The sequence below is a fragment of the Lynx canadensis genome, chromosome D2, assembly GCF_007474595.2.
Source record: "Lynx canadensis isolate LIC74 chromosome D2, mLynCan4.pri.v2, whole genome shotgun sequence".
Lineage (NCBI taxonomy): Eukaryota > Metazoa > Chordata > Mammalia > Carnivora > Felidae > Lynx > Lynx canadensis.
This window is the reverse complement of record NC_044313.2, coordinates 12,958,275-13,030,363: the sequence shown is the minus strand read 5'-3', so window position 1 is coordinate 13,030,363 and position 72,089 is coordinate 12,958,275. Positions and strand designations below refer to the sequence as shown.

The following is a 72,089-nucleotide window of genomic DNA, read 5'->3' as shown; positions in this document are numbered from 1 at the left end:
GCGAATTATGTTAGCCAGTATCAGCAAAATACAACGTTTACAAGTCCAAGATGCAGATAATTAGTTCCAACCTAGAGTCCTGTGTTCTGATTTTTGTAATCCTAAGACTAGAATTGGGTTTTAATCCCCAGCCTTGGAGCATCAACTGCTTAGGCCAGAGGTTTCAGATGTGTCAGCCTTCGGAGCCATGCAGGTAATAGAAATGACTAGACCAGACTCCCAGTAGAAAGACATAAGGCCAGAGAGAGTAAATGGACCACGGAAAACGGGGAAATGTATCTTCTGCCTGAGAACAATAGGTGTGATTTTGTTTTATGATGCTATCTTGCTGGATAAATAAAACGTCCCTGTTGCCATATTGGGACATCACCGCCCCTCTCCCAGTTTGCGGTCACTGGTCTAAGCCATCCAGGAGTGCTGCTAATATTTGGAGTTGGGAACACCCAGCCTTCTTCAAAACCCATTCTGGTGTTTTATTCTGTTGCTTTTGTCGTTGTCTATTCATTTGCATTAAAAGAGTTGGAATTCTCCCTACCTTGAATGAAACTTCCGCTTTGATAAAAGTCAGTTTTGTTCTTGTTTCTTCACCATGGTTGGAGAGAATTTAAATCTTGGCCTATCGGAGGGAAAGGAACCTCACAGATCTATTCGTCCAACTCTGACTATTGTATGAATTTCCTCTTCACTTGTTTCTAGCAAGTGCTCATTCTTGGATGAACTCTTGAGTGTATTTTTCCAAAAGAGTCTTTGTATTCTTTATCAAATTACACATGAACTTTTTCTTCTCTAGAATAAAGCTTTGGCTTGCCTGGTATGGACCCGTTTACTGTCCTTGATCTGCTTTTTGAGAATGACCATCCCAGGCATTGTGTCTCTTTTGCTTCTTTAGAGAGAATGTCAAGAGCTAGGTGAGCATGAAACTCAACTTTCTCAAGGGCATCTATGTATGTGTCTTCTCATTCTTAATTCTTTTGAGTCAAGAATTTTGCTACATTATCTGAGGCTAGACTTAGGCTAGACTACCATTAGCTGTATGGCCCATAAAATTTATATGACCCCACAGGGAAAACTATTGATCATTTTGGAAGAGATTTGTTTGAAAAGAAAAGTTATGGATCTTTTATCAGAATGAGAAAGATCAAATGGCATAAATTGGAAGATGTCACTTCTTTCCAAAGTGAATGAGCCTGAATATGATGCCAATAAAAAGTCTAAATAAAAGCGCTCAAAGTTTATGTGGTACAGGGGCGCCTGGGGGCGCAGTCGTTTAAGCGTTCCGACTTCAGCCAGGTCACGATCTCGCGGTCCGTGAGTTCGAGCCCCGCGTCAGGCTCTGGGCTGATGGCTCAGAGCCTGGAGCCTGTTTCTGATTCGTGTCTCCCTCTCTTCTCTGCCCCTCCCCCGTTCATGCTCTGTCTCTCTCTGTCCCAAAAATAAATAAACGTTGAAAAAAAAAAAAAAAGTTTATGTGGTACAAGAGTTATGAATAACAAAAAAAAATAATTTAAGAAAAGATTTATGAGGAAGGACTAGCCCTAATGGTGTTCTGGTAAATAGGCTTTCAGAGGAAAGAGAGTGAGAGAGTGAGCAAGCTGATATATGTAGTGTTGCCAATTTCTGTGGTATGAGTTACTCCTGAGTCAATTTCAAGCTACCAACATGACATCATTGGACATGGTGTTGAAAAAATATGCACAAAACTGGTTTTTGTGAGCTAGTAAAAGCCAGCTCGAGCACATCACTGACTGAAGCACATAAAAACATCTCGTAAAACAATATTAAAATAGTGTAAAACAACAATTTTAAAAGTATACTATTATTAAAAAAGAGAGAGAAAGAAAAAACATAGGGAGAAAGGAAAAGAAAGATCAGTATGATATAATGACAATCCCCCAAACGGATGTATTCTTTACAGAAGTGTAACATAATGCCGAAGACTATATCCCAAACTACTGAAAGAAAGAAGCATTATAACAAATGACATTAAGACAATCGGCTGGCTATTTGGGTGGTGGAGGAAGGCACGTGGGAAATAATGCAGAACTGCATCTCACACAGTACACTAAAAATCCGGATAAATTCGTGAATGAAGAAAAATCAGAAGAAAAAATAAATGTGTGTGATTTCAGCCTTCTGGAGGAGGGTAGAGCTCTTAATGACTGAAGAGATGGGGAAAATGTAAATGAATAGATTAATATATTTAATAAAACTGAAAGCATTTGTGTTAAAACAAATCTACAATTAGGGGCACCTGGATGGCTTAGTCAGTTAAGCATCAGGCTCTTGATTTTGACTCAAGTCATGATCTCACAGTTCTCCAGTTTGAGTCCTATATCAGGCTCTGCACTGATAGCGTGGAGCCTGCTTGGAATTCACTCAATCTGCCCCACCCCTACTCTCTCTCTCTCTCTCTCCCTCAAAATAAATAAATAAACATAAAAAAAAACCCAAATCTACAAATTAAAAACCAAATAGAAGGATGTATACTTCTAAATAAGAGAGAAGAACATAGAGATGTATCTTCTCACTTGACAGAACTAAAAATAAACAGACAAACAATACATGTAAAACAATTTTGAGGGGCACCTGGGTGGCTCAGTTGGTTAAACGTCCGACTTCGGCTCAGGTCATGATCTCACGGTCCGTGAGTTCGAGCCCCGCGTCAGGCTCTGTGCTGACAGCTCAGAGCCTGGAGCCCGTTTCAGATTCTGTGTCTCCCTCTCCTCTCTGGCCCCTCCCCTGCTCATGCTCTGTCTCTCTCTGTCTCAAAAATAAATAAACGTTAAAAAAATTAAAAAAAAAAAACAACAACAATTTTTGAGATCCTGTACATTAAGCAAAAACAGACAGTGATCCTTGAAAGACATGAGGCAAATGAGATGATCCCTATGTTGCCCCCAGGTTGCTGCCTTGAGAGAGTTTCTAGGCTGCAGTGCAGAAAGGACAAACTAAGGCAGAGCCCCCAGGGACTCTGTGAGGCGAGGGATACCCTAAAGCAGTATTAGAGGGAAATTCATAGTAAAATATAATACTTATATTAGGGAAGAAGAAAAGTCTCAAATCAAGGCCTCACTTTCTATCTTAAGAAACTACAAAAAGAAGAGCAAATTAAAGCCACAGTAAGAAGAAAAGGAATTAAAGATCAGAACAGAAATCAAGGAAATAAAACACAGAACATGAGAGGACAAAATCAATGGGTATATAAAGGACTCTCACAACTCTGTAATGAGAAAGGAAGCAACCCAATAAAAAAAGGCAAAAAAAATGTGGACATTTTACCCAAGAAGGTATATAGATGACAAGTAACCACATGAAAAGATGCCCAACATTAGTAGCCTTCTGGGAAACATGAACCCAGGCAGACCATACACAGCTGGCAGAAATGTAAAATGTTACCACTAACGTGGAAAATCTTACTAGTTTCTGAAAACATCAAGCATACAACATAGTGTATGATCCAGCCGTTCCATTCCTAGGTGTTTACCCAAAAGAAATCAAAACATGTCCATAGAAAGAAAAATACATGAATATTCACAGAAGCACTATGTGTAACAGCCCCAAACTGGAAATAACCCAAATGTCTATCAACAGATGAGCGGGTAAACAAATCGTGGTATATCAGCTGCATAAAGGAATACTACTCAGCAATAAAAAAGGAATGAACTATTGATACATTCAACTCTATGGATGACCCTCAAAATATGGTGAGTGAAAGAACCAGACAAATAAAGAGAAATACTAGGATTGAATTTAGATAAAATTCTAGAAAAAGCAAGCTCATCTATAGTGTCAGAAAGCAGATCAGTTGGGAGGGAGAGTCTGGGGTGGGAAGATTACGAAGAGTTATAATGAAACTTTTAGGGGTCTTTCTTCATTTTAATTGTGGTGATGGTTTCACAGGTGTGTACATATGTCAAGCTATCAAACTGCACACTTTAAATTTGTGTGGTATATTGTCGATCCATTATACATCACCGAAGCTGATAGTAAAAAAGGAAAATATCACTTTAAGATTTTTAAAAAGGATTCTAGGCAGTCCTCTGACTCACTGGGATGTACCATCACCAGTCAGAAACATTGCCTCATTTCAAGCCATAGACCTGCTTTGTTTAGGAGACTAGACATCGTCGCTTGTCTGCCAACCTATCTCCCCCGCCAGTGCTGATTGTTGCCTTATGGTCATTGTCAACACCACAGTGGGGACCCACATCATACCTTTACTTCCTCCTTTACTGGAATGAATTTCCCTTGGTCCCTGATTGTTTGAGTCACGAGTTCAAGGGCCAGGATGTCTAAGACTGACTGATGGGGTCTACGTCAATATGCCTCAGCCTAGTTTCAAGGGAGGCTGGGAAAATGAGGGCCTGGTATTTCCCCTTCCACCCAGCGAAGGAGTCTTGTACCAAGAGTCTTATGCTGTTTACCTAATTTCTTATAGATAAGTGTCTTCTCCACTCTGCCAGATGGCAGAGACTATGTCCCAATCATCTTTGCAGCCTCCTTTCTAGGAATCAATTAGGTTCTCAGTCACTCTTTATGGTATTGAAGGAATTGAACAGTAACTGAATTGGATTAAATTATAGATAACCGTATCCCTCCCTCCCCTCACCCCTTTACAAGTACTGAGGGCCTTCTAAATCCTTCTTCAGGCTGGAAGACCTGGCTACTTCCTGGATCCATGCTTGAGCTGGGTAAAGATCAAGTCTTATTTATCTGTGTTAGGGTACAAAAAGAGATTCAAAGAACACTGGAAGCTTTTGTCCTTGCAGACTTCTGGAGTTTGCAGTTGCCACAGCATAAGAAACTCAACACATAATGCTTTCAGCTCTTCTTGGACAAATAGATAGTTCTTATTAGGATGATAAGCTGAATTAGTTAGATCAGATACACAGAGAAAATAAAGATTTCACAGGAACCCAGACCAAGTGTCAAATCCTACTGTATCCTGGTCACCTACATGACCTTGAATAAGCGGTCCCAGACCCAGCGTAGATCTGATTTTCCTGCAGTCCAGTTTCTACTCGTCTTCCTTCTGGTGACCGCAGCCTGACTTCCCTCTGGGCAGCCAGCCTGCCCTCACTCTCAGTTCAGGGATTTCCAGTGTCTTTGTCAGGAGATCCGTATGAAGCCTGTGACCTAGGCCTACGCCAGTCAGACGTCACATCACGTTCCCCGGGACGTGGTGACTGCATGGGGTTGGGCACGTGTGATTAGGCTGCTGACTCTTGCTGAGTACGGCCATTGACAGCCTCCGGGAGTTCCCGCCTCCCCTTGGATCCCCTCCCATCCTTTACCTGTGCTTGTGGAAATTTCAAATAGGGCAGCCTCTAACCCATGCGAGGGAACCCCCACCCCAGCTATACCCTCAAAGCCTCCACCTGGCTTTGCTTTTGCCTCACTCAGGAGCCTTTCCTCTTGGGGAAGCCTTTTGCTGTTTACTGGGTAAGTATCAGCTTTATATCATCTTCATAGGTTCCTATGTGTCATTTGTCCCAATACTTACATCAGTAACTGGGCAGGGAGGGCTGCCAGCACAGAATTTGGCACAGGATGACCTCAAATGATTGGCTGATAGGTTGAATGAATGAATTAATGAATGAATGGCTTTCTGTCTGGATTTTCACCTTACTGTCTAGGCACCACGATTCATGATTCACCTGCTGCTCACTGTCGCAGAAGAGAGGCAACTTGAGGCCCGAGCACTTGGGCCGAGCCACCTGAACAGGCATGCCACATCAGAGCCGATTCTTCTGGGGGCCATGCGTGCTCTAACACTCTGATTCAAGTTTCCTCTTCTGATTCTAAATCATCCCAAGCATATTAATTCTCCTCAGTTTAGTTCTGACTCGTGGTGAGAAGAAAACAGACAATCCTAAAATAAAGAGTTCAACTCCTTAACTGAGAATAACCCATCCGAAATACGTTTTTATGTAATTGTTTGTTGACCAGAATCAAAGCCTTGTGGATATGGTCTGAAGGAGCTGGCAAGAAGGGTTTGAACTAAAACCACTGTTTGCTTTCGCCTGTTCACGGCAGGATTTGATTTGCCACGATAGGAATGTCAGTCTGATAATTCAACTGCAATTTCTCCAGCTATTTACCTTTAAATCTCAGTATTACACTTGCTACAGATGATGTATGAAAATAAAATATTTGCACAGTGTGTGATTCAGTCGGGAGCAGACAGCCCTTCCCCCCCGAGAGAAAGAGGCTCAGCTGGCCTCGCCAGGACCAACGTTTTTGTAGGGAGGAAGCAAACCCCGGGTTGGTGTGTGCTCTGTGGACGTGGCCCGGGTTAAGGCACTGTCCTGGTGACAGCTATTGACAAACACTGCTGGGCCGTGACATAATCAAAATCTCGGGTTCAGTTTGCTGGGGGCTCGGGAGCTGACTGACCCACAGGCTGGATATTTTATTCATCACGTTTCCTTTGTGTGTTTCACATTGTCGTAGGCACCAGTTTAAAAGCAAGTCGTTTTCCTAAATTTCCAGAATTCTTGGGTTTTGCTTTATATGTGTCCCCAGTCTGCCTCTCTTTGCAAACCAGACTAGTATCCCTTTGGAGCTCCAGATTTCTTTTCCTTCCCACTCTCCTGGGCTTGGGGACACAAGTTCCAAATGAGATATTTAAAATAACCATGTGTATGTGAGGGAGGACCCTGCCTCCCAGATTATGATAGTTTAAAACAGCTTGTACAAGAAAACCCACTTTAATTTACCCCAAGAAAAGCTCATTTTATTGCTAATTTAATTTTAGTAAAAGGCCTTATGCAGAGGGTACCCCAGGAATTTCTGTGAGATCTATTTATTCAACCCAGGGGGATTATCTGACTCTTATAAGCTAATCCTCTTGAAAAGTATGTCACAGTTCCACGAGGAAGCATGTGATATGCCTTACGTTTCGAGTGTTTGAGTTTGATCTGGAATAAATGAAGCAGGTTGCACTCTCGGTCACCTGTGCCTGAGTCATTGGAGAGACATGTGAACTGTTTCAAGGAGGTTTGTAGTTACTGAGATTTCTCTTTTACCGCTAGGAAATCAAACAATGAATTTAATGCGATTGCCAAGCTGACACAGAAATTGGTGGCCACAAATGTAATCAAGAAATATTTATTGAGTTGCTACTGTGTGTCAGGCACTGTTGTAGATATTGAGGTGAGGATAAGGGAGGCTGACGACAGACAGCTCTGTCCCCGGGAGCTCACATTCAGGTGGGGAAGACAGAGATGGAATCGATAAACAAAGCAACATGTGATATACATGAGTAATAGTATGAAGAGACACCAAGCAGGGAAGAGAAATAGGGAGGGGGGAAGGAGGTTGATATTTTAAGTCTTGTGGGCAAGGGTGGCCTCTCTGCAGAAATAAATTTTGATCCGAGGATAAAATGAAGCGAGCGGATGCAGGAGGGCTTTCCGGGCAAAAAAGGGCTGTATGTGCAAAGGCCCTCGGGCAGCAGGAAGCAAGCCGGACTGGAAGGAGGAGTGGCAGGAAATGAAGTCAAAGAGGTAGTCTGGAGAAAGCTCATGCGTGGCCTCTTTGGTACTGGTTGGGACTGGGGGGTTTGATTCCAAGTGTGGAGAGCCAGCGGACGGCTCAGCATAGGGAGAAACTGGCTCCAATATATATTTTAGGTCTTGTCGTCTTCTATTCTCAGTTTTGTATCATTTGCTCCTTGAGTCAGATGCCTTCCCACTAGTTTCATGTCTTGGCAAGCGTCTGTCAACAGTTACTCACGTTCCCGGGTCATGAGACAAAGGAAACAAATTCTATTCTCTGCACACCCATGAATAAGATCGAAAAGCCAGTGCCAGACTCAGTGCATTCAATCTCAGATGTGTTCGGAAATTTGGTGAGTTGTTTTTTTTGTTTTGCTTTGTTTTGTTTTCCTGAACCTTCAGAACTACTATCTTGGCAGAAGAATTTGGGGAGGGGTCAAGGAGACGTTTCATTTTTGAGTACATTTTATTTCAATGTGGGCAAACCCCTTTTTAAAAACGGGCTTTTTTTTTTTAAATTAATAAGCTCCGTTTTTAGAGCAATTTTAGATCCATAGCAACGCTGAGTGGAAAACACAGAGTTCCCGTATAACCCCTGTTACCTCCCTCCACACACAGACAACCTCCCCCACTATTGGTATCCCTAAGCCACCATGGTACCACTGATGAGCTTACATTGACACATCATCTCCCAAAGTCAATAGTTGACATTGGGGTTCACCCTTGGTGTTGTACATTCTGTGGGTTTGGATGAATGTATGGTAAGTATCCACTATTATAGTATCGCATGGATTACTTTTATCACCCTAAAACCTCTCTGTATTCTGCTGATTCCTCTCTCCCTCCCCCAGCCCCTGGCAGCCACTGGTCTTTTCCCTTACTCGACAGTTTTGCCTTTTCTAGAATATTCCAGTTGGAATCACACAGTATGTAGCCTTGTCAGATTGGCTTCTTTCACTTAGTAATATGCATTTAAGCTTCCTCCGTGCCTTTTCACAGATAAACACCTCATTTCTTTTTTTTTTTAGCACCGAATAGCATTTCATTGTCTGGCTAAAGCAACAGTTCATTCATCCATTTCTCTAATGAAGGGCATCTCGGTTGCTTTCAGGTTTTAGCAACTACAGATTACACTGCTATCAACATCCACGTGTCAGTTTTTGTGTGGATAGGAGTTTTCAGGTCATTTGGGTAAATGTCAAGGGTCACGACTGCTGGATCGTATGGCCAGAGCATGTTTGGTTTTGGAAGCAACTGCCAGTTTGTCCAAAGCGGCTGCACTATTTTGCATTCCCACAAGCAGTGGATGAAAGTTCCCGCTGTTTGCACGTTCGCATCGTTGTCAGTGTTTTGGGTTTTGGCTCTTCTTTTTTTTTTTTTTTTTAATGTTTATTTATTTTTGAGAGAGAGAGAGAGAGAGAGAGAGAGCCAGAGTGTGAGCAGGGGAGGGGCGGAGAGAGTGGGAGATGCAGAATCCGAAGCAGGCTCCAGGCCCTGAGCTGCCAGCACAGAGCTGGACCTGGGGCTCGAACTCACAAACCGTGAGATCATAACCTGAGGCAAAGTCAGACGCTTAACCAACTGAGCCACTCAGGCGCCCCTGGATTTTGGCTCTTCTAATGGGTGTATGTTGTTTCATTTGCATTTCCCTGAGGACTTAGGGGTTGAAATCTTCTCATACGTTTATTTGCCATCCGTACATCTTCTTTGGTGAGGTGTTGGCAGACCCTCTTTTTACATGAGCTATCTTTTCCTGAAATTGTGGGTAAAACAAGTTATAATTTTCATCCCCTTTTCATGGTGACTTGAATTATATATTAAGGTGATAACTCCATTTTGATTGCTCGTCAGCTGGCGATAATGACAAGTTTTTTTTTATAATCAAAGTTTTATGTGGGAGGAGGAGGGGCATAGTAAAGATATATTGTTATAAATAACCCTTTATAGAATTATATGCATTCGATAATGAGAATAATTGCAGGTGTCTCCCACTTCTCGAAAGTTCGCGTTATGCCGCTTGGCTTTTATGGAAGACCCCTATTAGCGTCTGTTCTTGCTAACCAAAAGAAATCCAAGGAGGAGTCTTGCTTTTGTGAGGAAAGGCAAAAATGAAAATAGGGCTCAGTCAGCCTTCGCTCTGCAGCGAGTGCTTCCGGAGGCTGTGCACACCCTAAGCGAGAGTGGCTCCCCAGCTCCTTCCCCAGGAGCAACACTCAGCATCTCAGCATCCAGCTGCCAGAGCTCCCAACCGTGTCTGCGAGCATCTGCGCTTTATCTAGATTTATTTTGTGCACCCGTTAACAAGTGGTGTTCCATGGTACTAGAAAAGCCTAGGGGAGGTCTGCGAATGCTCGAAAAGTTTTCCATGGACGTTGATGGTAACCACTTCTTTGCCTTCAGCCTGAATTGCAGCTTCTAAAGGTTTCATAGAAACCCTCTACTTTGGATAGCAAGGGACACCTGTACTCATTTATTTAACAAACATGAGTGGCTTCTGGGTGCAATACTCAGGCATTTTAATATACATGTATATTTTAATGTTTATGATAGCCCTTCATGGTATGTTTTATGATCCTCATTTTACAAGTGAGAAAATATCAGACCTTATATATTTTCCGTCACGTATGATAAAAACATTTAATTTAAATGTGTTTAATAAAAAATGGGAGCACATTTGTTCATGTGACTTGATAGTCACAAGCCAGAGCTACTAAGTCAGGTAGGGTTTGATCCAGGACCTGAAGGATACAGTCACAATATAATTCATTCTCTCCAGTTCTCAGACCTACTTCCCCAGTGCTGGCTCCCTTCTCAACATCTGCATGATGCCAAAAATGTTGCAGCGGCTCCAGCTTATACATACACTCAGGTTTTTGTCCTCTACAGGTGTCTTTCTTTTTGCTTGAGCTAAAGACTTGGGACAAAGTCTGACTGGACAAATGAGCTTGGCTCGAGTCACATGCTATTTTATTTGTTTTATTTATTTATGTGTTTTTATTTACTGTCTCCCTCCCCCCCCCCGCGAATGCTGAAAGGCAGGTTTGATTTCTGACCTCATGGAGAAGAAGTCCAGAAAGCAATGACAGACATGAACCTATTATCATTCAGATGTAATGACTTTGTGACATGTTATAATAAATTCTATGAAACAAAAGGACAGGATACTCTAAGTCATGGGCCAACAGATTATGGCCCGTGAACCCAGTCTAGGCCCTCTGTTTTTGCAAAAAGTTTTATTTGAATGCAATCATGCTCATACTCACATCTTGTCTATGTCTGCTTTCTGCTACAATTGTAGAGTCGAGTAGTTGCTGGAGAGATCATACAACCAGCAAAGTCAAAAATATATTCTCTCTGCCCTTCTAAAAAGTGGGTTGCCCCAGCCCTCAGCACATCTAACAGAAGGAATCTGGTCTCAGGGATCTGGGAGGCCTTTCTGAGGAACCCACATTTAAAGTGAGACTGAAGATGGGGCGCCTGGGTGGCGCAGTCGGTTAAGCGTCCTACATCAGCCAGGTCACGATCTCGCGGTCCGTGAGTTCGAGCCCCGCGTCAGGCTCTGGGCTGATGGCTCGGAGCCTGGAGCCTGTTTCCAATTCTGTGTCTCCCTCTCTCTCTGCCCCTCCCCCGTTCATGCTCTGTCTCTCTCTGTCCCAAAAATAAATAAAAAACGTTGAAAAAAAAATTTTTTTTTAAAAAAATAAAAAAAAAATAAAGTGAGACTGAAGATTGAAAATGGGCTGGTCTGGCAAGCCTTAGTGGAGAGGAGAAGGGCTGGCAAAAAGTTGGAGGATTTATGTAGTCCCAGATGTCAAGGAAGTATGAATCAGGGCCGTGCATCAGCAGGATCTTGGTCCATTTGAAGAACAGACAGAAGGTCTGCAGGGCTAAGGTGCGGGGAGGGTGGGTGCTTGATAAGTGACACAGTCAGAATGGGGCTGGGGGGTCACACAATGTTGGGTCTTGGAGGTCATGCTAAAGTGCCGTGGAAGAATCCACCGGGGGGGCTCTAAGCAGGGGTGAGATGCATTCAAGTCGGTGTCCTGGACTGTCCTCCTTGCTGCTGCGTGGAGAGTGGATGGGGAGCAGGGAGAAGACCAGAAGAAATCGTGGGAGCAACTGGGAGGCTGTGCCAAAACTGAGGAGGCAGATACTGTGATGGTGGCGCTCAGACTATGAGCGTCAGCATGGAAAGGGACAACTGGACACAGAGGTACTCGGGCTGGGTGTTTGGTCAGATGCCCGTTGAGGGAGAGATGGGCGCCGCAGGGTGAAAGCAAGTCATTTCCTGAGCTTGAGATGTTGGAAAGTGAACAGATTTGAGAGTGACAGACAGAAGTGAGGAAAGGTGACCAGTAGGGTCCCTCCTGGTCCTAAAGTTCTACTTGAGTTTCTAATCAGCTCCGTCAGTGAGATGAGCTCTCACTGAAGGGTCAGTCTGGGGCCCCAAACAGGCAATATAAGGTAGGAAATCTTTTTTTGTTGTGTTAATTTATTTATTTTGAGAGAGAGAGAGAGAGAGAGAGAGTAAAGGGGGGTGGAGGGGCAGAGACAGAGAGGAGAGAGAGAATTGCAGCTCAGAGCCCAACGCGAGGCTCGAACTTGGGAACCGTGAGATCATGACCTGAGCCAAAGTTGGATGCTTAACCAACTGAGCCACCCAGGCGCCCCTATAAGGTAGGTAATTTTGAAGACACTCTGTTCTTGAAGATTTTGTGAAGACTCAGATATTCCTCCCAGAAATCACCTAGGACCTGAGGTCAAGTTCACCTGAATTTCTTTGTGCTGCATAAACTTCTCTAATATGTCATGGAAAGTTGGGCAATTGTACATTCCACTTCTTTGCTACCACACCCAAGGTGTTCTTGAAAGCACCACACACACAGTGGCCAACGCTAACTCCAAGCTGAAATGCCCTTGAAAGGCAATGAGGTTTGCAATTTGAAAAAAAAAAATAAAGCCACTTGCTTACTAAAATAGTTACTGACACACAGAGAATTTTTAGGTTTCTTTCCAAATGGAACATTCTGTGACCATTGAGGCACAATGCAAGGTGAGAGGAGATGGCCTAAGCAACGTGTCCAAAAGGCATGGTGAATTTCTGGCCTATCCCCAAAGAACTCAAACATTTCACTTCACCTTAACAAAGACATAATCCAGAGCCAACTAATTTCATGGGCTAGAAAGAAAATGGTCAATAACTCTGCATCTCTTAAATCAGCTGACATGACTCCATTCATTGGGGCCTGGCATGCTTCGAATTTTCCATGTCTCCTGTAATATTCCTGTAAGAATGTTAAGGGTCTGGACAAAAATCCGCCCTGTTCACTTGCTTGATTTGCCTCAACGTTTCATCTCGATCTGAAACATGAAAGGCTTCGCTCATTCGTTGGTCTTCCCCACCTGCTCCCTTGATTCATTCCCCTCTTCTTTCTCCAGCTCCACAAAGCTGGGTGGCCACCCAGGAGCATCACTGTGTTTATGCTCTTTTCTCCTGCTTGGTGTCACGGAGACGCGAGAAGTGGAGCTGTGGGGGGCTCTGAGCCTTCACCTGGGTGTCATCCTGAAATCGGAGGGCCATGAAAGGATTGGTCTCACTACTGAGAACTCATAGATTTCTCCAAACTGCGTTGTGCTTAAGGATGTAATTGAGCCACATCGTACTTCTGTGCCGCGAGCTCATTGTTATCCCCTCAAGTCATTGCGATGGTGGGTTTTATGTGTCAGCTTGCCTGGTCTAAGGGATGCCCAGAGAGGTAGTAGAACATTATTTCTGGGTGTGTCTGTGAGGGCGTTTCTGGAAGCAATTAGCGTTTGGATCAATGGACTGAGTAAAGAAGATGTCCCTCCCCCCTCCCCCACCAGTGTGGGTGGTCATCACCGCATCTGTCGAGGGCCTGAATAGAACAATAAGGCAGAGGAAGGGCCAATCTGCTCTGTGCTTGAGCTGAGACATCTATCTTCTCCTGCCCTCAAACCCTGGCGCTCCATTGGCACTCGGGCCTTCGCAGTCAGACCAGGGCTTAACACCGTCAGCTCCCTTGGTGCTCTGGCCTTTGGACTTGGACTCTATCTACGCCGTAAACTTTCCTGGGCCTGCAGCTAGCAGACAGAAGATGGTGGGACTCCTCAGCCTCCATCACTGTGTGAATCATCCCTCGTAATAGATGTCTTTCTATATATCTATCCTATTGACTCTGTTTCTCTAGAGAACCCACACTAACACAGCCATGGTACTTTTAGCTGTTGTTTACAAGACAGGAGAAGGCCCGTGTCATATTACTGGACAAAGTTCTCTCAGGTTTCTTCTTTTTTAAGTATATTTACTTACTTATTTATTTAGTGCAAGCAGGGGAGGGACAGAGAGAGAGAGAGTGACAGTCAGAGGGGGGGTAAGGTGGGGGGGGGGAATCCCAAGCCGTCTGCCCTGCCAGCACGGAGCCCCGATGCAGGGCTCGAACTCATGAACCATGAGACCATGACCTGCATTGAAACAAGATATGGATGCTGGACTGACTGAGCACCCAGGCGCCCCAGTTCTCTCAAGTTCCCGACCGGTAGGGAGTGCCTCAGTTTCCTCACCATAAAGGAAATGAGAGAATATAATCACGTGTGCATAGTTAGGCAAGGAGTCACAGAGAACATCATCTACTCCCAGCTACCGCAGCTAATTCAGTGCTCATCTGCCAAGACTTTGCTAGGAACCCGTGGTGCGTAAGATGCTGTGCAAGGCCTTTGGGGAGGCACAGATGTAACAAAGGCTTTATTCTTATTCTGAAGAACTGGAGAACCAGGACAACGTCCTCGCTGATCCATAGTGTGAGAGAAAAACAGACAAAGGGCTATGGAACAGCAGAGGCAGGAAGGATTATTCCTTTGGGCCGGGATGAGAGAAAGAGGATTCTGGAAGACTTCATGGAAGAAGGGGTATGCGCACAGGGTCTTGAAAGTTGGGGAGGATTTGCAAATACGCAAAATCAGGGAGCATTCTTGGGTAGGCAGCCAGGAAATTAACCAATGCTGGCCGCAGGGAACAGAGGGGGCACTTTCCAAGAATTGAAAGATGGCTGGGGGTGGGGGGGGTGGTCCGGCGTGCAAGGAGGCCGGAGGCTGTGTGGCCAGCCCAGGTGGGAGGCATATCAGTCAGCTTCCAGCCGACAAGCAGGACCTCATGAGGAATAGGGAAGAGCAAGCAATCTCACGAGCCGGTGAAACAGACTCGAGGAGACGGTTTCTTCCTCGGCTGAGTCTGAGGGTCCGGGGCAGGAGATCAGGAAGGAACGAGGGACCCAAAGTTGGAAAGGGGTAGGTGTCAAAAGGCACAAGATGGAAGCTGCCTCTGTCTCTCACTGAAACCTGCACTGGCCTCGCTCATCTCCAGATTAGAAATAGCTTCTGCCTCAAGACATTATCTATACTCCCGTCTTTAATGTACTGTCACAATAGAATCAGACACATCTGCTGGGGGATTGTGACAATAAATATATCCACCGATTTTTGCCCCATGAATGTGCCTCCTTATATGTGGCCCTTCTGCAGTTCACAACCTGCACAACCGTGCAGAGTGACCCTAACACACACACACACACACACACACACGCACACGCACACGCACACACACTTTGGGGCTGAGGCTCATTTTTTGAGGCATTCTAAAAGCTGCGTGATTTTCTTAGAAATTGTGCCAAATGTACTGGACTTGCTGCAATTTTCTCAAGGCAGTAGTTTCCTGGACAGCCACCTCAAAGCGTGATGTAAGAGACACTGGACAGCAGCCCTTATACTCCTTCCAGGGCTCCACATTCTTTCCCCTGCTGGTCTCCTAGGAACCTGAAAGGCCAACATTGCTCCCAGCCTTTAGTTGAAAGTGTTGAGCGCCTCTGTTGAAATTCCAAAGTGTCCAGGGAGAGGGTAATACACAAATGGTTTATAAACCGAGAGGGCCCTGAGGGACTGGTGCCCAGGATGTGTGAGTTTTAAGGAGGGAAAAGGAAGGAGAGAGGCAAGTGTCCCAAGCACACTGCTTTGCTGGGGCAACTTGTGCAGGTGTGAGGATACAGGACGACTGTCAGAGAGAGATGCTGAAGACGAACATCCCACTTCATATATCTTGCCATCAGCGGGCCCTGGCCAGCGTGTGCTCTCCGGATGGATTCATCACTCCAGAGATTCTGACGTTCCTGGCTGGAATAGAAATCATAACAGGGATAGAAAGAGGAATGTCCGAAGAAAATATCAATGACTACAGTGAGTCTGTTCACAACAAAAGAAGGGTACCCCTGGTCCCGCTGTGTAGGGCAGGCAGGGGTGAGTGGAAAAGGATTATGTCAGAGCCCCTCAGGTTGCTGTCGGGGAGAGACAAAAGACAGAACAGACGGAAGCTGAGGTGGGCAGGCATGATGGACAGGCCATACTTGATTCCCAAAGACATTCCTAAAGGTGCTTACTCTGAGTCCCAGGAGATGGTTAGATGCGAACAGGTAGTATGTTCATGACCCTCCGCCCCAGTGTCCCCAGTTTCCAGTTTGGGGGCCGGAGGAGGAGAACACAGGGCAGGATTGGAAAAAAGAAGTCAAACCTCACCTGGCGGTCTTTCTCAGGGACCCTCACACCTCAGTGTGCTTAAGAAAACTGGATCCCCCCCGGGCGCCTGGGTGACTCAGTTGGTTAAGCATCTGGCTCTTGATTTGGGCTAAGGTCATGATCTCATGCTTCATGAGATCAAGCCCCAGGTTGGGATCTGTGCTGGTGGCACAGAGGCTGCTTGAGATTCCCTCTCCCTTTCTCTCTTCCCCCTCCTCTCTCTCTCTGTCTCTCTCTCTGTCTCTCAAAATAAATAAATAAACACGGGAAGAAAAAAAAAGAAAAGAAAACTCGTTCCCCTACACTCAGAATCTTCACCTTCAACGTCTGTTCCTGATAACGTGGGTGTGGAGGGACCATGGCCAACACTTAGGGAACAGTCAGTGTTAGGACTGAGCGAGGAACACAGAGGAAGCCGTGGGCCTCTGGAGAGGAGCAGCGATGATGTACAAAACACACTTACCCCATGCATCGTGAACAAAATTGGGTCGTTGCCCTGGCCCAGAACGTACCCTTAGGATGATTTGTCACCACAGAGGCTCTGACACTCCTGGGCTGGAGTGGAAAATCTCCATAAGGGGCGAACAAAAGTGGTTTCTACCCTCTGTTTCCTTCAGCTAGGTAAGCTTCTCCCCAGCTCCGTAACGTCTCGAGGTCGCCTGGTTTAGAGTAGAAGTCCCTGGCCCTGCACTTGTGAAATCGAGGACATTAGCACAGGGCACATTTCGATTTTATCCTTTGCTTTTCTTGGCAAAGCCCCTTCTAACAGCCTCAGACAAAAACAGTCAAGATGAAAGCATTTCGGAAGCACTTACACAATAATCCTGTCACTCGTGGACTCAGAAAACAGATCAGCTTTTCCTGAGGATGTGACAAGCCAGAGTGTGACCTATTAACTGTTGTCAAACCCTTCGCCTGAGCCTGGAGGGTCCTCCAGTTCCAGCCAAGCCCCTTTAAAACCACCCCTCAAAACCCTGGTCTCAGAAGTGCCCACTACTGTTCGCCGTCCCAGCATGACAATTTCTTATCCACCATGTGCTTTTCCCAAGACGTTGCCAACCAGCGCCCTATAATGGATCTTACTTGTGAGTCAGCGAACACAATTTCAATCAGTTGCTGCAGATGAAAATGTTAATAACTTTGCACTTTCTCCCTACATGGAAACACACATATATACACCCTCACCTCCCACAAACCCAGTGCACATTAGATACCAAAAACAAACAGAAAATTCCTAGCAACGTATTTTTTGATATATTCTACATCTTTGCTGAAACTGACATTGCAAGTTGATACTTGCCTACATACATCGAATAATTTTCTTTTTGAATTACACAAGGAACCATCATCAAATGATCACTTTTTACTCATAGGGAAAAAAAATCAAAATAGACTCTCTTTTTCAGGCTTAAATCAGAAGCACAATGTTGATCTGGGCTATAAAGGCAGCTAGCACGTTTTTCCCGATGAATGTCTGAAGCAGTGGGCTTTCTCCGGAGTCCTCACCCTAAAAAAAGTCTAGGATGGAACAGGCAGGCAGGATGTCTGGAGGTAGGGAGGATGTACTCTGGGGTCAACATGTTTGCTGGGGCGACATAATCTTCCCATGAGAGTAGACTTGTGACCCATTCAGGACGGACTTTCCGAGATGTTGTAAAACCCTCAGTCTTCCTGTTCAATTGAACTTGGTTATAAACTCGTAATAAGTTCATAGCATCCAGAGTGGCCCCTTCCAGTGCCGTGTTCTCACTTCTCTCTGAGCTAACGGTAAGCGTTTCCTGGGCTCGAAGAAATGTTAGACTTTATCTGTGTCTGATCTGTTCATTTTTTCCTCTGAACTTATCTGTCCTTTTGGCTTAGAGATGGATATGCCCATGGGGTAAATGTGCATTTATCTGTTGATACGAGGGCTAGTCTCACTTTCCAATGAGAGAGACCCCTGTACGCTCGTTCCCTCAGACACCAGCCCCACGCCCTGAGGCTGGCTCACGGCAAATCACCAGTTCGCAGATGTTCTGTATGGACGCCCCAGCTCTGCCTGCCTTGTTCCCTCTTACGGGAAATGTCTCAGCATGGTGTGCCTTCTCTTGATCCCACAAAGCCGGGTCGGGTGCTGAGAACCTACTGGGGCAGTGTCCTGAGGTGCTCGAGGTTGGTCCCCTTGCCCGAGTCCAGTCCAGCGGAGTCCCTTTGGCCGCTCAGATCCTTACCTACTAGTGACATCTGTGTGCTGTCTGTGCGGGTTCGCATGCAGCATCCGCAGAGATGCGAGAGTGCCACGCGCTGGGGCTCACGGGGTACGGGGAGTGTGCACCGGCTGGCTGGGAGGTCTGCAGGCAAGTGGTCCCGCAGTGTTCATGGATAAGCCTCTTCTTGGAGTCTGCGAAGTCAGTTGGGAGGATTTGGGCCACTGTTGGTTGACATCCAGAGGCTGGCCGAAGTGATTCCCCGCCCTTTCTCTCGGCTCTTGGCTGTTCCTGACTATCCCCAGACAACGCTGACCCCCTCCATGTTCTGCAAGGGACAGGGCCACAGCGGTCCTCCTAGGCATCACCCTGCAAGGCTGGGGAAGCCGAGTGCTCACATTGCTCTCATTTTCCCCCATGGGAGAAATCCCAAAGACGTACCGCCCGAGGGAAGGGGCGACGAGGGGAAAGTTGTTCTTTTCCTTTTCAAGTTTATTTATTTTGAGAGAGAGTGCATGCAAGCGGGGAAGGGGCAGAGAGAGGGGGAGAGAGTGAATTCCAAGCAGGCTCTGTGCTGTCGGCGTGGAGCCCAAAGCGGGGCTCTATCTCACGAATCCTGAGATCGTGACCTGAGCTGAAACCAAGAGGTGGACGCTCAACCGACTGAGCCACCCACGCGCCCCTGAAGTTTTTCTTTAAACTCTCCTTACGCTCTTCACTGCATCCGCTGAGATTTTTTGCACCACCAGGGTACTGGAATCTCAGCTGAACTCCAGAATCCCCCACAAAAGCATTCTCATTGGGTGGCGGTTGCCAAGATCAGTGCTTTTCTGGTGGGGGAGTGGGGTGGGGGGAGTGAGGGCCGGAACCTCCTATTCTGCCGTCTTGCTGACTTCATTCCATATACTTCCTTTATTTTTCTTATAGTGGGTTTATTTGCTCTTTTTTGTTGGTTTTCTAAGGTGAAAGATGAGACCATTGGTTTGAGACCTTCCTTCTTTTCCAATATACGTGTTTATTGCTATAAGTTTACCCCTAAATACTGTTTAATGGCATCTTACCAGGTTTGATAGGCTGTATTTGCATTTTCATTCAGTTGAAACTATTCTCTCATCTCCCTTTTGATTTCTTTTTAACCATTAATCTATAGAGAAGTCTGTTGTTTAGTTTCTAAATATTTGGTGATTCTCCAGGTATCATCCTATCATTTTTTTCCAACTTAATTGCATTTTGGTCAAAGAACATATTTTGTGTGACTTGAATACTTTTAAATTTATTGAGAATTTCCTATGGGTAGAATATGTTCCTTAGAATATGTAATAGGGGTCCTTAAAAACTAATACATATTTTGCTATTATTGGGTGGAGTCTTCCCTAAGTGCCAATAAGATAAAGTTGTTAACAGTGTTTTTTAGATCTTCTCCATCTTTCATGATTTTCTGTCTATTTCTTTGTTCAATTGTTAACAGGAGTATATTCAAGTCTCTATCATTGTGGACTTCTCAGTTTCTCCTTACAGTTACTCTCAGTTTTAATCACGTAATTTGAAGTTATGTTTTTAGGTATAAACATTTAAGGTCATCATGGCACTTGATGAAATGGCCATTTGTTTCCATTATGAAACAGCCTTCTTTATTTCTCATAATATTCTTTGCTCTGAAATCTGCCTTGTCCGATATTGATTTAGCCATTCCAACTTCCTTTTGATTATTGTCAGCACAGTCTATTTCTTCTATCCTTTCACCTTTCACCCCTCTGTATACTGCTATATAAAGTGTGTTTTTTTGTAGGCGGGAGATCTAATCTGACAATTCCTGCTTTTACCTGAGGTGTTGATGTCCTTTATATTTGATATGTCTAATGACAAAGTTAGACGTGAGTCCATCATCTTGTGACTTTTTGTCTGTTCCTTTCTCCTTCTCTTCCTCTACTTTTTCTGCCTTCATTTTTAGATGAACTATTTTTCTTATTTCCCTTTATCTCCTTTTTGTTTCACTTAATCTCCTTTCTTATCTAGTCCTAACTCTCTGCTGTTATTTTAGTGACTTATTTAGAGTTCATAGCATACGTCTTCAATGTCTTGCAATTTTCCTTCCAGCGGCATGATACTAGTTCACTTATAAGATTTTTTTCAACAGCATGCTTCTATTTCTTCCTTCCAGGCTTTGACTGATGTCATACATTTTACTTTCACACATGTCACAAGCCTCATACTATAGCATTATTGCTTTGTTTAAACAGTCAATTATTGCTTAAAGACATGTAAGTATCATGAAAAAAAAACCCTTATTTAACCATCTAGTTACAATTTTCCATGCTCTTCATTCCTTTGTGAAGATCCATATTTTTCTCTGCTATCATTTCTTTCTGCCTGGAGAACTTTTTTCACTATTTTGTTGTAGTGAGTGTCTACTGCTGACGAATTCCTTCCACATTTGTATATCTGACATTTTCAGATTTCACCTTTGTTTGGGAAAGACATCTTTTATGGCGTAGAACCCAAGGTTGACAGATTTTTTTTCCCTTCAGCTCTATAAAGATGTTGTTATACTCTCTTGTCACTTACATTGCTTCTGACAAGAAATCTGCAATGATTCATCTCTTTGTTCCTCTGTTTAAAATGTAATTTCTCGGGGCGCCTGGGTGGCGCAGTTGGTTAAGCGTCCAACTTCAGCCAGGTCACAATCTCGCGGTCCGGGAGTTCGAGCCCCGCGTCAGGCTCTGGGCTGATGGCTCGGAGCCTGGAGCCTGTTTCCGATTCTGTGTCTCCCTCTCTCTCTGCCCCTCCCCTGTTCATGCTCTGTCTCTCTCTGTCCCAAAAATAAATAAAAAACGTTGAAAAAAAAATTTAAAAAAAAAATGTAATTTCTCTAGCCACTTTTAAGATTTTTTTACTTAAGGTTTTTTTTTTTTAACTTTTAAGCAACTATGTGTTGACTATGTGTTGACTATATGTCTTGGTGTAGTTTTCTTTATGCTTGGGTTTTGTTGAGTTTTTGGATCTCTGGATTTATACTTTTCATGAAATTGGGAAAATTTTCAGACATCATTTCTTCAAATACATTTCTCTTTTTCCCACTTTTCTTCTCCTTTGGACATTCCAGTTTCTGTTATAGTCAGCCTCTAAAGTTTCCCCACAGCTCACAAATACTTTCTTCATTTAAGAAAAAAAAATCGTTTTTTCTTTTGTGCTTCACTTTGAAAATGTCTATTGATATCTTCAAGTTCACTCATGTTTCTTCTGCGAGGTCTGATCTACTACTAATCTCATCCAAAGTATTTTCATCTCACACATGGTACTTTCCCTTTTTGGAGTTCAATTTGAGTCATTTTCATAACTTCAATGTACATCTTAAATTTTTCAACATATGAAATACATATAATAACTGTTTTTGATATTCTTATCTACTAATTCCAACATCTGTGTCAGCCATGAGTTGGTTGTGATTGGTTATTCATTCCAGGTCATATTTTCCTGCTTCTTTGCATGCCTGCTTATTTTTGCTTGAATGCCAGACTCTACACATTTCGCCTTCACGGATGCTTGATATTTTTATACGCCTGTAAATATTCTTGGGCTTTGTTCTGTGACACAGTTAAGTTACCTGAAAAGATCCTTCTAGATCTTGCTTTTAACATTTTTAGGTGGGACCAGAGAGATACACAGTCCAGAGATGCTTATTTTCTAGAACTGACGTAAGACCCTTCAGAGCACTCTATCTTAGACCCTGTAAAGCAGGAGCTTTGCCAATCTGACTGTTGGAAATGGACGTTTTTCCCAACCCTGAATGCATACTGAGCACTGTCACCTGTAATCCTTTCAGCTGGCTTTTTTTTTTTTAATGTGGGGTGGGGGGGGCAGGGGTGGTGGTAGGATTTGAATAGTTTCTTCATATACACACAATAATTACTAATCAGCTAAATATTTGCAAGGGACTGTGCAGGTCTCTGGAACTCTCCTTGTGTGCTGCTCTCTGTTCCCTGGCATTCTGTCCTTTGAACACTTGTTTTTTGGTCTCCACCGATGTTCAAGTCTATGTCTTCAACTCAGGAGTCCACTAGACTCTCCCAGGTTGTCTCCTCCTGAACCACAACCTAGAAACTCTCTTGAGGGAGTAAGCTGGGGCAATCGTAGGGCTCACGTGTCTCCCAAGGATCACTGTCCTTCATTGCCTATATTCAGTGTTTTGAAAATTGTTGTTTAATGTATTTTGTTAGTTTTTTTTTGTGGCTTCAGGTGAGTAAATTCAGTTTCGCTTATTCCATTTTGACTGCAAAAGAAAGTCCCTGCCAATACACTTTTAAATAAATATCTTTTGTTCTAAATATCCTCTGGAGTCAAGGTCTATTGCTTAGCAACTAAGAACTCGTCTGATGCATCCTGTTTGAATCCATCATTCTCTCCAAAGGGCAGAAGCAGACTTCCCGTCTTTTCCTGTTTCAAATGTTCTTCTTCCCTTTGAACTTCCCACTAAGATCCTGTTACTTGTGGCAGATGCCTCTACCTCTCAGGTGATTTACACACTTGGATAAATGACTTTCACCCTCTGTGCTCCCACCACACGTCCTTTAGCTTACTAGCTATGTTCCATCCTTCAGGGGCTCTGCTTAAATGTCAGCTTCTTCAAGAGTACCTCTCCTAACCTTTAGATTTGATTGGACCTCCCTCAAATATTCCCATAGCTTCCTCTAACTCCTTATCACTTTTATTGCATCCTCTTAATTGTAAGGATTTCTTTTTGAAAATCTGTGTCCTCCATTCAATTCTAAGCTCTAGGATGGCAGGACTACCTTGTTCTGTCTTCGCTTTATTCCCTTTGTTGAGGCAGGACCACAGTGAGTACGTAATAAACATTTGTTGCAAGAACGGATCAATGAGCGAATCCAGGAATGAATGAATTATTCACATAGAAGATGATAAAATGGGATCTTCTGTGTTGGTTGATCACTCCGTTGGCTCTTGGTAAGTGTTCTGTTTGTCTTGGTAGTTTTATGATGCAAAAACATTATCAACTTGAATTGAAAGGAGGTTGTGATTCCCACAGCAGGGAGTAGAGGGTAATTTACTCACTGAGCGTGATTTCCTGGGTCCACCACCATGTGAAAAAAAACTTGGTTTCGCCAGAGGGAAAAAGAACACAATTTCCTAAGTCAGAATTGGGAGGAAACTTTAGAAATCAACGGGTTTGTCCCTTTTTCCTACAGAGATGACACATAAGCAAGGCTTGTTGAGGTTGCCATGCTGTTTGCTGGGCAGAACCTGGGCTAGAAACAAAACCTCCTAATTTTCTCTCTCGTGCTCTTACCAGCCCCCAACTTCCATACTGACCCCCATTCCTAGACCAATTTGAAATATAGCCTGGGGAACGGAGCACCATAAATAAATTCTGGCCGTAACAGTGCCACTAGTTTGCTGGACTTGCTTTTCTGCAAAAGGGAAAAACTGTAGCAAAGCACATCTTCCATACAGGAGAGCATATCCTAATAAATCCTTGCAACTGGAACTCTGAAACATCCCAAATGTTATACATTAATAATAGTAATGGCCACGAGCAAATACTTTTGCATACAGCCATCTGCAGGTGCAAGCTGAAGCCAAACTACTTGAAAAGTAACAGTGAGCTTTATTTGCAGGGAAAGTGTTTTAACCCAGCACGCTGCCCCCAACTTTTAACTTATCCTGGAATTGCTTCTGCTAACTATTCTTCAGCTAAAGTTTTATTGTTCCTTTTTAATAATAGCCTAAGCAACAATTCATTTTTTAACGTAAAGTCCCGGAACTTAACAAGCTGATTAAATGATAGAGACAACTTTTGCTTCTTTCTGTGCCTCTGCTTTCTTCTAGGTCTTTCTGCTCCTCCAATTCTTAATAAGTATGTTATCTAGAACACCAGTCCAATAGAGGTCATCATAACACAAGAACAAGATAAGCTTACTTCTTCTCTACACTGTTCGCCTCTGAGCACCGCTAGACTGTTTAGAAGCTTTCCGCTTGGGAGAGGTCACATGGCACTGCCCACACACCGGCCATGAATTTCTTGTTCCCGAACAATGAGTCCATAGCACTGGGAACAGTCACCCACCCGTCTACTGTCCCATCACCAGTAAAGCTCTGAACCTGAAGATGAGGAATGGCCAGGGGCTGCCACATGGTGAACAATGTACAATCTACATAAGCAAAGGCTGGAATGAGCCTAATGAGTTGGGCACATCTCTAGAAATATCTTTTTCCTTCCCTGACACAGACTATCAGTAGCAAGTGATCGATTTTTGTTTCTTAGTTTTGAAACCCCCAACTCCTTATTCACATTTTTATTCCTGGGCCATTAAAAGAGAGAAGGGGGCGCCTGGGTGGCTCAGTTGGTTAAGTGTCCGACTTCCGCTCAGGTCATGATCTCGCAGTCTGAGTTCGAGCCCCATGTCAGGCTCTGTTGCTGACGGCACAGAGCCTGGAGCCTCTTTCCGATTCTGCATCTCCCTCTCTCTCTCTGCCCCTCCCCCACTCGTGCTCTGTCTCTCTCTCTTTTTCTCTCAAAAATAAATAAACATCAAAAAAATTTTTAAAAAAGAGAAGAAAATTCTGCAGTTTCTGTGTTATGGACTGAATACTTATGATTCCCCTCCCCCCAAGCTCATATGTTGAAATTCTACCCCCCAAGGTGATGGTATTAGGAGGCAGGGCCTTTGGGGTGATTAGATCGCGAGGTGGAGCCCTCATGAATGGGATTAGTGCTCTTATAAAAGAAATCCCACATGGGGCGCCTGGGTGGCTCAGTCGGTTAGGTAGTTAGGCGCTGACTTCGGCTGAGGTCATGATCTCATGCAGCTCGTGAGTTTGAACCCTGCATGGAGCTCTGTGCTGACAGCTCAGAGCCTGAAGCCTGCTTTGGATTCTGTGTCTCCCTCTCTCTCTGCCCCTCCCCAGCTCTCTCTCTCTCTCTCAAAAATGAATAAACTTAAAAAAAATCAAAAACAAAAGAAAGAAACCCCAGAGATCTTTCTTGTCCCTTCCACTATGTGAAGACAGAATGAGAAGCTGGAGCAAAAAGACATCCATGAACCAGGAAGCAGCCCCGATCAGTACTGAACATGCCAGCACCTTGATCTTGAACTTCCCAGCCCCCAGAACTGTGAGAAGTGAATGTTTGTTGTTTAAGTCCCCCAGTCTACGGTATTTTTGTTATAGCAGCCTGACAGACTAAGACATTCGGTAAACAGCTTTCTGGAGGGGAAGATCTTATGACCAGAGTATCAGATAAAAAGCTCAGTACGGGAAGCATGCCTACACAGCTTGGGAAATTCACTTCATCATTTACTGGTTAAAACTAGGCAAGTTGTGTAATTTCACTGAGCTTCCACTCATCTCTAAGTGGAAATAACAATTCTCGTCCTCAGAGCCAGAGTCAATTCGACTTGTTAAAGTATGTAAGATACATGGCACCGTGTTTGGCACGAGGTAAGTACTCAGTCGATCATCTGTGGCATTAACCAAGAATATTCTGGAAAGCAGTTGCTCTATGTGTTTTTGATTGCCATTGAATTCAGCTAATTTGAACACAAAATAGGTTTCTTGGGAAAATCACATACTTTTCATTTTAGTGTACTGTACTCCGAGATACTATTTAACATAACCTTCCACCTTTTCATGTAAGTTTTACATGCAACTTGAACCTCAAGGTGGTTCTTTGTCATACTGTCATATTAAGGAACGGTGATTGCTTTTACAGCAGGTTCAGGTTTTAGAGGAAAATGTAGAAAAGAATAGAGGAGGAAGCCATACCCTTCTTCCCAGGCATTGATGTTATCAACCCGGGGAATCAATGAGATGACAGATGTTGGAGACAGATGCTCAAATATCTACTCGATAGTCAGGCTTAATGAACTAACACAGGAAGAACAATTAGAGAATTCATTAATTATACTCTAGGTTCAATTCCATTGTTAAGTCTAATCCTTTATTTGGGCTAATGACTTCAGCTTTTCTTATAATCATTTGTGCCTATCAGTGAATGATAATGTCTTCAAATTTCTATTATTGTCTAAAATTCACACTATATGTGTAACTTTCTGTTTTTCAAAAAGACCTGACATTATTCCTAAAGATGCATAAAATACTTCAAGACGGCATAAATTGAGAGAAGAACGAAAGTAAGAGCATAACCTGGAGAAGGGAAGGAAGCTCATATAAATATGTGTGCAGCAAAGTCTTACACGCTTGTCTCAGGTTTGATTTTATAAGCAGGGAAAGCGCACAGAGATCAGCCAATGAAAATCAAGGCGCAGACTTCCGCTTAAACACCCATCATTGTAAATGCGCTTGAATTCAGTAGTTTGCTAATTGTTTGTCATTCTTGCAAAATAATGTGTTACAGGCTGTCCTAGGTTCCTTAATTGGCCACTGCAGGAACCAAAACAGAAATTCCTTCGGTTAATGAAACATAGTGGAAAATTCATTTTTGGTCATTTTATGTACTCTGGCCAGCTTCTGAGAAGAGGGTAATGAGATTCTGCGCTCCTAACCTTTAAGGTGCTCAGTCTTGCTCTTGAACTAATACATATGCACTCATTTGCATATTCTCTTTCCCTCTCTCTTGAGCAAGCCACACTCTGACACAAGGAGCCTCCTTGCTAGGCACGGAAACTGTTTCAAGATGTTTCAAGCCAAGAAATGGCCACCTGCATGCATTCTGGTTAAGGCTAAGTTATCCTACCACTCAAGTCTTCCTGAGGAAAGTTCAAAAGGTGTTCATCTGAATCATTCATGCTTTTGTCATCCTTGACCTAAAGAAATCTGGTACGTTTTTTTGCGAACAGTGGGGAGTCCAACTTCATCGTTGAAAATGTAAAAAACCAAAAATCACATATGCTCTAATATTTCAATAATTGTATGGATTTTATTGATTATAAAGATATTACTTGTAAGCTAATTCTAACATGAAGTATTGCAAAATAAATAAAAGTTATAAAACTCTGTCGTTTTGATAAAAAAAGATTTATGCATAAAAATATGATTACACATAAGCGAGTCATTTTATTTTATGCGTGTACAATTTCATTTGCCTGCATAAGCTAAAGTAGCAAATAATACAGCTATAATTTACTTCTAACCGGGTTTCAAATGCCTGAGCTAGAAAACGATTACAGTAGCAGAATTTTATTTGCGTTTATTAGTGAGGAAATCGTTGTTGTGATTTCAGGACCCGGAAACGCATGGCCCATGAGAAGATACACCTTCGTCTGTTTGGTGAGAAGTGTGCAAATCAGCATCAATGTAGAACTGCTGAAGAAAAATATAGTGTGGGTTATTTCACCTTTGCAAGCTGGGAGCCATTAAGTAATGGCTCCCTCCACTCCCCCCCCCCTTCGGTGAAACACATCCTGAACATTGGGCCCATGTTTTCCAGAAGAATGTGCCCCACTGCCCCCTTGGAAACGCCATTTCGTTTACTTGGTTCAGTTAGTTAATGACGGTCCATTTTGTCTCAAACATCCAATTCCCTTTCATCAATCATGTCTTTCTGGACTGTCAGTTTCAGAGCAATGTTTACCAACCCTTTCCACGCAGACACCCACAGACATTCTGGGACAGAGACCCAGATCCACTCTTCCGTTCAGGATTTCCTAAGGACCCACTTCCCTCCAAATGAAAAGAGTGAGTTATGCGAAAGGTGGAAAACTCCACTGGAAAATGGATGTTGGTGACTCAAGTGTTAATCTAGAAATTCTTATTATTTGGTGCTGGAAAAAGGCATTGTAATAAGATGGGTTTTTTATACAATCCAAACGTCAGGAATACAAAACACTGTCAACCATGAAAATAAGATTTAATTTGGAATCACAACACACAGGGTTTTTTTCCACTTTAAATTCTCCTTATTCAATCATATTTGTTATAAATATTCAATAGAAATGCAGTTTTCCAGGACTGAAATGGTCTTTAATGAAGCAAGCCATGTGTGGCTTTTCAGTCAAGCATTTTCATGCTTGGCTAACTGTCAGTACGTTCATGTTCCTTTCCCAAAAATATTCTTTGTGACTCTGCTTAGGTCTCTGAAAAGCAACTTATTCTCTGGAGACTTCAGGAATCATCCACACATCACAATTCTACAGACTTCAAATGCATGAAGCATTTGGACGTGCTTTAACACAGAGGCAGACCTTCCATTTAGACATGGCCACCCGTCCACACGTCGCTACAATTAATTCAGCCTGGTGTGAGCACTTGCCTAGAAGCTGGAGGGGCCTATGTCAGCTCCAGCTCTGCCACTCGTACAACCTGTTGTTTAACTTTGGGTTAGTTGCTTTCCCACAGAAGGCCCAAGATGTCTGATCTTTCAAATATGAAAGCTGAACTCAGGAAGAGATCATCGGAATACAACCCTGGGGCCAAATCCAGGCTGCTGCCTGCTTTTGTAAATAAAGTTTTATTGAAACACAACCATGCTCATTGGTTTACTATTATCTGCGGCTGCGAGGGCAGATTCGAGCGGTTGTGATAGAGACGATCTGGCCGACAAAGCCTAAAATATTTACTGCCTGCCCATTAACAGAAGAAGTTCGCCGGCTCCGGACTAGACATTTTTGGAGGTCTTTTCCTAGTCTAGAATTCTTCATGTATTTCTCTAAAACACCTAATTGTTATATAGTAATCCTTTCAATCTCCGTATATTTACTGAGTTTCTCCTATGAAGTATGCCCAACAATGCTTCAAAAGATATATATGATACGTTAACCAAACTTCGTAATGGTTTCTTTTCTTATAGGATTTAAATTATATTAACAGCTCTTGGACAATATTTTTGGGCAAATGTCTTATGATTTGATTATCACTGGTAAATAGAGCTTACCTTTTCTTCTACTAAAAATGTTGAAGAAGTTAAAAAAAAAAACCCTGTATGGCACAGGAGACTTATTGCATTAAGACATCGTTTTAACAGATTGTTTAGTTTTGGTAATATAATTTGACATCTAAACATAAGCTGAGAGGGATCTCCCTCAAAACCTTTGATAATATGATTCATTGTCAAATGTTTGTTTTGCCTATCTGGCACTCATTAATTAATTCTTTTTAATATAGCTTGGATTTACTGATTTTGAAAAAGAGAATTATTCTTATTGATGTTGCTAAAATATCCAGGTGGCTTGAATTTCACCAACTAGATAGTTTATCCTAGCACATTTGTGTAGCCCTAATCAAATCTTTACTAACAGATGTGAGAAGCCCAGTATTGGAGCTGATGTTTGTGTCTCTATGATAATTAAATTAGCTCAATAAGGAAAATAAATAAACAATAATGACCAAAATTTTCCCCTAAACTTGTATTACAGTCTTTAAAATGTTTTTTCCTCCCATGGAGCCTTTCAGTAATGAAATACAAATTGAGAATTTTTAATTTAAAGATATAACTTGGTTTTTTTTTCAAGAACTACTCATGTACTAAATTGCTTATAATCAAGTAATCAAGGAGCACTCCTTTTACCAAAAAAGCAAAACCTATACCCAAGCCAAAATTCAGAATTGAGGTTTTTTCAACAAATTCATTATAAAGATGGAATAATCCTTTCTTTTGGCCAATAGTATAGGAAGCTTTTTTTTTTCTCTAAAGTATTATCTCTTCATAGTATTTTCTAATAGATAGGAAATGCCTTTCTCGGGTTGAATGATTATTTCCATATATAATTAGTTCCTGCTTACGACAGTGCTGTACTAATGTCACGGCTCAATGAATTGGCTTTATAATTCATTCATCATAGCTTCCATTGAGCTTTCGGCTCCGGGTGACAGGGCCCGCCACGAGCCAAATAACTTCTCATTTAAAGGCAATTTGTACAAATAGGAAAGGTTAGAATCCTCACATTCACCAAAGATTGAAAAGCATTTTAAAAGCCAAGATAAGGCAGTTTCTGGAAGGCAAGTCCATGGAGGAAAGGTGGCTAATAGGTGAAGGCAGATGGCTTTCGAGGGAGACCCTGGTGCAGCCGCCATGGGGGAGGCCATGTTGCAGCTGCAGATCAGAGCACTTTTGACGGTGTTCTGTGGGAGAATGGAGACAATGCTGCCTCTGTTCCTGTTCCCTGCGCTCTGACCTTGCTGGAGGCCAAGTGGTGTCACAGCTGCACATATGGGATGGTCAGTGGTGGTAGAAAGGGGGCCAGTGTGGTCCTCCCAGGACCAAGCCCATCTCACCAAACTCGCATGCCTGCAGGTGTGGCCACCTTTATTTGTGTATTCTGCTGTATTTATTTATTTGCCTGGCTAATCAGCTCGGGATCACATTCCCAAGCTAGATATGTCCCTTCTTTGTTCCCTCATAAAAGAAAGAAAGAAAGAGGGGGAAAAAGGAAAGAAAGACTTCTAATTTTCCATAATTTCTCCGATAAAATATCTTCTTTTAAGGCCTCTTAGGCAAAGAATAAAACATGATTTGACCACCACTTAGAAAGCACATAGGTGCATTGTTTAACACGTTATAGGCAGTTTGGAAATAGCCCTGCCCCTGTTCTGTGCTCTTATTTTAATATACTCACTTCACTCAAAAAGTTCTGAGACAAGACGATGATTATTTTTTCTTTGATGAGGAGGCCTAGGATCCCTTCAGCTTGATTAGAAAAGTTGTGGGAAATGAATGTGCCAATTACTGCGAATTTTCAAATTGAATTGGAAATAAGTTACTTCCTGCTTCATGCGAAGCAAAGCGTATTTGCCTGTTAATTTAAATAATAAAATCAATTATGTGTATCGGCGACTGGTCACCTAATGAGCTAGCTCCATCCTAATACGTTATTTATCTCGTGTAATTCACATAATGAAGACGGAAACAAGATCTTGTGTGTCATGTTGACCAGGGGAGGAAATCAAGGCTCTGAGAGCAACTTGCCTGAGCGCGCTGGGCATCAGCGAAGAAGCTGCCTTCAAGAATGCAGCTGGCGATATTTCTCCAGAGCATTTAGTTGTGAGTGCATGGTTAACTTTCCACGTTTACGGAACCCACCCCTGCAAAGGATAAACTCTCAGTAAAGTTCAACCATGGTAGCAGGAAACACACTTTTGAGACAAGATCATGTGATTCCCACCAAGTCACAAGACTGGGCTCTTACAGACCTGGGGTGCAAATTTAAATATGAGTATCCCTTTAATCCAAACAATTTATTGTAACTGTATTTACTTTTAAAAGATAAACTGATTCTTTCAGGAACCTTCTGTCTATAGAACTGACCATATGTAGAGCAGAGCAAAGCATTTAGAAGATGATGTGAAATATTGACGGTCTTGTAGGATAAATTCGTGGAAACAGTGGGGAGAAATTTGAATAAGGTCTATAGATTATAGAATAGTAACTGTGTCAATTGTGAAGTTCCTGGTTTTGAGTATCGTACCCGTGGCTATGTCCGAAGATGTCTTTCCATGGGGGAAATAAACATTGAAGGATTTAGGAGTACAAGGGACATCACGTCTACAATTTATTCTCAAATGGTTCAGGAAAAATAAACATATCTCTATCATCTATCTAGCCATCCATCCGTCAAGAACAACGAAGCAACTGTGGTAAGTGTGAACATTTTGGCAGTCTGGATGAAGGGTATAGGGGACTCTTTGTCCTGTTTCGCCACGTTCCCATATATGTGACATTATTTCAAACTTTAAAATGTAACAAAAATAGAAACTGTAAGTAAGCGAGCCTCTAGACTAGACATCGGTTCCGGAAGGCACAATGGCAGGGGTGTAAGGAAAATGCTGGAGTGTTCTGAGACTGATCACCGCGAGAAAGGTTTTTCTCCACGTGTCTGGCTCTTGGTTCCTGGAAGCCAAAATGACCATAGACTCCTGAGAGCTGGAAGAAGATCCACTTCCCAGCCATTTTTTGGCCACCAGAAAATATGTCTCACCAGTGCATACCAGCATAAAAAGCACGCTATTTCAGATTAACTGCTCCAAGTACCATAATATGTATCAACAATTACATTATTGTCTTCCTTACAGACAAATGTTTCTGTGTGCTGAATTTTCAATTTTCAATGCCAAATATTAAATATCCCATAAATGTAGGACGAGTACTAACACCTGGTGAAGAGTAAGAAGCATCTTTGTGAATGTGTATTTATACTTAAGGGAAGGTAACACACGCACATGGAAAGTAACTTCAGAACTAAACTGAGAATGTAAGGAACTATAAAATTTAAGAGCAGGTGAGAGTACGAGTCTGGAAAAAGTAATATTCAACCTATATTTCAATTCTTAATGTATTGAGTGCTTAAAGCTTTTCAGGTTGCCCTTTGTGTTTGATCGAGGAATTTTCACTAGCACCTATAAATAAAAAAAATAAAAAAAAACAAAAAAAACAAACAAAAAAAACCAAATGAATGGAAAAGAACACAAATGCCGACGTGTTACAAATACTGTTGGCATCCTCGTGGTCCCTCCCAACTTAGCTGGGGCATTAAGTACTTGACATTTAGGGACTAGGAACAGTTCTGTACTTAGTGGATCCAAACCCCGTTCCAGGCCTGGGTCTGGGACATATGCAGAGTCCCTAAACTGCTACCCTTCTCTAGTCCTCAGTTTCCCCATCTATAAAATGAGGAGGCTAGCGTACATGACATTTATGATAACTTGTGGCTATCACCCTCTGGCCCTGCAACATCTATGAGCTTATCTAGTTAGACAGAGGACAAGAAATCCAAGGGGAGAATTCAGATTACACTGGACGGGAATTTTATTGGCACTTAATATTGCTTGAAAATGTTAAGCTACCAGCTAGCACTCAGAAGTCTTTGGGTTAGTTAATAGTGTTGTTTTAATGACAATTTTCTTTATAATAAGAGAACTTGACCTGCAAGCAACTGTAGTTTCTTCTTAGGTTGCGTGTTTAGATTAACTAAAAATAACTCATCTTTCTGCTTTTTGTCCACATTCAGAGAAAGAAATGTCCTCATCCTGGAAACATCATTGGAGGATTTGGTTAGTTCCATCTCTTTGCTCTCCCTCCCAAGAAGAATTTAACTAAATCGTGAAAAGTCACCAAATGCCAGTCTTTCACATTCCACCTTCAATATTTTTCCACCGGTACTATTATTTACTTAACATTTTTTTCCTCTGATTCATCTTCTGAACCTTAAATGCTTGCAACAGCCTCACGCATACCAGGGGTATGCGTATCATCCTTTGGGGGTAACGATGCCCTAAGGTTAGTAATGATAGTTACTATTTATGGTTCGCCAAGTGTTCCCACATTAGCTCATTTAAATCCTTACAACAACCCCCAATTTTACAGATGAAAAAATAGAAGCCTAAAAATGTAAACGATTTGCTGTAATTACACAGATAATTCGTGAATGACTAAAATTCAAGTTCAAATCTTCTAACTCCTTATCCCCTGTCTCCTTGCTACCCCAACAACATCACAGACTCTGAGGCTCACGATTCATTTCTCTTCCTAAACGCCCGTTCCATTTCAGCTGTGTTCTCTTTCCCTAGGGCTGGGGAAGGGGGTAATGTGCTGATTTAGAAGAAAATATCCAGGGTTATATATTTTATGTTTCTTTATACTCTAAACTACACTTTATGCTAAGAAGTATATGTATATATTTGAGGTTTTTAAAGACGGAGAGTCCTGACATCTTGGTTTGATTTTTGTTTCCAAACACTCATGTGCAAAAGGAACCGCTGCTCTTTAGCTCCTATAAATTGGGCTTATTTCCTTGTGAATGCAAGCGAAATTGAATTGCTCTCCCCATAGCTAAAGAAATCAGATAAGTTACTGATTGGAGGCGAGATATTCTGATTTCCATTTATTTATTTTAGCGTTAATCGTCTCAGTTGGTGAGTACGTCTTGGTTGAAAAGGAGTTAAAAATACAGTCAAAGAGATTTCCTTTCCTCCTTTCTTCCTGTGGATCATGACCTTTGCTTTTTTCAACTTCCTCATTTAGATTCAGTAAAATTGTCATAGAGTGCCACAACACCTGCTTCGGGACTTGAGAAATTGACTTTTCCTGCAAATTACCCTGATCAGTGACCTTGTCTTGGCTACCAAAGGGTTCGGAGAAGGAGGGAAGCTGTACGTGTGGCCATGCCCCAGCCCATGATTGGTATTTAGTGCTTTGAAGTTCACAGTTATCTCTTTAATGTACAGACATATTCCGAAACAAATACCACACTACAGTCGTCAACAGGAAAACCCAACTGTCGCCTCTTAAAGAAATAACATTTGATCTCTCCTGCGGTATAGACTGCGGTATAATTCAAAAGCTCCCAATTACGATTTTCTTGAAGAAGGGGACGTTCGGTAGATTTGCCTTTTTGTCGCGAGCGACTATCTCAGGCAGGTCTCCGGGTGAGTCATCACGCACCAGTGATACGACAGAAGATAGAAATGTTCAGTCAGCACTCAGAGCCTGGGTCTTTCAAAAGTGCTTCTTGGGGAAGAAAATGCGCGATCGGCGCCTCCTGCCACACAGACATTGGATGAGATCAAAGGTCATCCCTGGAAGCTCAAGAGGTAAAATTATATTTTTATCCTTTCGCTTTGATTTTTGGCGGCTTACCGCATTTTTAAAAAAATTAATTGCTCTGTCCAGCCAACAGGTGTTAGCCCTCAAGTGCGGGCCCAGCGGCTGGCTGCTGGGCAGGAGGCTTCAAGGCCCATAATTCACCGCAACCTTGAGCTCCCTCAAATTGGTCCGGGAGAAAGTTCTGAAAGTACTTCAAGGCCAGATGACATGGGACCTGTGTCCCTGTCAAATATCAAAGAAAAACAGTTAGACTGTAAAAATGTAAACTTATAAAGCATGCACTTAATTTTGACAAGCTTTTAGTATCAAGTTGCAGATTTTAGGCAATAAGGCGGCTTAGGCTGAAATCAACCATAGGAAGCGGAACCTGAAAGCTCATTTCGAATTATATGGGGAGCCCCTGACTCATTTTTCCACATCTGTTCAGTTGAATTTAGACAGGGAGTTTGATGCACAATTTAGGGGATCAAACTCACTTTTTACCTGCGATTCTTATAATTCTCAGGAGCCAAAAGAAGATTTTTTCCTGTTCTTCATGAAGTTTCATACAGGTTAACTTGCACTTTGCCACTGATTAAAAGCCTTTTCGAACACTGTTTCGAACGCTGTCATGCTGTAAATGAAAACACAAGCTTTTCTTTTCTTTTCTTTTCTTTCTTTAACAATGGAAAGAGCAGGGCTTAATAAAATATTTGACCTCATACTGAGTCGGCTTAGAATGTCTCCAGAAAGCCTCGTTGCAACAGGGCCATCTGTGTCCTGTACACGGAAGGAAGGGAGACCACGAAAGTTATGATACAAAGAAAATCCAACCCTCATTTTTGTGATGAGTGGAGATTGGCATTGAAGGATGAGCCACAGCTTTGGTCTGGCTCTGGGTGTGCAGATGCATTGTGGGTATGTCAGCTCATTGGTTACCACTGAGTACCGATGAGGTTGGGGCTGTAAGTGAGTGTACCACAGGATCACCTCTGCTCTGTTCACCAACACATGCCGTCCCGTTTTTTATCAGTCACGGAGGACTAGATGAGTCCATGGGGGCCGGGGTGGGGGGGCGGGGGGAGAATATCGTAACCTGCCTACTAAGTGAATACTTGAACTCACACATGTCACTGGGTATGGGTGAAGGAGAGTTACCCCTGTGTGTAAAATGGCAACTTGAAAAGCAGAAACACTGATAGAACATCGATGCCACATGTCCGCCCTGGTGGCATCTCAAGTTCTCTCCTGCCTGGAAGTTCCGGGAGTCCGTGAAAGACACCACAGGAAATGCCCAGGCAAGCTCCCTTCAACCCACACACTGGGGAGTAAACTATTGAGAAGGCTCTCCAAGCTTTAAAAAAATATTCTCTGAAGGGTTAGTTGTGTTTCCTGCCGCCTCTTTCTTCCCACCCCCACTGCTCCAAAAAACATTGGCTCGGTGACCAGGCTGCTGATATCACAATATGCTTTCTCACATTGAAACGAGGCAGAACTTCAGCATGTGAATTGTATTCTCCACAACATATGGTGGAGAAAACAGACAGTGGGAAGGGACGTGATTTGTGACTGTTCACCCCAATGTGCGTTCTCTTGTGTTGCCAGAAAATGATAGACTTAAATAAATTGCTCTTTTTGGAATTTATACTCGTGCCTTATTCTCATTTTGAAAAAAATGAAAAAGAAAATCCTCACGTCCATGTAGAAATTCCCATTTATTTATGTGGTTCCCTGGCCTGCCCCCCTCCTCCCCCTGACTTCCTTACCCCAGCAGAGCCGAAGGCATTCTTGGATATGGAGACTGCATATCCTTTGCAGTCGAGATGAACAAGAAAAGGGGATGAGCTGAAAGAGGAGGGGAAGCAATTAGTGTGGAATCCTAAACTCCAGATTCTTCTCAGAAATTTTTACGGCTTTTCTTGGGCAGCTGAGGAGAGACTGGCTTTACTTAGAGAAACTATTAAGCCTGGTGCGAATTAATTTTTGTGAGTCCACGTTTTCCGTTTTAATTTTGTCAGTTGCGGCGCCCATTGTTGAGAAAAAATTAGTACCTTTAACGCTGTCTAAACATAAATCTCATCTTCAATCTGTTAACATTCAGCTGTGGCGAGAATAATTAGACGAAGTGTTTTTTAAGTATTATTTACAAATATGCTGGCAAAGGCATGATTTAAAGAGGCATTTTCTTTAATGGATTTAAAGACAGGCAAACGAAATTAATCAAGAGAGTCTTGCCATTCTTAATTTTATGGTTTGTTGCTGGGGAAACAGCAGCCTGCCATGGTGCTGATAGAGAGCAGCCCTACGCGAGCGCATCACATGCCCTACAGAGAAGGAAGAGGCAAATGAGGCCACCATAAGATTTAGAATGCCTGAAGATCACAGAGACAGGCTGGGAATGATCCAGGGTCACAGTGGACCAGACATAGAGTCACATATATAACCCTGCTTGTAGATAAAGAAGTGAGGGGGTGGACAGACAGAAGATACAAGGCTGTAAAACTGCGAGTTGGGGAGAAAACACGGGTGGGCAGTTCTGTTTTCTACCAAAAAGAGAGCTGGGCCAAGGTTTGAGGTATATCCAAGCAGAGCCACAAAATTTACAATAGGGTTGGAAACCCACAGACACGAGGAGGAACAGCAGTGGGGATACAGAGATACAGGGTACTGGCCGATTTAGGCTCCTGCAGGCCACGGCAAGCCGTGCAGCCTGGCTCCGTACAGGGGAGCCTATGCCAGCATGGTGTCAGAACTTGGGCAGATGGCACGATGACCACTGGGGCCAGTCGGGTCAGTTTCTTCACCCTGATGTCCTGGGTGGGCCCAGCCTCTCTTTCCAGTCAGTCCCACGCGCCTCCTCTCTTGGTTTCGATGCTCCAGCCGACCTGGATTGGTCCCTGTCTCTCCCCAAATCCTATGTTTTCTAACTGGCTAGATAGAGCACCTGTTCACCCGTCTCCAAAGGTACAAATCCTTTCCATGCATTTATTTAGTATATTCCGTGGCAGCCATTCATCTCATTTTAGAGATAAAGATAGTAAAGCACAGGGATATTACATCATTTCTCCCAAATCACGTCAGTGAAATCAGCCAGAATTCAAACCCCGCCGGTCAGATTCTAGAGTTCAAGCTCTAGTCAAAGCAACTTTACCATGTAAGAAATTTCAATGAAACGTTTTCAACCTGTCTTCTAACAGAGGGTGAGATACTCCGGGCCAATATCTGGATATCGACCTTACCTTTCCTTTTAGTTGGCGAGCTGTTTCCTCTGTCCCATTGCTAATTTTCTCTCTTGCTTGCTGTAGTGGGCCAAATAGTGTTCCCCCGTGATAGTCATGTCCCATCTGGAACCTTGGAATGTGATCTTATTTAGGAAAAAGATCTTTGCAGATATAATTAGGTAAACTAAGATGAAGTCATATTCGATCAGGGATCAGTCCTTGAATCCAATGACTGATGTCTTTGCAAAAAGAGTAAGGTGAGACCCAGGGAAAATTCCACATGACAGTGGAGGCAAAGACTTGATGCGGCTACAATCTGGTGAAAGCCAACGACTGTAGGGAGCCACCGGAAGCTAGTGGGGGACAGGAAATGGTTCCTTCTAGAGCCTTGAGAGCAAGGGCAGCTCAGTTGCCCCCTGGTCTCTGACTTCTGGCCTCTTCAACGGTGAGAGAATAATTTCTGTTGCTTGTGGCATTTGGTTATGGCAGTTCTGGGAAATCAGCACTCTCGCTTTTTAACTCTGTTACCCCATTGGATCATGGTTAGGTGCCTTAATCTTTGTTTCTTTTTGTTTTTCCCCCAGAGAGATGAGACAAAAATGTATATAAGTAAAATTAAATTTCTTTGACAGTTTTAGAAGAAAGTGGCTAAAGATACCTTTCCCTCAACGTAGGAAGTTCTGGCTTAAAACACGGAGCGTGTGGCCTATGTGAAAAACCACTCTAGAAAAGGCTAGGGTGGGACGTGGTCGCCAAAACTGGGTGCCGCAAGAGGCCAACATGACGGCTGATGGGGAGGGTGAGACGTGCATTTGAAGAGCACACAATGGTTTCAAGTAGCCCTAACCTGAAAGTTACAGGCACAGTTGCCCCCAGATCCAGACTGATCTGTCAACCAGTCGCCTCTCAGAAGGGCAACCCCACACGGGGCTCTCCTGTGGGTGTGCCCGCCAGGGTTAGGGGGTAGCTCTCGTTTGACTCAGTCTGAGATTTGTAAACTCCATTCTCGTCTCCTCCCCTTGGTGGGCTGTGAGTTTTCCCTGGGCAACGTGCCTTTGTCACTTACCTCTTCGGCACTTAGCGTGATTCTTCCTATTCTCCCCATGAGTAAAGTTGGTTGAATCAAATATCTGAGAGTAAAAAAAGAAAGACGCTCCTCTCTGTCCCGAGAAATACTTAATGTATTTAAGATGGAGGACATTTAGGATGGTTATCATGGTCTCCTAATACCTCTGGGCCGGGGCTGTGAGTCTGATCAAAGATTTCAGTACGAATGCTAACACCTAACCACGCGCCTTAAAAATGTTATTACCCAGGATGCCTGGGTGGCTCAGTGGGTTAAACATCCAACTCTTGATTTCGGCTCAGGTCATGATTCACCGTTCATGAGATCGAGCTCCACATCAGTGCACAGTCTGCTTGGGATTCTGTCTCTCTGTCTCTCTCTGTCTCTGTCTCTCTCTCTCTCTCTCTCTCTGCCCCTTCGCCATTCGTGCCTGTTCACAGGCTCTCTCAGAATATATAAATAAACATTTTTAAAAAATGTTATCACCCAACTGCTTATATCAAACCAATCCACAATTTTGGGGTTTTTTCCCCCAAAGAAATTGGATAAAATTACTTTGAATTTTTTTATATCAAACTATCCACTATTGACTGGAGGATAAATCAGTTGATATGGAAATATTCATATCATGAATTACTATTTTTCAAGCAAGTTCACATGCACAGTCTCCTCTGATCTGAACCAAAGCTCTGTAAAGTAAGTGAAGTGGCTATTAGTCCATTCTAAAGAAGAAAAAACAGAGCCAGAAAGAGCAAATGAACTAGAGTCGGGGAATAGACTCCTCACGGGGCTTTACTCCGGAAATTACCTTAGTCACTGTCCATTAGACCCCAGAACAGGAATCTGACGCTTTAAACCTATGGTCTGATAGGTCCGGCGAGGACCAGGACAACCAAGGATGTGAGCTCACATACCATGAAGCATCAGAAGGTGGAGTTGTGGAGTGGATTCAGAACACTAACCAGACAGGTGGCAGGCCCCAAAACCCCTCTGGTCTCCACAGCCGGACTCGTAAAGTGAAAGATTTGCAACATCTGGTCTCATAGCGTGTTCCTCGTTCTGAATGCTGAGGCCAACCCCACCAGCCTCTTTCTCATCCTGTGTAGATTTTGCACTTGGGTGTTTTAGTTTGTTTTTAACCATGTGAATTTCTTCCTTTTCTCCCTCAAGAACAGGCAGCTAATGTACCAAACACACACGTGCAACAAAATTTTATAGTTTTGAGTGAATGTAGCATTCAAATTGTGAGATATTTCTTTTTTGTGTGTGAGTTGAAGAAAATGATCGTTTCGGTTCTGCATCATAAATTGGATGTAGGAGCATGATTCAGCACAGGGACACAGAGCATGGTCAGAGGATGTTAACTAATGGCTTTGTGATTGTATTAGGGAGTCCCCAGGGTTGACAAAACTTTAACTTGGCCGAATTTGGATTTTAGACATTTACTTGCCCATATTAATTGTAAACAGATCAAGAGGATGCAAATTAATTATTCCCTCGCAGAGGTTTGTTGTTTAAACCAAAAAGGAATAGTTCTTTCTCAATAAATGACCTGTCGCCACTTTACCCAGGTCTCTCCTTCGCAATTCATCTTGGGCTCCAATGCTGGATCCGTCTTTCTAATGCCTTTCCTTCCTCGTGTTACTCTTTCCCCCCCCCCCATGACATTTACGAGCTCTCCTTCCTGGCCAAAGAAAGTCCCAGTCTCACCTGTCCTACCTCTTGGGTCCCCCTTCCCCCTATGTCCCTTTATAAGCATTCCTTGGCAGAGGGTGCTGAAGGCATGTCTATTCATTGTCCTTCAAAAAAAAAAAAAAGGTGGAGACCCACCCTAGGGCCTTTCCTTCCTTCTCTTCTTTGGCTGAAATCTCTTCTCCCTCTACATCTTAAACTTATTTCCCAGGCCAACCCAGCCCAAAAATAACAGAAGCAGTTACCTGTCTGTACCATTCACTTAGCACCTTCTCATTTTCTCATCTCCAGGGCTGGTCTCCTCAGTCAGATAGGAAACTCCCTGAGGACAGAGACTGAGTCTTCTTGTCCCCAGAGATTGCCTCGGACAGAAGTAAGAGGCAACAGATAAACCCTGACAAGAAACAGGACAGGTCAGCCAGACCCTGACCTACTTGGGAAAATGGCCTCTCCTCATTATACTGCCTTGGATCTGTTAGTGAACCGTTGTTGATGATCTCAGTAGAGTCGGTGTTATCATCTGCCAGATCTCAATTCCTTGTTCTCAAACACTTCCTTTTTTATTATGGTTTTATAAAAGGTATCTCGTCCTTCATTGTATTGCCTTATTTCACCCTCGTCTTCAGTAGTTCCACATTTGATTCTCTTAAATCTGCACGCAGCAATCTGATTAAACAGAGACATTCCCTATGCCGTATCCCCAAGAGAAAGCTCCATGGCCACTTCCTCCTTGCTCTCTGCCTCTTGCAGAACTATGTAGGCAGATGGTACAGATTCAAACTCGCGAAATGTTTCCATCATGTGAGATTCTTTGGTGCCCCCCCCCAAATTCTCAGCTGCAGTGTGCTTTGTAATCCGGGATCAGAACGGGTACCATCTCATTTCATCATTACACATTCCTCCAAAGGGTTCCATGTTTCAGAGTGCGGCACACGCAAAGGCAGGTAGAAGAAACACTGCAGGATTGGGCCTCCATTGCACAGAAGGAATCTGAAATTCAAAGAAGATGCCATTTCTCCAGCTTGGGTCCAGATGAGGATTCAGAATATAACTCAAGACTTTCAAAAGATGATTCATGAGTTGGAGGAGTTATGGTGTGGGATTTTTGAAGGGGGTGGAGAAGTAGTAAATTCCCATTCTCTCACTGATTCCAAACAAGTCTTCTCATGGCTGGAACCTGGAAGCATTAGAGCAGGTAAAATATTCTCCATTTAGATGATAGGGAAGAAAGCCTTCTGAAAAGATTAGTTCACATAATTTTCTATAAAAGAATTATTTATCTCACAAAAGGAAACAAACAATCCAATTGGTTCATATAAATCTTATAAATCTTTGGTGAGTCCTGGGTTTTTTCTGATTTTTATACTACCATTTCCCTTTCTATAAAACTGGGATAATAGTATTTGCCTTACCCCTTTTATAGGGTTCCCAGCAGGATCAAATAGGATAAAAGATAAGAAAGTACTGAGAGTGTATAAAGAAGTCTAAATATAAGGGAGCGTTGTTTTTATTCAGTGAAGGTTTTGGATAGTCTTAATGATTGAATATTTCTTTAGAAGAACTTGTTGACTACTTATCTCTAGGTTTTACATCTAAGTTTGCTTTGTTTACCTACTCTGCAGTATATACTTTTGAAATTATTATTTTTTAATAAAAATATTTATTTTCTTTAAAAATACAGTAAGTGAGAACTTCAGCTTCTGGGAAGATGAAGTAGAGGTACTTTTCCCCATCCTTCCCTCTGAATATAGCTAAAGATCTTGGATATGACATATAAAACAAGCGTAAGGCAACTCTGAATGGCAGAGAGAATAAGGCAGATGCACTGGGAACCACAGGACGTAAAGAACAGCACAGCGATGAGTCCCCTGAATTTCCTTTTTGCTTCATATACCCTAAATGAGGTGCTGGGGAAGCTGGTAACCTGGAAATGCCAACATGCAGACCAAAGAGCCCCAACAAAAAGCTTGCTCTCTCTAGTCAAAGGTCAAAGAAGGGGCAGTCTAGCAAGAAAGAAAACTTCACTCAAACTGGCAAAATGATGATACTGGTAGACTGATAGATATGTATATATAATGTAATACCGGAGCAACCACTTTAAAAGCTCTAGAAAGAGAAGACACCACAAATAAATCAAAATTGAATTCTTAAAAATGTTTATGGGGATCACAAGAGGTCAGGAAAAATAAAACAAGAAATGAAAATAGAAAGCACAAACAAAAGAAAATGACAAGCTGAAGACCTAACATATCAATGATAATTTTAAATGCAAATGATTTAAGTACATCAATTACAAACACAGAGAATGAAAAAGTGGATTGGAAAATATGATCCGAGTATAGTCTGTCTACAAGAAACTCACTTCAAATTTAAAATGATAGGCTAGGTGAAAATAAAAAGATTGAAAAAGATGCAAATATTAGTCAAAGACAAACAAGACTTCACAAAGAAAAAAGTGACCAGTGACAAAGACAGACATTATGTAGTGATGAAAGGGTCAATCCAGAAGTGCTAACCATGTATGCACCTCATAACAGAGCTATAAAATATATGAAGCAAAAACTGATAGAACTGAAAAAATAAATAGACAAGTCCACAATAATAGTCGGATACAAGCATCTCTGTCAATAATTGATAAAACATCTGGACAAAAAAACAGCAAGTCTATAGAATAACTCAACAACATTTCAACCATTAAGATCTAATCAATATTTAGAAAATTTCTACTCAACAATAGTAGAAAACCCATTCTTTTCAAGTGCCCATGGAACATATACCAAGATAGATCATATCCTGGGCCGAAACAAACCTCAACAAATTTAAAAGAATTTAAATCAGACAAAGGGTGTTCTGTGACCACAATGAATTCAAACTAGAAATCAATAACAAAAAGATAAGAAAAAAAACCTTCAAACACTGAGAAACCAAACAACATACTTCTAAATAACCCATGGGTCAAGGGAAAAGTCTTATGGGAAATCAATAAACACATTGAATTAAATAAAATGAAAATACAGCATATCAAAATTTGTGGGACACACATGAAGTAGTCCGAGAGGGAAATTTATAGTACTAAATGCATATATTAGAAAAGAGAAAAGTTTCATATCAATAATCTAAGCCCCCACCTCAAGACCCTAGAAGGATAAAATAAACTAAAAGAAAGCAAATAATAAAAACATGACCAGAAATCAGTGAAACTGAAACAGAAAAATGATAGACAAAATCAATGAAACTAAGATCTGGTTGTTTAAAAAATTAAAATTGGCAAACCTGTACGAAGACTGAAAAAAAGAGAAAAACAAAAATGACAAATATCAAGACTGGAATATCAATATAGACACCAAAAACATCAAAAAAAATAATAAAGCAATACAGTAAAATCTTGGATTGCAAGTAACCTGTTCTGCGAATGTTCTTCAAGACAAGCAAACATTTCTAATAAATTTTAACTTGATAAACGAGTGATGTCTTGCAATACAAGTAGTAAGTAACACCGAATGTCACATGATCACAACCTAGCCAATGGTTCTTGAAATTTGCTTTGATTTACAAGTGCTTTGGATTACAAGCATTTTCCCCCAGAATGAATTATGACTGTAAACCAAGGTTTTACTGTACAAAAAACAAAACGAAACAACAAAAAAAAACCTGTATACATAAATTTAACAATTTAGATGAAATGTAGCAATTAATGGGGGAACAAAGGAAACTACCACAACTAACCCAATATAAAATAGATAATTTAAATAGCCCTATAAGAATTAAGAAAATTGAGTTTATAATTTTTTAAAAATCCAAAAAGAAATGTCCAGGCCCAGATGGTTTTTCTGGAGAATTCTACCAAAAGTTTCAAAATTAACATGAATTCTACACAATAAAATTGTAATAAATAATAGGAGAGGAGGGAACATGTCCCAATTTATTTTATAAACTTAATATAATTACCTTGAAACCAAAACCAGAGAAATATAGTACCAAAAATAGAAAACTATAGACCAATATTCTTTATGAGTAGAGATTCAAAGGTCCTTAACAAAATATTGGCATGTAGAGTTTAGCAATATATAAAAATAATTATATATCATGATTAAGTGGAACTTATTTTAGGGATGCAAGTCTGAGTCAGTATTTGAAAATTCACTGTAATCTGTGATAATGACAGGTTAAACAAGAAAAATCACTTGACCACATCAACTGATGCAGAAAAAGCATTTGACTAAATTCAACACCCACTCATGATAAAAAAAAAAAACTCTTATAAAAATAAGAATAAAGAGAATTTTCTCAATTTGATAAAGAGCATCTACCAAAAACCTACAACTAATATTCTATTTAATGGTGAAGAACTGAATGCTTTCCCCCTAAGATATCCACTCTTACTGCTCTTTGCAACATAATACTGGAATTTCTAGCCAGTGTGATAAGGCAAGAAAAAGAAATAAAAAGCATACAGATCAGAAGGAAAAATAAAACTGCCCCTATTTACCGATGATATGATGCTCTATGTAGAAAGTTCCAAGAAATCTAAAATAACAAAACAAAACAAACACACACACACACACACACACACACACACACACACATACACACACAAACCCTCCTAGGACTGATAAGTGAGTTCAGTACAGTTACAGGATATAAGATACGTATGCAAACATCAACCGTATTTCTATACACTAGCAATGAACACAACAACAAAATTAACGACACAATACCATTTATTTATTTATTACTGTTTCAAAAAATAAAATCCTTAAGTGGAAAGCTAACAAAATATGTACAGGACTTGTAAGCTGAAAATTATACAACACTGGTGAAAGAAACCAATTAAGGTCTAAATAAATGGAGAGACATACTTTATTCATAAATTGCAAGACCCACAATCTCAAGGATGCAAATTCTACCCAAATTTATGGGCAGATTTAACATAATTCACATCAAAATTTCAGCAAATTTTTGTGTAGATATAGGCAAGATCATCCTAAAATTTATTGACAAAGAGACTTTGATAGTTCAAACAAATTTTAAAAAGAAAAAAGAATAGGAAGGATCAGTCTACTTCAAGATTTATTATATAGCTATAATAATCAAGACTATGTGGCAGTGGCACAGTGATAGACCAGTAGAACAGAATAGAAAACCCAGAAACAGACCCACACAAATATACCCAACTGATGTTTTGCAAAAGCAATTCAATGGGTGAAAGATAGCCATTTCAACAAATTGGTGCTATAGCAATTGAGCATCCATAGTGAGGAAAGTAAATCTTGACCTAAGTCTCATACTTTTCCTAATAATGAACTCAAAAGAGATCACTAACTTAAATGTAAAAGGTACAACTAAAACTTCCAGGAGAAAAATAGAGAAAAAAATAGAGAAACTAGGGGCTAGTCAAAGAGTTAGATTTGATGACAAAAATCACATACCACAAAGGAAAATCTGATAAATTGCACTTTACAAAGGTTTAAAACTTTTGCTGTGGAACCAACTCCATTAAGAGAATGAACAGACAAGCTGCAGAATGGGAGAAATTATTTGCAAACCACACAACTCACAAAGGACTAGTATCTAGGATATACAAGACTCTCAAAACTCAAGAGTGGGAAAGCAAAGAATCCAATTTAAAAATGGGCAAGGGGCACTTGGCTGGCTCTGTCGATGGAGCATATGACTCTCGATCTTGGGGCTGTGAGTTCAAGTCCCAGGTTGGGCATAGACATTATTTAAAAGTAAAATCTTTTTTTAAAAAAAATGTGCAAAAGACATAAAAATTTCACTGAAAGAATACACAGATGTCAGGGGCAGCTGGGTGGCTCAGTCAGTTGACCATCCAACTTTGGATTTCAGCTCCGGTCATAATCCCAGCGTCGTGGAACCGAACTCCATCCAGGTCAGGCTCTGCACTGAGTGAAACCTGCTTAAGATTTGTGCTCTCTTCCTCTGCCTCTCTGCCCCCTCCCCCACTCATGCTTTCTCTCTCTCTAAAAAAAAAATACACAGATGGCAAATAAGTACGTGAAAAGATGTTCAACATCATTAACCGTTGGAGAAATTCCAACTAAAACCATGCACTGTTACTACATACCCACCCAAACAGTAAAATTAAAATAATAAGAACAGCAAATGCTGGAGATGATGTAGAAAAAACTGGGTCACACGTGTATTGCTAATGAGAATGTAAAATGGTATAGCGACTCCAAAACATTGCTTGTCAGTTTCTTAAAAAATTAAACACGCAATTACTATACCACCCAGCAGTTGTGCTCCTGGGCATTTATCTTGGAGAAATGAAAACTTATGTTGACACACAACCTATGAGCTCAGGTTTATAGTAGCTATATTTGTAATAACCTAAACTGGAAACAGCCCAGGCGTTTCCCACAGGTGAACAATTAAACTCTGGTCCACCCATACTATGGGATATTACTCAGGAATAAAAAGGAAGGAACTCCTAATACACATAACTATCTGAATAAATATTTTGAGAATTATGCTAAATTAAAAAGATCCAGTCCCAAAAGATTACATACGTACATCTTTCCATTTATGTTACATTCCTGAACGACAAAATAACAAATATGGAGAACAGATTACTGGTTGCCATGGATTAAGGAGGATCGGGATGACAGGGAAAGTGGATATAGTTATAAAAAGGCAACGTGAGGCATCCTTGCAGTGAGAGAAATGTCCTGTGTCTTGACTTTATCGATGTCTCCTGTTTATGATATTGTACTACAGTCTTACAAGATGCTGTCATTGGGAGAAACAGGGTAATGGATACAAGAAATCTGTGCTGTTTTGCAACTCTTTGAATCCATAATTTCTCAAAATAAAAAGTTTAATTTTTTAAAAAAAATCCATAAAAAAATCTGACTGGATTTTAGCTCAGGTCACGATCTTGCAGTTCGTGAAATCAAGCCCTACATCGGACTCTACACTGACAGTGAGGAACCTGCTTGTGATTCTCTCTCTCTCTCTCTCTCTCTCTCTCTCTCTCTGCCCCTCCCCCACTCACATATGTGCAGGCTCTCTCTCTCTCTTTCAAAATACATAAACTTTAAATTTTTTTTTTCAACGTTTATTTATTTTTGGGACAGAGAGAGACAGAGCATGAGTGGGGGAGGGGCAGAGGGAGAGGGAGACACAGAATCGGAAACAGGCTCCAGGCTCTGAGCCATCAGCCCAGAGCCTGACGCGGGGCTCGAACTCCCGGACCGTGAGATCGTGACCTGGCTGAAGTCGGACGCTTAACGGACTGCGCCACCCAGGCGCCCCTCAAAATACATAAACTTTAAAAAAAACCACTTTTACTCTTACTGTTTATTAATAGAAATTGTTCCCCATGCATATCAGCCAGTTGTCTCTCCTGGATTTAGGGAGCAAATTTTAGAGTTTTGTTTCTCAACAAGGTTTCACTTCCGTTACCATAACATGTCTAACTTTTCTGCTTTAGACAGCAAGTCAAACACCGATCTGTCTTCTTCCTGTCTGGAGATATATTTTTGGTGAAACAATATGAACTAAGAGATTTCTTTTGGTTTTAAATCAGAAAAATATTAACTTCTATCATGGATTTTCCTTTTCAGGCTATAGCAGTTTACCCTGTAATCTTTCAGCGCAAAAGGGCACGTCATAACATTCAGGCAACATTTTCCATTCAAACACATGGAAAGATCCCATGGCATAAAGGCGCTGAGAAAACAATGTCCTGAGATCAGCAGTCCTCAGTCAAAACTCATTGATTAATTCAACAAATTCTCATCTATGTGACAAGGGGCCAGATCCTGGACGAGACTCTGAGAACTCAAGAGCATAGCAAGGCAGATATGGTCCCCAATCTCCTGGAGCATACAACTGGTGGGGAGACCAACATCAACCAGTCAATCACATGAGTAAATGTAAAATCACAACTGTAGAAAGGCCTCCAAAGAAAGGCACACCACGCCATGCACTGTGCGCTATGCCCCAAGTCTGGGGCGGTGGGAGGGGGATTTAGAGAAAGCCTCCCTCAGGCATGGCCATCATACTGAGGTATGAAGAATGAATACACATTCCAGACGATGAGACCAACCTGTGCAAAGGTCCTGGGACAGGGGGAAGCAGGGCAACTTGGGGCAGCCAGAGAGCAGAAAATGGGAAAGAGAAGGGTGAAAGGCAAAGCCACTGGGATGCCTCCGGAAGGACTTCAGTCTTTTCTAAGAGCAATAAGAAGCCACCGACGTGTTCTATGTAGAGGGGTGACATGCTCAGATCGTCACTGTAAGATGAATGCCCTGGCTGTAATATAGAGCATACCCTGGGAGAAGGAAAAGTGGAAAGGGGAGATCAGTTGGGAGGCCACTGCAGCAGATAAAGAATACGGTAGTAAGGCAACAATTGGAGATGTTTTTAAGAAATATGTGTCAAGGAAAGCAGACAAGTTTGGTATAGCATACTGGAAATACAAGCAGAGGGAATCATGGAAGGCGACTCTTGGGTTTTTGGGTTGTGCCGTAAGATAGAAGATTGTATTTTTGACTAAGATAGGGGACCCTGGAAGATGGCCCGCTTTGGGGGAAAGAGCCTGAGTTTTGTCTTATTCCTGTTGAGTTGAAGGTCTCCTGGGAGACAGCAAGCACAGAGGTCAAGGAGCAGCTCGGAGTGGAAGGGAACTCCCGACCGAAGATATAGTGTGCAAATGGCCTGCGGCGGGGCTTGGTGTGGATAAGATGATCCGAGCAGCGGTGAGAAGGGAGAAGACCTCAGCCTGAGCCCTAGGCAACGTCAGCATTTAACATTCTGGAAAAGGAGGGGCCTGGGCAGTGAGAAGAGTGGTTGTAGAGACAGGAAGAACACTGGAAAGGTGCCCTCCCAGAGGACGAAGGAACAGTGTGCAAAAGGCGTGTGACCCACTGGTCCCATAAAATGAGGACTGAAAAGAAGTCCCCTTAATTATAAACCTAACACTCACTGGTGACTTCAGCAAAGCAGACTGGTGGGACCAGAAGCCAGATTGGAGGAAACAAGGAGCAAGTTCAAGTGGAGGACCCAGAGATGAATTAATTTCGAGAAGTTGGTTACTGAGATCATGAGAAAGACAGGAGTGTGGCCGCTGGGGGAGGGGAGATTGAGGACCAAGGAAAGATTCTTTATCTTCTGTGAGATTTGAGCAGATTTGAAAGCCAATAGGAAGGATCCATTTGAGAAATGTCAAGTTTGTGGGGGGGATGGGGCAGTCAGTTAACAGTGGAGGTTCCTGGAGAGGCCAGGAGGGGGTGGGATGGGAAACACACGTGTAGGATTTGGTCTTGTGGGGGTGGGGGGCAGAGAGGGGGGGGGAGAGAGAGAGAATCCCAATCAGGCTCCATGCTGTCAACACGGAGCCCGACAGGAGGCTCAAACTCATGAATCGTGAGATCATGACCAGAGCCGAAATCAAGAGTTGGACATTTGTCCCACTGAACCACCCGGCTCCCCTACGAGTTGGTCTTGAACAAGAGAGGAGGCGAGAATAGAGAACAGGTTGTACATCCAGAGGGTGAGAAATGGGGGATTCTCAGCTGAAGGTGTCCAAATTTTCTGTGAAGCAGGAGGAAATGTGGCACGGAGGGCTGAGGGGTATTTGCTGTCGGGGAATTTGCAATCCCACCCAAGCGACTTCCCCCTTCAGCTACTGTCGGGACACAGAAGCCACCCCAGCTCTTCAAACGGGGCAGATTTAACGCAAAGAAGTGTTAATAACACAAAAACGGTATTAATTCAGCAAATGAAAGGTTTAAAAAGACAACTTTAAGACATCACGGAGGAAGCTGCTGCAGAAGGCAATCACCCCCACCCCCATCCCAGGGCTGGTGGGACAAAGGGAAGAGGTTCGATCAGGAAAATTTGGATGCTTCCAAGAGAGGACAGGTGGGGTGGGACCCAGGCCTCTGAGGAGGAAGCCCTGGGCAAAATGCGTGTCCCTAAGGGGCACCGTGAGCCTAGCACTGCCAGGGTTAGGAAAATGGTGAACTCGATTCAGCCACTGCCTCAGAGAGGAACTTCGGGGGAGCTGCAGAGGAGAGCAGTGAGGTCTGGCGAGGCTGACGGAAGCAGGAAGCCGGAGTTAGGACCACGTCTGTCCTTCCGCCTCCTCCCCCCTGGAGCCAGCCCTGCTGGCAGAGCTTCAGAAGGAGCCGCTGACAAGTTCAGGAATGGGCTGGGCCGAACCCAGCCCAGGGTCCCACCTTGAGTATCAAAGAGGAGACGCAGAGCTGAGAGTTCTGGAATTCCAAGGAGTTCCTAGATGGGCTTTAATTTATGTCCGTTTTCTGCCTTGTCAGTGAGATCATGCTGGGCATACGATAGGTGCTCAATAAACAGGCACGGAGTTGACAGGGGGACCCCATTTCTGAAGACAAACCTTCTGGCGTTTAGACCCTGCCATGCTGACTTAGGAGGGAGCCAGATGCCCAGTGGGGATGCCAAACGTGTGGTCCTCACTAACTGATCCCCCACTTCATTTTCACCTGTATGGAGATGGGGCTGGGAGGGGTCTTTTCTTTTTCTTAATGCTTTTTTTAAATATTAACTTGAGAGCTATCCCCACCGGATGAAATTTGATGTATTCAGCAAAGTAGAAAGAAATATATATATTTTTTTTTTAATTTTTTTTTCCAACGTTTATTTATTTTTGGGACAGAGAGAGACAGAGCATGAACGGGGGAGGGGCAGAGAGAGAGGGAGACACAGAATCGGAAACAGGCTCCAGGCTCTGAGCCATCAGCCCAGAGCCCGACGCGGGGCTCGAACTCACGGACCTCGAGATCGTGACCTGGCTGAAGTCGGACGCTTAACCGACTGCGCCACCCAGGCGCCCCAGAAATATATTTTTAAAAAACGTTTTAAGTGTATTTATTTATTTAGAGAGGTAGAGAGAGGACACAAGCGGGGGAGGAACAGAGAGAGAGGGAGAGAGAGAGAATCCCAAGCAGGGTTCGCACTGTCAGCACAGAGCCCAATACGAAAAGCCATGAGATCACGACCCGAGCCAAAATCAAGAGTCAGATGTTTAACTCACTGAGCCACCCAGATGCCCCGAAAGAAATATATATATATTTTTAATGTTTATTTATTTTTGAGGGAGACAGAGCACGAACAGGGGAGGGGCAGAGAGAGAGGGAGACACAGAATCAGAAGCAGGCTCCAGGCTCCGAACTGGCAGCACAAAGCCCGACCTGGGGCTCGAACCCACAAACTGCGAGATCATGACCTGAGCCGAAGTCAGACGCTTGACCGACTGAGCCACCCAGGTGCCCCAAGAAATATATTTTTGAAACCACCCAGTATTCTACTACTGAAAGACAAATTTTGGTAATGATTATTTCTATAGTCTTCCTGACTTTTTATGCATACTTTGTTTTAATGTTATACCATTATAGCCATGTAAGTACAAAACTTAATGTTCTGATTGGTTTTTTTCACTTTATCCTATGTGACAAACATCTTCCCTCCATAAACATAGTTTTTATTGTCTATGCACTATTCACCTGACCATGCTCTAATGATAGAGCATTCGGTGATACCTGCTTCCTCGTTCCAGTATATGCTTCAATATACATCCTGTGCCTAACAGCTTTTCTGTACTCAATTGTTTCCCTAAAAAAAAAAAAAAAAGAAAAAAAAAAAAAAAGAAAAGTGACTCGGCAGTCATTACTGAATCGAAGGGTATAATTTAAGAAAAAGTGGGGGGGGCCTGGGTGGCTCAGTTGGCTAGGCGTCCAACGTCAGCTCAGGTCATGATCTCCCGGTTTGTGAGTTCAAGCCCCGCATCGGGCTCTGTGCTGACAGCTCAGAGCCCGGAGCCTGCTTTGAATTCTGTGCCTCTCTCTCTTTCTGCCCCTCCCCTGTTCACACTCTGTCCTTCCCTTTCTCTCAAAAATAAATAAACATTAAAAACAATTATAAAAAAAAAAAGTGTGGCAGTCTTGGCATTGGAAAATGCCGTTAAGAACCACAGCTGAATTCGGACCCAACTAGCTGTATGTGATTGTGTGTGGAGGCCCTGAGAGCCCAAGACAGCAGGGAATTTCACTCTTGCTTCTTGGTCAGGGAGAAAGACAAGCTAGTGTCTGAGCCTCACGTACAGAAACCTAGAGACAGGGCTGGGAGTTGTGCTTTGGCAGGATTTGAACTCGTGTCTGCAGCGTGCGGAGCATCGTGGGGAACATAATGGCGGCCGCTGGCCTTGCCACTTTGCGGCCATGTGGAACCAGCACCCTTGTCGAGAAATGCATTTTGTCGCTCACCGTGGGTCTTGGCAGCGGGGGTGGTGGTGAACCGTCCCTTCTGTGTGACTTCCTGGGGAAGAGGCAGGAAGAACTATCTGTGACTGTTTGTGAATGTGGTCATTCGAGAACCTTCTGGGGATGACGGCCTCACGGAGCCAGGGATGTGTGGTTTATTCATTAACGTAGAGTCATGTACCCTCCCAAGCTGGTGAAGCCTGAGAAAATCAGGGCTGATGCTTTTCTTTTATTAAATTATCATCACCAGATATTCATTGTACAATGTGTATTGTAAAATTGGGTAATGTAATGTGTATTGTGAAATGTGGAAACTGGTTTCCTAAAACTCCTTTTAAAACGGTCTCCCTGAGACGGGCAGAGGAAGGGAGACACGGAGAGTTAAAACCAATTGGGAACCTCTTTTGACTTTTTTTTTGGCGGGGGGGGGGGGGGGCAGGGGTTGTGGGACACCCTCATGAGAAAACACAGCAAACGTGTAGACAAGAAAGCCAGAGTAATTTCAACCTTACATCGAAGTGATTAAAAACAGGACGGAGGTAGATTCTGCTCAAGTCCACGAGGGAGAAACTCCATCCACCAGCCTTAGAAGCCATTCAAAGGAACTTTCTAGCAAGAGAAAACACGGAGGGTATTTGCTGCCTCCCTTTCTCCTGGGAGCCCCCGGATTCTTCAGGGGACCCCTGGGCCCTTTCCTAAACCTGCACAGGCGATCGGGAATGCAATTTGGCCAGAAAGACCCTCGACAAATGCTTACCCGGTCGCTGAGTGGGGATTCCCGTTGGAGTTTCTGCCGAACAAAATGACTTGAAAATGATCCAGTCAATGACAAAGCACTGTTGGCAAATGGAGCCCTTGCAAGTCCGCTGGAAACGGACTCTTCCTCCTCGGAGACGAACCCTGGCCACCTGGGTCAATAATTATGGAGTTGCTGACTGGAAGGAACTTCGCCGGGGTCACCAGGCCCGTTCCCATGCACCGCGGTGGGATCCCGTTCATTACTCTAAACAACCTGTAATAAAGAGGTCCCTCCTCTCGCCCAGAATAGCTCCAGGGATGGAAATTCCACTTTCTTTGGCAGTTCATTCACTGTTTAACTTGTTCTCTTGTTCTCTACAATCCCTGTGGTTTTGTTTTCTTGTTTTTTTGTTTTGTTTTGTTTTGTTTTGTTTTACTTCTTCAAGCTCTGAGCCCATGTTTTCCCTCCTGTAACTCAAGCCACGGGAAGCGATTCCTCCGATAACACCTTCTCACCCGTTGGGAGAGGGCTGGGGGCCCTGTCTCCTGTTGTCTTCCTAAGACGCAACACCCGCTCAGGCTCGCCACAGTTCTGTCTTCCAAATCCGAGTGGCTTTCTTTTGTTGGTTGGGGGTTTTCTCCGCCCCTTAGCCAAACTCTCCAAAGCTGCTGCATTTTTTTTTTTTTTAATGTGCATTGATTTATTTTTGAGAGATAGAGAGCAAGTTGGGGAGGAGCAGGAGAGAGAAAGAGAGAGAGAGAATCTCAAGCAGACTCCACCCTGCCAGCGCAGAGCCCGATGCGGGGTTCGAACCCACAAACCGTGAGGTCGTGACCTGAGCTGAAATCGGGAGTCGGCAGCTGAGCTGACGGAGCCCCCCAGGCGCCCCTCTAAAGCTGCTGCATCTTTTTATTTATTTTTTTTTTAATTTTTTTTTCAATGTTTTTTATTTTATTTTTGGGACAGAGAGAGACAGAGCATGAACAGGGGAGGAGCAGAGAGAGAGGGAGACACAGAATCGGAAACAGGCTCCAGGCTCTGAGCCATCAGCCCAGAGCCTGACGCGGGGCTCGAACTCACGGACCGCGAGATCGTGACCTGGCTGAAGTCGGACGCTTAACCGACTGCATCACCCAGGCGCCCCTGCTGCATCTTTTTAAAAAAACAGCTGACAAAAGCATTTGCTGGGGTGGGGGTGGGGGCACAGGGATGCTTCAGATTCTTGGCCTTCGACCCTCAGGACGTTTTCGTGCAAGCCTTGAAAGTGTAAGTGCAGGGAAGGGTTTCAGGTGGAATTCTCACGAAAACGATTTCTCTGTGTGGATAGTCAAGGGATTCTCAAGACGATTTCACGATTCAGTATCGATCAAAACACAAATGTGGAAGACACTGCCAAGTGTTCCCACTTGCTTCGGAAAGAGGGCCCAACCCCGAGGCTGCTCATTTCCTCCCTGCAGCTCTCTCCTTTGCTCCCCCTTCCTGTTCTGCAGCCCTCCTCTCAGCTCCCCTGGGTGCCCCACCCACCCACACATCCACAGCTGCCCTTGGGTAAACCCCAGGCTTCTTTTGAAGTTCAGCTGTTTCCATCCAGGCAGCTGGAGGACAGGCTGAGGGAGGCGTCCCCCTCAGCCCCCTCCTGGCCGGTCAGGGCCCCAACGTGCACTCGGGGGACCTCAGAGCTAATCTGAGCCTCGTCCCATCTTCGCCAGCATCAGCTCCCGAGGCAGGAGGCGTGACTTCGCCTTGCCTCTGCTGCCCCTTCCAGGCACCCGGTCCTGAAGAGCTGGGTTTTTTTTGTTCCCAGAAAATGTGGGGAAGGGGTGATTTCAACTGATCGCATTTCAACTGATTTCATAGACTGATTTCAACTGATCGCAGTCCCATTTTTATAAGGTGAGGAGTTGAGATCAATGATCTTAGTTGTGATAAAGGTCAGGGCCCATTCAAAACCTCCCCTTCCTTTGGGAAGACTGCCCCCCACCCCAACACAACCCTCGTCCACTCTGACCTGTCTCCTCAGGGCCTTTGTTTCTCAGTGTGAGGTCTGTGGACCCCCAGCACCTGGAAACTTGGTAAAAATGCAAATTCTCTGGCCCACTCCAGACTCGGCAAATCAGCATCTCTGGGGCTGGGGCCCGGTATCGGCATCTTTAACCACCTCCTGAGGTGCTCTTTGGCCCAGAACCACCGCTCGGAGCTGAGAGTGTGGGGGGGTCTTGGGCATTTCCCTCATGCTACTCTTCCTTCTACTTGTCTGTCACTCTGTGTCTCCTCCCCCTCCCCCTAAGGTGAGTCTCCAGGACAAGGGGTAGCCCGCCCATGTCTCGGAATCCCCTACCGACTGAGTCACCCCGATGTAGCACGCCGGGCACAGTGAGGCCTGCGGTGCAAGCAGCCTAGCACTTTCCACAGGGACGTCGCTCAGGTGCTCGGTGAACTAGTGTTGATGAATCAGCTTCCGGTAGGTCCATCCGCTTTCAAAGGACAGCTGCCGCGCAAGCACATCACACAAAAGAGTGGCCACGACTCTCCGTCCCGGAGCTCTCATTATGGGCCAGCGCTGTTCTGCCCAGGACTTGGGGTGGGCACGGCCCTCGCTTCCCGGGTGACCGGGAAGGCTTACACGGCATGGTGCGCGTGAAGTGCTCAGAAAGGCACCTTGACTGTGGAACGCTCTCCCTATGTTAGCCTCTGCTGCTGCTGTGACCGTGAAGATGGTGATGGGGAGGAGGAGGAGGAGGACAGTGGGGAGCACCCCTCAACAGAGTGTTTAGAGAACATAATTCGAGGTCTTCACGCGGGTGTGCCTGCCTGATGGAGCCGGAGCCTCTAATCAGGACTCGGCCTCCTTCAGAGGTGCTGTCTTATCCCTTTGCTCCTGTAGGACCTCGGAGGGACCAGGAAGGGGCGTGCAGGGCCACGCACCCACAGACGGAAAGGCGACCGACGTCACGTCTGTCCCTACCAGGAACACCACTCTCCCCACACCTGTCCCCACATCGGTGGGTACTGTCTCATTTCCTCACCAAGCGGCCAACTGGTTCCGCACCCCGGTCCCAGCTCCTGGGCCCCCGCCCTCCACTGGCCGGTAGCTAATGAAGGCAAAAGTTGTGAATCTCCTCTAGAATGTCATTTTCTCACAGAGGCATGCAAACAGTGTCAAAGTTCCGAAGAGTGCATCTCTCTAGGTAGAATTCCAGTAGGTATGCCCTTATATTTTTTAAATATAAATGTTAACTTTGTACATCACTTTCCAAGTACTGGATGAGGCTTACTGTAGGACACCCACAACAGACCTTTAAGAATCAAAGGCAAAAGAGTAAGAACTTACGGTGGTCGGGAGCTGGGGAGGGAATGTGGGAAGGGATGCGACTCCTCCCTTGCCGGGGCCACGTGGTCGGTGTAGCTAAGCGTTCCACTGAACCCCACCCTTCCCAGTAAATGGAACAACTTATTTGGGAAGGAGACCTACTCCCTCGATTCCCAAACACATAGCCATTGTCTCCCGGCAGAGGTGGCGTGGAGAGTTTTAATAAGGCAGGAGGCAGGGTGAAATCGATAGCTTGCACCTCCGAGTTTAGGCTCGAGCCCTGCTCGGTGTCGGCAGATGGTGCTGGAGAAACAGGATTCCCCTGGAATCTGTCTGTTTTCGGAGCCGTGCTCTCTGCCATGAGGCCGGACAGGAAAGTGCTGTAGACACACACGGGCAGCTTGTGTGGACGGGGGACAAGGTCTCACCCGAAATAGAACGAGGACAGCAGATTCCTCCCTGGAGAGAGTGTCTGTGTGTGTGTGTGTGTGTGTGTGTGTGTGTGCGTGTGCGTGCGCCGCACTCCTCTTCAGCGTGTTTTTTTTCTGTGATTAAAACAAGAGGTGATTTCAATTCTGAAAACGACCCGAGCCCCCACTGTGAACCTGGCCGTGGCCCTGGGTGAAAGCCACGGTCACCATGGCGGTGCTGTCTTCTCCCCTGCAGACATCCAGGACAAAGAAGACACACAACTTAGGAAGGTGAGATGCCTTTTAAAATTTAGACAAAATCTTAGAGGGTTTATTTCCTTGATCTCTAGACCTACATCCATTAACCCACAGTCGAAGACAATCAGTGCTACTGTCTGGGAAGGCAGCTCAAATGGGTCGAAACTGCCATTGTATATCCAGGAAAGATAGAGACACAGCACAGGTTTTTTTTTTGTGTGTGTTTTTTTTTTTTTTAATGCCCGTTTCCAGGGAACCAGCTACTGCTGAATGCAGCCTGATAGAAATTCAAGATAAAACTCTCATGGATTCGGCTGAACCATAAAGTGCCACTTAACAGACGATTTGCACAGTCTATGAACTGCTTGGATTTGCTGAACTTCTTTTTTCACCATTCTAAACTCCATCTCATCAAACTAGTATTTTTTAACTCTACAGAGCAGCATTTAAAATGATAAATTTCAGGGAGGAGGGAAGAGAGAAGGCGTTTCATGAATAACTGGGACCAGACAACAGCCGGGGAGACGTCTGACTTTCTTATGAAGAATCCAAACCCTGAACCGTGACTTATCCTGGGTCTGTCTGATCCTCCTCGTTCTCCTAGGACCTCTCACTACTCTGATACCCTTGCAAATTTCCTGGTTGCTTTTCCAGGCCTCATTGTGAATATCCACCGTCCTTCAACAGGACTCTCTGTCTCTTTGAACACTTATGATATACATGGACTTTACTTTCTGGCTCTTGTCTATCAAAAAAAAAAAAAAAGATTTATCTTTCAGGGGTTGTTTTCTTATCTTCTGTTGCTTAAACAATCATCTTCTGTATTGTTGAGAAAAACCCAAAGCTGTCAGCTTTCCTGGACTCAGCTCTCTAGCAAACTCACCCCCCCCCCAACTCCCATCTGCTTATAATTTAATGCTCTGTATGTTTTAATCATTTCATTAGGCATGTCTTTATTTTGAAATGCAACTAATTCCTCAGTTCAAACAAACAGCCAGTAACTCTAAAATGAGACCATTCTTTTCTTTTGGTTAGAGGCTGGCTTAGAAGCAATATCACACCTATTTTGAGATGGTTTGAAAAGACTCAAATGCTCATTTTTAAAAAATCATTGCTTCTTAAAAGTGGAGAGAATCTCAGAGATTCTTTTAGTATCTCCACAGGTGTGGAGCTAACTTTTGAAGGAGTCGTCTCACATCCTCCTGAACACTTTGTGATGAAGCCAGTATTATTATTAAAGCCCGTCAGCAAACAGACCAAAAAAAAAAAAAAAATTATGCCTTGAGATATCTCATTCCTATACTTGGTGACAAAGGACACAAGAGAGAACTGACCCCACTGTACAGCTTGTATATTTTATTAATGTATTTTCTTTACAGGAGTTTACAATTTATTAAGGCAAGGGGGATTATGTTTTGCTAGCAGGGGGAAGTGAATTTACAAAGTGCTTCGTATGTTTTTGTTTTTGTTTTTGTTTTCTGTCCCTGACATGCAGATTTATTCAACATCATCAAGATGTTGAATCAATCCATCAAGAAATGGAGTTGCCGGAATTCCGGCATATATTTCCCTTTAAATATAATTCATATTATAATTTCATATTATATCAATGGCCCAACTGTACAACATGGAATTGGTGTCTTTCTTTGCTGATACTCGTATTAATATCTGGCAATAAAATGTTCTTTCAACATTTCAGAAGCGCAAGTAACATTTTGCATCCAACAGGCATTTAATAAACGTGTGTTGAAGCATTGGGAGATAAATGGGTAGGATACACATCGACATTTAACATTTATGTCTTAATTCAGCTGTGAGTGCCAATGTTTATTAACGTTGCTGTATAACAAATACAACCGTGTGCTTTCTGATATAGTCTCTTCCGGTGGGGATTTCTTCTACTTCCAAAACAGAAGTCAGAACCATTTAAATTTCTACATAAAGGTTGAAATGATAATAAGAATCCAGGAGTGAAGTTGTCTTAGAGGAGTTGTTTTAGGACACGTTGGCGAGTTATTGACAGATGGGAAGCCAAGTGTGGCTGATACAAATGGTTGTCAGACGCCATCTAGTGGCGATATGTGAAACTGTGCTCATTCCATAGGAAAGGCTTTTGGAGCAAGCTCGTCGGCTCTAAATTTCAGCGCCTATCGGGCCACCAATGTACATCTGTCCATCTTTAAGGCTTTCAGCTAAGGGGAAACACTGAAGAAAGCATGCCAAATTATCTTCCAAGATCTCTGTGTCCTTGGGGATAACTAAGAAGTAACTAGTGGGGGAAACTGTTTCTTTCTGGATGCTGACAAGCAAAAGCGGAAAGCAATTTGGAGAAAACTTTGCCTGCAACAAACGTGGTGTAAACCAAGGTGAGTAGCATGACATTCCCCGCTACATTTTCCCCACGGGACCTTTCACTGCGTACAGAAATCCATGATCTGGCCATGACTTCTACAACCCACAGGACTTGCTTACCACTGCCGAATTTGCACGGGGCGGGGGGAGAGTCTGTGGCAGGTGCCTAGTTTTATCCAGCATTTGATGCTACTTCATAAGACGTCTTAATTCTTACACATGTGCACAATCGCGACGTTTTGCACTGGGTTACAATGTCACATTTCACAGTTACCAACAATCTGATATTCAACGGTCTAAGGTAGGTCTGTTACAGTAAAAGAGGTAAGAAATCCAAGTCAGTAGTGGAAAATAAATGTCTCCAGCTTGCAGTTTGCATTGTCAATTAGTCTAAAGTACAGTGAACACTTTGAGTTCTTCTTCCAGTATATCCACGTTAAATGTCCCCAAGACAAGTCAGAGTGAGACAATAAGTCATTTAGGTGTAAATTGTGCAAAAAAAAAAAAAATTAACTAAATAAGCAGTGTATGTGTATAGTGGAATGGTTGGCAGAGAATTCAATATTTGAGAGTAAAATCAAGACAAAGTGTTTAGGAATCTCCCAGAGCAAGTAATTTTGCTTGTCTAGATTTCCACCTTAGCAAGTTTACAGGGCTTGAAAAACGCTGCTTTCAGAGCAATGTGAACGGCTTTTTAAGACCATCAAATACAAAATGATTTAGTCTATCAGTTCCAAAATTGAAAATACTACAGGATCATTTCCCCTGCATGTTAAGGTCAATTTCCACCATAAATACATGCTTTCGGTGTACAAGGCTCAGCCTAAAATGTATTTGCATTTGCCTTTTGAACTATCGTCCTGATCTCTACGTTGTGATAAAGCTTCAGCCACAGCTCAAACATTTATTTTCACTTTGTCAAGGGGCTATTTATTTTAAGGGAAACATTGAATGATTTAAGGTACGTATCATTTGTTTTTAGAAAAGACTGTGAACGAGGAGCAACCTGAAAAACCGGATTGTTACACAGATGAAGTCACCAATCAAAAAAAAAATCCTGAAATGGCTCATTGCTTTGGTACACTATCCTTAATTAAAAATCCATTGTCTGAAAGCTAGAAGTATTAGGAAAAAATACCGACGTGTGAAAACAGATTTGTGGGCTTAGGTCTCTATTGTTGCCTACCTATTGAGACGTCTACAAAAAAGTTTTTTCCCCCCAAACCTTTCTGCTTTCCTTATTCTTAAATGTTCAAAGTGATTTGCATTTTCTGGAATATTCATCTAATCACTGACATCCTCACTTAAAAGGAAATCAGACTACTTTGGGGCTGTGTTGTTGCTCACTGTAAATCCTAACTGTGTTAGGAGGGAGCAGAAAAATAAAATTGGCAAAATTCTAGTCTCTGTCCTTTGGTGCCTTGCTGACTTCCCTGTTTTCTATCAGGTCTCCTGTGTTTATGCCACAGCTCAGCCAAGGGCTGATGCACACAATTTTCTTCACATGCCAACGCGACACCTCGAAGTATACCTGAAAATAAAAATAGAGAAGGCTTTGAAAATTCCCTGTCCATGGCAAGGTAGGAGTACGTGGTGAAAGACATCTGGGGTTGCCATGATGTCCTCAGCAGTCCGATGAGAATCGCGCCCGTCTTTAAAACATCTGGCTCTCTCCCCTGTCCCCTTTACGGAGATGTTGCTGGGATAGACGGAGACAATTTCAGGAAGGTTTGGGGCTCAGGAGGACATCAATGCAACGCATTGTTTTTGCGCGGTCTGGCTGGAGGGTGTAGCACAAAGTAAAATCAAGACCTCCTCTTTCATTGTGAAGCACAGTTGGGCTGTTTGATCTCTTAAGTCCTCGGGTAATTGGAGTCTACACAGCATGTGGAATCGGGGCCTGAGCGGCTCGCCCGCCTGCCCAAAGCCCGCCGCAGACCCGCCTGGGGCACCATTTACCCCCGGCCAGATCCAGCCTGCATTCACGGTTTTCTGCCTGGACACGGGCAGCGATCCTGAGCTGAGAAAATGAAGAGGTGGGGATTTTAAATGCCAAAACTGCTGTTCGTTACCAGGTACACAGAGGTTGCCAGAAACTCCCCGAGGTCTGGGGGCACGTCACATTCCACGACCCTCTCCCCATGTCCTGATCCAGCTTCACCACGGCAGACCGGTGTTTCACACCAGATTGCCGTGACATCCACCCGCCCGCCCAGATCACCCTGCGCTCTTCCTCCCCAGGCCCATCAGGTACCATAGTTGGTTTCCACACCATCTTCCAACACGTAGTTACCGGGCACCTACCAGGCGCCAGGCACTCAGCTGACTGGGAGCTCTGCGGTGAATGACAGCGATATGCTGTCCTCAGCAAGCAGGGTCACCAAGCATCCCAATTTGCCCAGAACTGAGGGGGTTCTGGGACTCGGTGCTTTAGGCATTAAAACTGGTATAGCCCCTGGCAAATCGGGCCGGGTTGCTCACTCAGTAAAGAGCCCAGCATCTACTGTCTTCTATGGGTCTTTGTCTTAGAAAGAAGTTTATGTCCCTGTCCCCAAAGGAGGGTCCTTCGCCCATGTCTTCGTGTCCAAAACATAGAAGCTTCGCATAGAGCTAGGCAGGACTGCAGTTTTCCAAGCCAGATGCTTCCTTTCCGAGATAATCACGGGGTGGATCCAGGTTTTGAGGGGCTTGAAGCTTATACAATCTGGGACCCTCTCTAAGAAAAATAGAACGCTGAATACGAAATACGATGCTGTGTGGGAGGGAATGTGCAAGACCAGGGGCCCAAAGGGTAAGATTCATTTAGCCTCATGTTCAATCTGCCTTTGCATATGATAATAGTAATCAGTGATTCATGTTTATTAACTCGCTTAATCCTCACAGCCTATGAGGAAGATGAGGTCATCCTTCCCATTTTACAGATCAGCAAGCTGGGATCCAAGGAGGTTAGGTAACTTGTCTGGGGTCACCCAGCAAGGTCCACCGCTCAACCTCCTTCTGCCAGAAATGGCAAATGGATGGTGGGGACCAATGACTCTGCCTCCCACTGGGGCAAAACTTGCAAAACAAAATCACCTGGCTAAGCAATTCAACAGACTCAACTGATTTCAAAATTAAACCCCAGGAGAAGGTGAGTGCCTCTGTGGCTCTCAGAGAGGGGATTTATCCTGCAGACATCACACATTTCTCTAGCTGATGATGGGAAGGCTGATGTGAGCCTTGCTATGCATGATGGTTGTACCTGGAGGTCTACCTTCTCCCGCTAACGGAAGGCGGTGGACTCTCCCCAGTCTGTCGGCAAGTCTGTGAGGCACTGCTTTCTTGCCTTGTTTTTTAACATGACCTTTTCCCGCGTTTCCACCCTCTCTCCTTTGAGCCCAGCCTGTGCCGGACACACGGGGGGTATCCGTTGGCCCACAATCCCATAAGAAATCCACTGGGCAAGTGCAGTGGACAGAAGATAAAGTGTGTGCGCTTTGCCACCTAACTCCTGGTCTTGGAGTCTTGCTCCTGTGATCGCAGATAAGTCACTGAACTTCCCCATGCCTCAGTTTCCCCATCTGTAAAATGAGGGGGTTAACAATATCTATCTCACTGGGTTGTTGTGAGGAGTGAATAAGTGACTATACGTACAACGACTCAAAAGGGCCTGGTGCACAGTAACACTATAAATGTTAACTCTTTTTTTTTTTTTTAATTTTTATTCATCTTGAAGGAGAGACAGACAGAGCGTGAGTCGAAGCAGGCTCCAGGCTCTGAGCGGTCAACACAGAGCCCAGCTCGGGGCCCGAACTCACGGGCCATGAGATGGTGGCCTGAGCGGAAGTTGGACGCTCAACCGGATGAGCCAGCACCCAGGCCCCGCAAATGTTAAGTCTTGTTATCATCATCAAATGATTATTATTACTGGCAAGTGGGCACTTCCGTGTGGAAATCCCAGCGAGGAGGCAGGGCAGTCTTCTGGGTACAAGACTACAGGTGGGGCGTTTGCATGGCCACTTCCATATAGAATCCGCAGCGACTTGTTTAGAAAGCCTCCGTTCCCTGACCGTCTCGGAAGCAGTTCGGGTCTGTCCGCAGGACACAAGCTCAGCCTAGAAATGGCCCGTTAAATAGCCCCGGTGAGGAGTCACATCGATGGCTAATTAAAGTGGCATTAACCCTAATGGGCTGGGGAGCAGGACTCTTCATTTCCCCACTGTGGGTTTGCGCAGGCTGGGCCGGGCGTCTCCCCCATCCTGGGCTCGCACCTTGGGGTGAGTGGGACCCTTGGGAGAGAGAGGCTGGGTGCGGGGCCAGAAGGGACGCAACTTCGGAACCTGCTTATTGTTCCCGACAAATAATAATATAATTAAGGCAGAAATGTGCGTGTACCCATCAGTCACAGGTGCTGATAATAGTTCACCTAATTACTTCATTATTTTTTGCCACTCCGGCGGGCAGTTTGTATTTACGTCCTGCACACGGTTCCATTACTACCACTCATTGTGCCGATTCCAGCAATTCCAAGGAGTCTCTGAGGGGCCTGGACAAGTAGAATCTTGTTTTTCTTGATTTCCCCGGAGGAGAGGAGCTGTTGGGGGAGGGGGGCGGGGCCGGGGGGGGGGCGGGGAGGAGTTTGGAGGAAAGCATACAACATCCACCTCCAATCGCTTAGCTCAGATGAGTGATAAATGATGGGCGATTTTTGAAACGCTAGAATTTTAAAACAAAACAAACATACCCTAGCCTTCGAGTTTCAGGGCCAGCCGTGGTGACGAGCACCTCTGGGCCCGCACCCACGAGGACGGAAAAGGGCTTGGACCCCGGCCCCTCTTCTTTAGGTTAGAAGCCCAGAAGTCCTGGGGGGTGCGGGGGTTGGGGGGGGGGGTACCTGCTGTCCTAACGAATACCTGGCCACAAATGAAAGAAGTTGGTGTGGAAAAACATTGTGAATTGTAGTCACTCAAGCATCAGTAAATCTGCTGGAAGTCAGGGCTGGCTGTTTGTAGCTTGTTTAGATGTTGACTGTTTACAAATTGCATTTTCTCTTTGAAAAAGTGAGCACCTCTCAGGGCTGGGGTGCTTCCTGCCAGGGGATAAAGGCGGCCTGTCGTTGATCAAATTGGTGCAGTTCTTCACTTTGGGGCCCTTTCCCTCCTCTGTTCCCTCTTTCCCTTCCTCCTACGTTTACAAATCATTCTTAAACCCAGCCCCCAGGCCCTGGGCTCTGTACAACTTTCTATTTTCTCATTATTTGCAGGTATCTAGAGGAGGGAATGCCGACACTGGCTGGTCTCCCCGCCCCTCTCGGGCCCCACTTGCTTGCAAAGGGGCTTCAAGGACCTGATTTACACACCTCAGCTCATTTGCAAGGTCAGGAGCCAAAAGCAAGCAGGAGAAAAAAGGCATACGCCAAAGAAAAGTGACTGAGTCATTAGACTACCGGAGGGCGTGCATCCGAATTCCTCCTTTCACACAGACCCAGAGGACAGGTGACCGTTCCAAAGCCCCACAGTGGCCGGATACAGCCAGGAATGGAACCCGGGGCTGCCGACCTCTGTGTGCAAAATGCCTCACAGGAGCTGCTTTTCGGAGTTAAACACCTCTGTGTTTAAACCCATCCATTCGTTTGTTCATTCAGCAGATAACGGGCAGCTGGTCCACAGTTGGACCAGCCCTAGACCCACAGAGATGTATTTTAGAAAACCAGGGACCCACAGGCACAGGCTTCAGCTCCTTGAAAGACCCACAGGAGAGACCGAACTCTGTGGTTTGCAGCTAAAGCTCCTTCCCGAGACATCTTCCCTGTGTGGTCCCTGGTAACAGTTGTCCCTCCTCAGACAGGAGCTTGGGGTTGGGCTAGATGCTAAGGGCAGTAAATAAGCAACAGATCTCCTTTACATCACTCTGGTCCCAGAGTGGAGGCGGATCCCAGGCAGAACTTCTGACGGGTGGTTTGCAGCCAGAACTGTGCTCAGAGGACCACTCCTCAAGAAAAAGCGAGGACTGATAGGAGACGTCGCTCCTCGCCGTAACCCCAGGGTCGTGGAGGGTGTCGCAGTTGCGGTGGCCCAGCACCAGGTGAGGAGTCCACTCCTAGGGCTCCTCTGCTGCCCTGTGCTGTGGTCTGCAGGGATGGCACAAGCTTACTTGGAGGGCATGAGTTTTCACCGTGCCTACACGTTTAAATTGTGTTGCAGACAGCGGAAAAAGCATAAGACAAGCTGTGTACATTTTCTGGGGCTGCTGTAACAAATTCTCACAAACTGGGTGTCTTGAAACACCAGAAACTTATTCTCTCAGGGTTCAGAGACTGAAAACCCAAAATTAATGTGGCAGAGGGTCCGTGCGCCCTTTGAATGCTTTAGGTGGGGATCCTCCCTCGCCCATTCCCAGCTTCTAGTGGTTGCTGGCAATCCTTAGAGTTCCTTGGCTGTTAGACGTGTCACTCTACTCTCTGCCTCTGTCATCGCATGGAGTTACGGGCCGAGTTGTGTCCCCTCAAAATTCATGTGTTGAAGCCCTACCTCCCAGTACCTCAAAATGTGATTATACTCGGGGACAGAGCCTGTCAAAAGGCCATCAAGTAACAATGGGCCATTAGGGTGAGCTCTGACCCAACATGACTGGCAAAGGAGATTAAGCCCCAAAAACATCACCCAAAGACGACCATACGAGGGCACAGCAAGAGGGCAGCCATCTGCAAGCCGAGAAGGGAGGCCTCAGAAGAAACTGCATCTGCCGACACCTTGATCTTGGACTTCCAGCTTCCAGAATTGTGAGAAAACAAACTTCTGTTGTTTAAGCCACCTCATCTATGATATTTTGCCATGGCAGCCCTGGCAGAGTAATACACGTGGCTTCGCCCTCCCTCGTCTGCCTGTCTGCACCTCTTCCTATAAGGACACTAGTTACACTGGATTAAGGGCCCTCCTTACTCCATGATGAGTATGACCTCATCTTAACTACTTACCTTTGTAACAACATTACTTCCAAATAAGTCAGGCTCACAGGTTCCTGGAAGGATATGAACTTTGAGGAGAACACTATTCAATATAGTGCAATTTGCCTAAAAGAGTAGCTTGCCTTAACCCACTTTTCGTGATGACTACTTTTTTAGGGACCACCACGTTCCTCTTCCTCCTGGAGGGAGGCCAAGGGACAACGGACACCATGCTAGAGATTTTGCGAAGGACAAGAGGCTAGTAAGAACAGCCCAGGCGTCAACAAGGGCTGGGAGAACCAGTCTGAGAGGTACAGAAATGTCACACTATGTCCTCCAACAGCCCATACCTTACCCACTAGCTGGGATGGCCCAGGCTGCTTTCTCCAGCTCTGTCCATCAGGAGCAGCTTTGGAGTCTTGATAATTTGTGGTCCTCTACACCTGTGATCTGTCACTGATTCCAATGTTTCCTGGGAGGGGAGGGGAAGGGAAGGGAATGGAATATGAGATGTGAGGTCGAACAACTAGTTTGATCCCTTCCCATCAAAAAAAAGCCAGCTCTTCTCAAGGATGGTGGGGCTGGGGGGTGGGGGTGGTTTAGGCAGGCGTCTCTCGTGCCTATTTGTTAGAAAGAAGGAGACTTTGGTGGTCCTCAGTCTCGGCCACCTAGAGTGGAATCACCTGGAGATCTTTGACAAATACTGATTCCTGGATTCCCCCAGAGATGTTGATTGAATTGGTCTGGGACAGGTCTGGGCATTAGGATATCTAGAAGGTCCCTAGGTCATTCCAATGTGCAACCCTGGCTAAGCAATAACGGCTATAACATGTCCAGAGCCCTGAGGTACCGAGTAAATGGAATCGAGGTGAACTTTAGATCATGCACTCCAACTCCCTGACAAAAGAGACCAGGAAACCAGTAACTGATTGCCCAAGCACAGAATCCAGGGAGCCGAGATGAAAACCTACAGTTGGCTGAGGCTCCCAGCAGCCACTGGCCTCTCCCAAAGTTTTCATTTCCTTGCTGCAAATTAACATATTTAATGATCTCAGTCCATCCTGCTGATCTGCATTTTAATGAGGTCTGCAGGCTTTTATTGACCTGGTATTCCTTACCCAGATAACTCTTTTCATCTACATTTGAATGTGGGCATCAACCTCCCTATTGCTTTGGTACCTAATCTAATTGGCTTCACGTGGAGAAAAGCCACACAACAGAGCCCTAGCCACCTTCAGCGTGGGTTGTCATCAGTCACCGGGAAGCCCAGGTAAGAACACAGGCCTGGTTTTCAGCAAACTACCCTAGTCCGCAGACATCCATGAAAGGCCCACATTCTCTGCACGACCTCCAGTGGCAATCTGTTTATGAGTTATAGGCTCAGCTAGCTAATTGTTTCTAACAATTACAGCCATCCGATGCCTCATTTTTCCCATCCAGACTTTTCAACTTGTCTACTTTACCTCTACAGACTGAAGAGTTGTGATTTGCTTTCGTATGCTCATAACCTGTTGATTCAGGTCCCTTGTGTTGGCTTAGTATTGGAGAGCAGGAAAATGGGAAGAAAAATTAAATAGATCGTGTTCAATTCAGTGGGGATGAAGTCAAGGGTCAGCTTTGTTGAAACTGGGAAAGAAAAGAGGCCTTTGTGTCTCCTAAGGAAGGTCTTTATAATAAAACAAGTTTGCAAAGTGTATTTTTTTCTTATATTTATAGTGGCTTCTTTATTATTATTTTTTTTAACCTTTCAGACTATCTTCTTGTTGTCGTTCCTTTGGAAACACGGTCTTGGGCTCTCTTCCCTCTGTCTCTGATTCTTCCTTTCCTCTCTTTGGGAAGCGCCATATTCCTTGAAGAATCCTGACTCTTACAAGGAATGTTTTCCTGTGGATGATTTTCATATAATTTATTGCCAAGTCCTCAAAGATAAGAAAAGACTATACTTTTGCATTAGTTCTCTAAGGAATTTCATGGAGATCCTTGGTTGCAAATCACCCACTTAAAATAATGAAAGCCCAACCTAAGTGTTTACTCGCTGGGGGTGCAACACTCTTCAGCTTGCTAGAAGGCCTGGGGCACCCGGGGTGCTGGGACCTGCCTGCTGGGATAGGAGGAGTTAATTAAATTACCTTGTATTTAGTGTTAATTTTGTCCTAGGCTTGTCAGATAATAGACGACAAGCCTGGACTTGACTGGGAGCGTCAGCCTGGGCCTGAATAGAGTCTCCTCTCCTGGGTTGTTCTATTGTCAGATTAATTGAGTTGACATGTTGGTTGCGATTAGTTACAAATGTGGCTCCAATATTATTTCAACAGGTGTCAACTTGGGGGCTGTGGCCAAAATCACACCACCAGCTAAAAGAGAATGACAGTTCAGACATGACTGTGTCTTGTCCAGCCGGGGGAAGGGAAGGGAAGGGAAGGGAAGGGAAGGGAAGGGAAGGGAAGGAAAGGGGAAGGGGAAGGGAGGGGAAGGGAGGGGAGGGGAGGGGAAGGGAAGGAAGGGAAGGGGAGGGGAGGGGAGGGGAAGGGAAGGAAGGGAAGGGGAGGGGAGGGGAGGGGAAGGGAAGGAGAAAGGAAGGGAAGGGAGGGGAAGGGAAGGGAGGGGACAGGAGGGGAGAGGAGGGGAGGGGAAGGGAAAGGAGGGGAGGGAAAGGAGGGGAGGGGAGGGGAAAGGGAGGGGAAGGGAGGGGAAGGGAAGGGAAGGGAAGGGAGGGGAAGGGAGGGGAAGGGAAGGGAGGGGATGGGGAGGAAGGGAAAGGGAAGGGAAGGGAAGGGAAGGGAAGGTTGGAGATGTTTCTGAAGAACCATCACTTGCAAGAGAATTTAAGACTCAGACAGGTTAAGATGTCAATTTGACATGCACTTGATTTGGGTTCAGCTTGCAGCAGGGAACTCTGGGTGATAGAAGAATGTATTGAAGACCTTCCTGCATTAGGAGTGAATGCTTTTGATTACTGATTAAAATTTTCATCTGGAAGTGGTTTGTAAGAAGTCCTAATTAGCGTGAAATTATACTTCCCTGTAGTGTTGTGGTCCCCGATGCATACAGACCAGACCTATAAGGCTGTAACTCCCTAGGTAAGGAAAGTGTTTAGATCATCCAGACCCCCTGATTGCCAAGCCCTGGACTCAAGTGATATTTCCCACCCTTGCTCCCAAGTCCTGAAGGGTACTTCTCACTCAAACGAGACAGCATCCGGGGCGCCTGGGTGGCTCGGTCGGTTAAGTGTCCGACTTCGGCTCAGGTCATGATCTCACGGTTCGTGAGTTCGAGCCCTGCGTCGGGCTCTGTGCCGACAGCTCAGAGCCTGGAGCCTGCTTCAGATCTGTGTCTCCCTCTCTCTCTGCCCCTCCCCTACTCACATTCTGTATCTCAAAAATGAATAAATGTTAAAAAAAAATTTAAACAAAAACACATGAGAAAGCATCCTCGCTCAAATGTAAAAGACTCTCAAGGTTATTTCCCCTTCTTTTAGACAACTAAACACAAGGCATGACCCACTGAAAGTACAGTTGACCGTTGGGCAATGTGGGGGTTAGGGGCGCTGACCCGACCCCTTGCACAGTGAAAATCAGTGTATAACTTTTCTTCCCCCCAAATTTAACTACTAAGGCCAACTGTTGACCGGAAGCCTTACAAATAACATAAATAGCCAATTCACACGTATTTTCCGTGTTACATGCATTACAACTGTCGTCTTGCAATGAAGTAAACTAGAGAAAAGAAAACGTTATTAAGAAATCGTAAGGAAGAGAAAATACATTCCCAGTACTGCATTTGTACGTGGAGGCCCCCACGCTCCGGAAAAACGTCTGCCTTTGGTAGTTATTACTGAACCCAACAATGCCAGCCCCTCACCCCGAGAATGAGGAGAACGAGCCTGTGCCCTCTGGAAATTCAACATGAACCGCACATTTTCCCATACTGGTTGGTATAGTTTCCTCACGTTAATTGTCCAGTGAGTCCTGTCCTGCACAAAGGTCTCTGCAGGAGTGCAAATCAAAGTGTGTTTTCTGTTCCCTGATGAGCCCAGGACAAAGTTAGGGAGATCGTTGAGCTCTCAGTATCTGACACATCACGCAAATCCGTGATGACAATAGGGCTGGCACGGAATACCCTGGTCGCAATAAGTCTTGAATCGTCGAGCCGAGATCCACAGAGAGCAGCAGGTGTGAGAGCCTGTGGGTCACACGAGGGACCCCAGAGCCATTTTGCCTTCTCTGTCCAGCCTCAGAGGAAAAGCCTTGGGTACACGCTGCCGGCCTATCAGTAGAAAAGATGTGGCGGGGGCATTCTGGCTGAGGCCCTAAGCAACGTTCCAGAAGCCCCCCGTGCCCTGACCACCACCGCCTGCCTGCCCTGGGTCTCCACAACAGCCTGCTGCAGCCACCACAAGCCCAGAGCAGCTGGCAGCAGGTGACCGGGAGGGGAAGGGAGTGGGCGTGGCGGCGGTGAGTGAATCACCCCCCCAACACCCACGGTCCCCACACCCCCTCCGGATGTCTCCGCGATCAGTCCGCCGATGGGCAAGCGATGACGGCGGAACACCTGGCTTTGCTATAGCTTTACACGCCTGCCACAGGCACTCTGGACACGCAGGGTCACGTGTTGGGTGGAGGGTGGGGAACCAGCTGAAAATGTATCTATTCATCACAGCAAGACAAGGGGAAATCAGGACACGGTCCCTAACATTTGGAAGAGCTAAACTGGGGCCCGGGTCTTCAGAAACAAAATGCCATTATATACGAAGACTGAAGGGTGACAGGTGGCCCCATTAGGGGAGAATTCGCGAAGCTTCATTTCTGATAATTACCTGGAGACTGAAATACAATGATCCCATTTATTCCATCAGCAAGACTTGTCATGGTCTCGTAAGACGAATGAGCCTCCACCCTTTGGAAATTCAACACGAACTGACCATTTTCACATACTGTTTGGTATAGTTTCCACATGTTAATTGTCCAATAAGTAACTTCCCGAACAAAGATCCTTTCCCTCCCAAGCGCTGGAGCCGACGTCAGGCCTCTGAATAAGTGCAAATCAAAGCATGTTTTCTATTACCTGATAAGCCGGGGACAAAATTAACATAA

The 72,089-nt window shown here is 44.2% G+C and overlaps 2 long non-coding RNA genes across 2 annotated transcripts; both read left to right on the top strand.

The window, feature by feature from the left end:
- Positions 1-34,200: 34,200 nt before the first annotated feature.
- On the top strand, positions 34,201-61,126 carry LOC115526859. Its single transcript, XR_004344223.1, has 2 exons — positions 34,201-34,765; positions 56,626-61,126. It is a non-coding gene; the product is annotated as an uncharacterized LOC115526859 (long non-coding RNA).
- A 2,728-nt stretch (positions 61,127-63,854) lies between these two features.
- On the top strand, positions 63,855-68,703 carry LOC116738369. The gene is made up of 2 exons (XR_004344224.1): positions 63,855-63,940; positions 64,800-68,703. It is a non-coding gene; the product is annotated as an uncharacterized LOC116738369 (long non-coding RNA).
- The last annotated feature ends 3,386 nt before the right edge of the window (positions 68,704-72,089 follow it).